Source organism: Hypanus sabinus, chromosome 3 (assembly GCF_030144855.1).
Source record: "Hypanus sabinus isolate sHypSab1 chromosome 3, sHypSab1.hap1, whole genome shotgun sequence".
Classification (NCBI taxonomy): Eukaryota; Metazoa; Chordata; class Chondrichthyes; order Myliobatiformes; family Dasyatidae; genus Hypanus; species Hypanus sabinus.
This window is the reverse complement of record NC_082708.1, coordinates 25,194,531-25,256,941: the sequence shown is the minus strand read 5'-3', so window position 1 is coordinate 25,256,941 and position 62,411 is coordinate 25,194,531. Positions and strand designations below refer to the sequence as shown.

The 62,411-nt window shown below is 42.6% G+C and overlaps 2 long non-coding RNA genes across 2 annotated transcripts; one reads left to right on the top strand and one right to left on the bottom strand.

Moving 5' to 3' along the window:
* Positions 1-4,492: 4,492 nt before the first annotated feature.
* LOC132390725 (uncharacterized) lies at positions 4,493-28,684 on the bottom strand. The gene is made up of 3 exons (XR_009510990.1): positions 28,353-28,684; positions 13,542-13,660; positions 4,493-6,977 (listed from the first exon to the last, which is right to left on the bottom strand). It is a non-coding gene; the product is annotated as an uncharacterized LOC132390725 (long non-coding RNA).
* Positions 28,685-33,609: 4,925 nt separating this feature from the next.
* Positions 33,610-37,913, top strand: LOC132390724 (uncharacterized). Its single transcript, XR_009510989.1, has 3 exons — positions 33,610-33,817; positions 37,354-37,442; positions 37,822-37,913. It is a non-coding gene; the product is annotated as an uncharacterized LOC132390724 (long non-coding RNA).
* The last annotated feature ends 24,498 nt before the right edge of the window (positions 37,914-62,411 follow it).

Genomic DNA, 62,411 nt, shown 5'->3' with positions numbered 1-62,411 from the left:
AATCAGAAGTCCAGGACTCAGAGCCCAATGGCTGAAGCCTGGAGACCGGAGATTGGAAGCTTGTCCTGGGATTTGCAGACTGTCCATTGTGCAGGAGGTTGGCTGGGAGGGAGGAAAGGGCTTCTTTTGCTGTTGTTATTCTGTTGCTTGTTGTGTCCTGTTTTGTTGTGCCCAGGGCTGTTCTGCCGAGCATTGTGGGCATGCTATGTTGACACTAGAATATGTAGCAACACTTGAAGGCTGCCGTTGGCACCTCCCGAGATTGTGTTGGTTGTTAACACAAACAATGCATTTCACTGTATATTTCAATGTACATGTGATAAATCAATGAATCTGAATCAAATGGAAAGAATGAAAGTAAATGTTGGGACTACTGTAACTACCATTTGTATAAACAATTTGGAATTGGGGTTTCAATCAAATTTAAAGTTCTAAGTAAATTTATTATTAAAATACATATGTGTCACCATAAACTGCCTTGATATTCAATTTTGCAGGCACTTACAGAAAATGAAATACAATAGAATTTATGAAAATCTAAAATTACCTGTAAATAACAAAGGTGAACAAACAACCAAAGTGCAAGCAAAGACAAATTGTGAAAATAATACAAAAGTAAGTAAATTATACTGAGTTGTAGAGTCCTTGAAAGTGAATCTACAGATTGTGGAGTAAGTTTAGCATTGAGGTGAGTGAAGTTATCCATGCTGGTTCAAGTGCCTGACGGTTGAAGGGTGATAACTGTTCCTGAACCAGATGCTGTGGGACCTGGGGCTCTTGTTCGTCCTTCCTGATGGTAGTAGTGAGAAGAGAGCATGACCTGGATGGTGGGGGTTCTTCTGAATAGGAAATAAGTGTGCAGCTGTAGTCTTTACAGGATACAATACTTTATTAAAATACAAAACTTTACCCAAATTATTTAATTAATGTTGCAAGACAACACTTTCAGTATGAAGACCAAGGCTTTCCTTCAGTTTACCTTCTATTCCATTTCTGCTCCTGATAAAAATCCCATGATAACTTTTCTCCATCTGACGTGCAGTACAGCTCATGTGGCTCCAGGATCCCCAGAGTACTTTACTGTCAATAATGACGCTTTCTCAACACAATCGTTTTTGCCATTTAGCAGCGGACAATCTGACCCAGCTAGCTCAAGAAGCTTATGGTAATAACCATTGTATTAGTAAAGTTGATTGAGGGTTGTATACTAACTGGAAGATGACAGGTAACTCCTCGAAACTTTATCGACATCTTTTCATTAATATGTCATCCAAATTTTTATTCTCTCTACAATTTTCTAGTTGTAGGGTAATGACTGTTACTGAACTTGGTGGGACCTAGGTCTTATAGTAGTACCAAGAAGAGGGCATGGCCTGGATGGTGGGGGTCTTTAATGATGATAAATGCTGCTTTCTTGAGATAGCGCCCCATATTAATGCAGTCAGAGAGCTTTGCCTGTCATGGACTGCACCATATACCCCACTTATTGTAGCATCTCAAAAGTCTTTTATTACACATCAGCTTATTTCATTGTTTTCTGTGGATTTAGAGCATCAATCACTTTGAACATGTGAATGCAACTATATTGATGTCATGGTCAAGAAAGATCGCGAATGTCTATTCTTTCTCGGAATGTTGAAGAAATTCAACATGTTCCCATTGATGCTTTGCAACTTTTATTGATGTGCGTAGAAAGCAATCTGTCTGGATGCATAATGGCTTGGTACAGGAACGTGGATGCAAGAAACCGTTGTGGACACAGCACAGGACATCACAGAAACCAGCCATTACGGACACTGTCTTGCTGCTTCTGTAAAACAGCTAACATGATCAAAGACCCCACTCATCCTGGACAAAAGGTACAAAAGCCTGAAAGCACAGACCACCAGATGGACAGCTTCTATCCCACTATTTCCAGATTCCTGAATGGACCTCTTACTGTATATAATAGGATAGACTATTGGCCTCACAATCTACCTCGCTATGATCTTGCCAGTTATCATTTACTTGCACTGCGCATTTTTGATAGCTCCTACACTTTATTTTGCATTATTATTGTTTTACCTCATTCTATCTGAGACGTGCTGAGCTGTGTCCATAACTCTCCATGGTAACTTGTGGTCATGTGCAGTGCAGTGGCCAGAGAGCCACAGAGGAAGAACGAAGACAAACCTGGAAAGGAAAGATGGAATAGAGAGATAAAAAGCATTGGTTTGACTGTTAGTTGAGTTCTGCCTTTTTGTTCCTCTCTTGACTGAAGCCTTTTAGGGGATTTCCAATAATTTCAAATATGTACAAGCTTGTCTTATGCATAGGCAATTACATTCACTTCTAATTGTTTCAACATTTAATAGCAATCATGTACTAGTTGGAATGCCTTCACAGAACTTTAAACGTTTTGGCTTTAGCTTATTGAATTTAATTCAGGTGGGTGCTAATTTCACACATTTAAGCAGTAACTGAATGTTGTTTGGAATCATTGACAACCTAGAACATAAGTATTAATCCATACACCAACATCAATTGTTAAGACTACCACCTTGTTCAGAGCACGTAGGAGCTGGCAATGTATCAAAGTCTTCTCAGTGAGGCTGAGATCCTGTGAATAAATAATAAAATACAGTCTGGTATTATGCGCTCCTCGTAGTTTTAGTTAAAGCATTACTCTATTTAATAAGATCAACTGAGATAAAAATTGGGAATGATTGGGGATTTACATAACATCTACATGATAGAAGTTTGGTTTTAGGGCTGGATTTAAGCTGTTGCAGTAAACGAACAGACTTATTTATTGTGGGACATTTTACCACACAGTAGCACCCACAAAATGTTGGAGGAACTCAGCAGCTCAGGCAGCATCCACGGAGAGGAATAAAGAATTGGCGCTTCAAGCTGAGACCCTTCATCTGGTGTTGGCCTGAACGGTCTACTCTGTATTCCTCTCTATAGATGCTGCCTGGCCTGCTGAGTTCCTCCAGCATTTGGTATGTGTTGCTCTGGATTTCTGACATCTTCAGAACCCCTTGTGTTTATCAGTTACTGCAGTGTACCCACCTTTAGCCACAGGTCCTATGTCAGGTGCCCCCCCCCTCCCATAGCTGACAAACAGGCCCTTCAGCCCAACTTGGTCATTTTATTCAACCAGTTTTAAGATTTGTACATAATTACTTTATGAGCAAAAAAATAAAACCAGGGAAGTGAAAAGAATGGTGAGGTTAATAATGTTCACTGCTATTTACATGTATAGCAGCTTCAGATGAGGGCCAGCTCTGTGATTAGTCATAAATCCAGATATGCTGAAGTCACCCTCCATACCGTGCCACTCAACAGTTGCTTTACTAAGGCAACACGAGTGAATCTGCAGATGCTGGAAATAAATAAAAACACAAAATGCTGGCAGAACTCAGCAGGCCGGACAGCAGGCCAGTCGTCACTACCTCCTCCCATAGGTGCTGTCTGGCTTGCTGAGTTCTGCCAGCATTTTGTGCTTTTAGTTGCTTTACTAAATTGCTATCTTCATTGTGTCTTGCCTTTGGAAGAGTTTGAATGGTATGAAGTTGCTTCATTTGTATGGTAGGCATTAAATAAATTCTCAACTAATAGTTCTCCACTTCATTTAGCATGATAAATATTAACTTCATAGTCCTGTTGAAGGGTCTCGACCCAAAATGTTGACTGTTTATTTTTCTCCATAGGTGCTGACTGACTTGTTGAGTTCCTCCAGCATTGTATGTGTTGCTCAAAATTTCCAGTATCTGCAGACTCTCTTGTGTTTATGAAGCTCTGTCAATTGTTTTGACTGATTTGGATGTACTTGTCCACATTAATGTATTCCACAGGGGTTAATACTCCTGAAAAGTTGGATGTTCCACCACCTTTTTCAGAAAATGATTCAGTTTTGCCTCATAGTCCAGTTTTCTCTGGCTGGGAATCTCTGCTGTGCTTCCGGAGACTGAATGTTTTCCTTGTTTCTTGCAAAAAGCTGGTTCTACTGACCAACTGCACCCACTGTTCCTATTGGATAAATAGTAAGTAATACCCTCCACCAATAAAAATATACACTCTATGTACTAAGGGTTCCCATTGTATAAATAGTGAGAATAACCACACTTAAAGAAAAATATACACATTTTGTGCCATGGGTCCCAATTTATATTCAGGCAAGGCCAACCTATCTCATTCATCTAATATAAAAATATTTACACAAAAATTTACCTCAATCCTGTTTTTAATAGGGTAGTAGATTCTTGGGAGGTAATGCTGTGTGGCAGGAAACTGACTGGATGTACCTGGCCACCCATTTTACACTCTGATGTTTGGCTTTTCTTTCACCTCAGTGGAAATTAGAATTGAGCAAGTTCAAAGTTCAACATTCAGAGTTCAAAGTAAGTTTATTATCAAAGTATGTATATGTCACCATATACAACCCAGAGATTGATTTTCTTACAGGCATTCTCAATAAATCTATAGAATAAGAACCATAACAGAATAAACGAAAGACTGCCCAGTCTGGATGTTCAATCAGAGTGCAGACGACAAACTGAGCAAATACAAAAAGAAAGAAATAATAATAACAACAGTAATAATGAATTACTAAGCAATAATATCGAGAACATGAGATGAAGTGTCTTTGAAAGTGAGTCCATTGGCTGTGGGAACACTTCAATGATGGGGCTAGTGGAGTGAAGTTGAGTGAAATTACTCCCTTTGGTTCAAGAGCCTGATGGCTGAGGGGTAGTAACTCTTCTTAAACCTGGTGGTATGAGTCCTGAGACTCATATACCTTCTTCATGATGTCAACAGGGAAAAGAGAGCATGTCTTGGGTGGTGGGGCTTCCTGACAGTGAATGCTGCTGTAACACCCTGATTAAGATCTTTACTGCTGTGCTGTAGGTATTTCGTTTTAACAGTTCTGTTAGAGCAGAAAGTTCTGTTTTCAGCCTGATTGGCATTGAGCTGAGATAAGGGGCTTTGTTGTTCATTTTGGGAATGTAGTGTCAGCCAATCAAGATGGTGGAATTGGGAAGAGCGTTGTAGAGAGTGCTGTGTGGAGAGGTTTTGTGTTGTACTTTGGTGTGGGTTGAGGTCCTTTTTGGAGGGGGGGTGGGAGTTGGGAGAGGACAGGAGGGAAGATGGCTGAGGATGCCATCCCTGTTGCACAGGGTGCTTAGTGGAGATGAATGGCTTCAAGGAGGAAGGATCAACACTCCCGTGGGAGAGCCTGTTTGTTCAAGATGGATTTCGGTGACATTCGGAAGGCAGTGTGTGCTTTCATGCAGACTGGGTGTCCAGTGTGTGAGTTACAGACAACTTCAAGATGAGCTCCAATTAATGAGCATATTTGACTGTTTAATTATAATGGGCTCTTTTTGCTTTCTTCTTTCTTTCTTTAATAACTCTTTGGTTAAGCTAACTTTCATAAATATATTTTCTTTATAATCATATGACCTGTTATTTCTTGCTGACGGGCGACTACAGGGGGGCAGCATTCTGGGGTTTGGGCGGGCAAGACATCCCACCCTTACGGGTTTGGTGGGATCAAAGTCGTATAAACCGTAGATGTATGGAACCTGAGAAAGGTGGGCTTCTCGCCTCAGAGTCCAGTGGCTGTTAGATGGAGGCTGACGAGCTGCATTTCCAGAGATGCCCAGTAAAAAGGGGGTACACTGCTTTCCTGCAACAGCATTTTATGTAGCTGTGCTCAGTGGTTGGGAGGGCTTTACCCGTGACTGACTGGGCTGTATCCTCTACTTTTTGTAGCATTTTTCATTCAAAGGCATTAGTGTTTCCATACCAGACTGTGATGCAGCCAGTCAATATACTCTCTACCACATGTCAATAGAATTTATTAAAGTTTAAGAGGTCATGCCGAATCTCTGCAAATTCTTAAGGAAGTAGAGGCATTGCTGTGCTTTCTTTGTAATTGCACTTACTGGGCCCAGGACAGGTCCTCCAAAATAATAACACCAAGGAATTTAAAGTTGTTGACACTCTCCATCTTTGATCCTTCAACGAGGAATGACTCTTGGACCTCTGGTGTCCTTATCCTGATGTCAATGATCAGCTCATTGGTCTTGCTGACATTGAGTAAGAGATTGTTGTTATGGCACCACTCAGCCAGATTTTCAACCTCCCTCTTACATGCTGATTCATCACCACCTTTGATTTGGCCTACAGCAGTGGTTTGTCAGCAAACTTGAATAGGGCATTGGAGCTGAGCTTAGCCTTACAGTCATAAGCATAATGCAAGTAAAACATGGGGCTAAACACACTGCCTTGTGGTACACCTGTGCTGATGGAGATCATGGGGGAGATGTTGTTGCCAATCCAAATTGACTGTGGATTTTACTCAGACCCTCTAATCACCAACTCTATCCAATTCTGTCGTGGAGCTGTTGGGGCAGGGGAAGACTATTTCCTTACTTCCCGTCATGCTCTCGCTTTCTTTCTTTGCCTCTGTTTGAAGTTACAACCCGAAAGCAAACAAAAACAAAAATATCCTGGTAAGCCTGAGACAGTGTCTATCCTGCAGATAGCAGCACCCAGACCAATTTCATCTTCAGTTCAGAAATTCTTTTCTACGTCCCAGGAAGAGTGACTTTTGCAATACCTGGAGAGGTACAGTACTGGTGATGGTCACATATAATTCATTAACACAAGGAATTCTGCAGATGTTGGAAATCCACAGACTTGCTCTTTGTTTTGTGTGTTGCCACATTCAATTAATTGGTGGTGCATCTTGATGACAGAGGGGTGGCTCTGAAGGAACATCTCCTCTTCTTCTCCCAATGAAACAAGCCAGGTAATTAATCCTCAGTTTGTCTTTTAGAAGTCATTGTGAGATTTATTAAACCTTTTGGTTCCCTGGAGTTTGTATTCAGGTCAGCGAATCTCCCTTTCATCATTTATTGACAAGGTGGGTTGTGAGGTAAGCTGATGAATTGGGGGTCTGGTAAAGATGCTCATCGATTCCTCCCCTAGAATGAGGTGAATGGAAAATGTGAGACAGAATCCAGGTCACATTTCACTAATGTCTCAAGTCAAAGTGTCATTAAGATTCCAACAAGTAAGTGATTTGTAGTTTAGGCTAGGCAAATTTTTAAGGATGTTTTTCTTGAAATGTCTGCCAAGGACTCTTGCTCAATTTCACCCATGTAAGCAGTGACAAAAATATCTAAATACAAAGTAACTTTTTAAAGATGTGGATACTTTACCTTCTGGATTACAGAATTGTAACCGGTCTGAGCAGGGAACCAGAAAATATAGAACAGTACAGCAAAGAAACAGGCCCACAGCATTGCCATTGATCATGATGCCAATCTGCCCACACACGGTCTCTGTCCCTCGCTTCTCTGCCTGTCTGTGTCTGTCCAAATCCGTCTTAAAGGTTGCAATCCTATCGGCTTATACCACCTCCCCTGTCAGCACAATTCTATGTGGAAACATTACTTGGTAGCGTAGTGGTAGCTTTACAGCATAGTGACCCATGTTTTATTCCCGTTGCAGCCTATAAGGAGTTTGTACGTTCTCCCTGTGACCATGTGGGTTTCCTCCAGGCGCTCCGGTTTTCTCTCACAGCCCAAAGATGTACCGGTTGGCAGGTCATTGTAAACTGCCCCATGATTAGGCAAGGATTAAATTGGGGGACTGTTGGGTGGTTTGGCTCGAAAGGCCTATTTTGTGCTGCATCTTAATAAATAAATAAGAATCTTAGAGTGGTATATGGTGACATATATGCACTTTGATAATAAATTTACTTTGAACTTTGAAACTGCAAACACACAATATTCTCCACTTGCCTGGATAAGCCACAACAATATGTTAGAAATCCCACAACATACTCGAAATCCAATATGATCTGGTTTGATTGATGTTGATGCTCACTGAATGTTAAGATTATTTGACAGAACATTCAAAATTTTCCTTTCCTGCCATCCGGAAAAAAAAACAAGGTCAGCAGATGCTTAGGAACATCATGAAGATTCTCTCCAAGTCAGCCATGGTTCAATAGGTAAAAATCTTGTATCTGAAACATAAGGAAGTCTGCAGATGCTGGAAATCCAAAGTAACACACACAAAACGCTAGAGGAACTCAGCAGGTCACGCTGCATCTATGTAAAAGAGTAAACAGTTGATGTTCCAGGCTGGGACCCTTCATCAGGACTGAGAAGGAAGGGGGGGAAGCTGCCAGAATAAAAAAGGTGGGGAGTGCAAAGAGGCTAGCTGGAAGGTGATAGGTGAAGCCGAATGGGCGGAAAAGATCAAGGGCTGGAGAAGAAAGAATCTGATAGGAGAAGAGAGTGGACAATAGAAGAAGGGAAGGAAGAGGAGACCCAGGGTGACGTAATAGACAGGTGAGAAGGTGAAAGGTCAAGAGTAATAGAGGAAGGGGTGGGGGAACTTGTTACTGGAAGGAGAAATTGATATTTATGTCGTCAGATTGGAGGGTAGCCAGATGGAATATAGTGTGCTGTTCCTCTTACCCTGAGGGTGGCCTCATTTTGCCAGAAGAGGAGGCCATGGATCAACATGTTAGAACTGGAATGGGAATAGAAGTTAAATTACTTGGCTACCTAGAAGTCCTGCTTGTGGTGGATGGTGTGGAGGTGCTTGACAAAGTCGTTCCCCAATTTAAGTATAGCAGGTCTCTCTAATGCAGAGGAGGCCACATCGGGAGCACCAGATAAAATAGATAACACCAGCAAATTTGCTGGTGAAGTGTTGCCTCACCTGGAAGGACTGTTTTTGCCCTGAATGGAGGTGAGGGAGGAGGTGTACGGTCAGGTGTGGCACTCAGGCTGCTTGCGGGGATAAGTGCCTAGAGGGAGATTAGTGGGGAAGGACGAATAGACAGGGGAATCACAGAGGGAGCGATCCCTGTGGAAAGTGGAGAGGTGGGGGGAGATAAAGATGTAATTAGATGCTGGCGATGGTAGAAGTGGTGGATGATGATGTTTTGGGTGCAAAGGAGAAAAGGGACTCTATCACTATTATGGCAGCAGGAAGATGGGGCGAGCGCAGGTGTACAGGAGATAGAGGGATGGATGAGGGCAGCATCGATGGTGGAGGGAGGAAACCCTGTTCTTTAAGAAGGAGGACTTCTCTGAGGTCCTGGAACGGAAAGCCACATCCTGGGAACAGATGCAGAGAAGGTGAAGAAACTGAGAAAAGTGAATAGCATTCTTACAGGATACAGTGTAGGAAGAGGTTTAGTCGCGATTACCGTGGGAATCGGTAGGTTATAAAGGATGTTGGTTGACAGTTTATCTCCATAGATGGAAACAGAGAGACTGAGAAAAGGGAGTGAGGTGTCAGAGATGGACCAAGTGAATTTATGGGTAGGGTGGAATTGATGAAATTGACAAGCTCAGCATGAGTGCGTGAAACAGCACCAACGCAGTCATTGATGACATCAATATAATGCGGGAGGAGTTGGGGAGTATAACCGAGGAAGGCTTCAGACATAGACTGCTCTACATAGCTGATGAAGAGGTGGGCATGGCTGGGGCCCTCATCATGCGAGTGCCTGTGGCTACCTCTCGAGTTCTGAGAAAATGGGAAGTACCAAAGGAAAATTTGTTCAGGGTAAGGACCAGTGCTGCCAGATGGAGGAGGGTGGTGGCAGAGGGGCATTAGTCGGTTCTTTTGCCAGGAAAGAAGTGGAGGGCTTTGAGGCCTCCCTGATGGGTGATAGAAGTGTATAGGGGCTGAACATCCATGGTGAAGATGAGGCAGTCAGAGCCAGGGAATTGAAAGGTACCAAGGAGATCGAGGGCATGAGAAGATGTAGGTGGGAAGAGACTGAACCAAGGGGGATAGAATGGAATTGAGATATAAAACCATGAGTTCAGCGGGCAGGAGCAGGCAAAGACAGTGGGCCTACCCGGACTGTCAGGTTTGTGGATCTTTTGTAGGAGGTAGAAATGAGCAGTGTGGGGTCAGGGAACTATGAGCTTGGTGAAGTGGGTGGGAGTTCTCCAGAGTGCATGAGGTCAGTGGTGGAGTTGGAGATGGTTTCCTGATGGTGTGGACTGGGGTCCTCCTTGAGCGGTAGGTGGCAGAGAGTTGTTGTCTGACCTCAGCAAGGGAGAAAAGCATCCCCTCTGTCAGATGGTTTGATGGTACTGTTGTGATTAGTGTGGGGAGAGTGGAGGGCACTGCGTTCGAAAGGGATAAATTTGGAGGAGGCGAGAGGAGTGCTGAAATCAAGACGGTTGATGTCTTGTCGGCAATAAGAGATGAAAAGATCCAGCGCAGGCAGAGAACCAGATTAGGATGTCCAAGAAGAAGAGCAGGGCTGCAGATGGGAGTAGGGTCGTCAGCACGGAGTGTGAAACAGGCTTGGAGGTGACAGAAGAAGAGCTCGATGTCCAGCAGCGATGCATAAAGTCTTGGCCTCGAGGTGCAGCCGGTCAAGGTCCAGGTTGGAGATGAAGCCAGAGGTCATGCAATTAGTAGTTTGAAGTTGTCCAGGGTCATAGGAACTGGCACTGACAGTGATGAAAGCTGGGATCAGAGAGGGAAAGAGAGCTGGTGGTGTCAGAGGAGAGAGGAGGGTTGGTGTGTTCATGGAAGGTGGGGTGGGAGAGAGATATCTGAATGCGAAGGCTGCAGTTCAAGTGTTGATCTCAGAAGCCTGAATATAGATGTTTAAAGTGTGTGTCACCATGAAAGCGCCACACCGGCTGAAGTGCTATCCCTGACTGAGGCAAAACTAAGCCTCTTGCATGGATATTAAAGGTCGAAGGCATTATTTAAAGAGCGTACTATCTGCAGTTATCTGGGAGCTATACATCCATTAATAACATTCAAAACAGTCAATAATTTATTCATTGCAATTTCTGAGGGATTGTTGTACACAAGCTGGCTGCCTCAGTTCCAGTATTATTAATTTTATTAATTTTTTTATTGCGATTCACTGTGGAATAAACTCTTCTGGCCCTTCGAGCCATGCTGCAGAGCAATCCCCTGATTTGATCCTAGTCTAATCACAGCACAATTTATTCTGACCAATTAACCTATTATCCGGTATATCTTTGGACTGTGGGAGGAAACCAGAATGCTTGGAATAAACCCATCCAGTCACAAAGGTACAAACTCCTTACTGGCAGCAGGTGAAAACACAATTGAAAGTGCTTTATTAGATGTAAACTGTTTTGAGTGAACTTAGGATCATGAAATGTCAGACATGAAAGTAAGTTTTTTTTTAAATCACACACTATTTTGACTTGCAAATATTTTGAATGTCCAAGGGATTTGATAACCTGGAGATCCCCTGCATGCCAGCAGTAAGAAAGTACTCTCACCACCCACTGCACGTTCACAAGTTAAAAGTTCAAGGTAAATGTATTATCAAATTACATACAGTCCCTATAGAAATTGTTTTACAACATTGAATTACTGTGGATTTAATTTGGCTTTTTTTTGAGACTGATCAACAGAAAAAGACTTCCAGGTCAAAGCGAAAACAGATCTCTACAAAGTGATCTAAATTATAAAACACAAAGTAATTGATTGCATTAGTGTTCATCCTCTTTAACATGACACACCAAATCATCACTGGTGCAGCCGACTGGTTTTAGAAGTCACATGATTAGTAAAATGGAGATCTGGTTTTGGAGATTTGTGTGCAGTCAAGGTGTTTCAATTGACTGTAATAAAAATATACCTGTATTTCGCAGGTCCAACAGCTGGTGAGTCAGTATCCTAGCAAAAACTTCACCATGAAGACAAACGAACACTCCAAACACCTCGGCGAAAAGGTTATTGTCATGTCAGGAGATAGATACAAGAAAATGTCCAAGTTTCTGAATACCCCTTGGAGTACAGTTAAGTCAGCTATCAAGAAATGGAAAGAATATGGAACAGATGTAAATCTGCCGAGAGCAGACCGTCCTCAAATACTGAGTGATCGTGCAAGAAGGGGACTAGTGCGGAAGCCAACCAAGAGGCCTCTGACAACTCTGGAGGAGTTACAAGCTTCAGTGGCTGAGATGGGAGAGACTGCGCATAACAGGTGCTTCACCAGTCGCAAAGAGAAAGCCACTGTTGAAAAAAACTCGCATGACATCTATTCTTATCTCCCTTGTATCAACTTCCGTCTTAAATATATCTAATAACTTTGCCAGCGCAGCTGTCTGTGGCAATGAATTCCATAGATTCACCTCCCTCTGGCTAAAGAAATATATTCTTATCTCTGTTCTAAATGGATGTCCCTCTATTCTGAGGCTGTGCCCTCTGGTCCTAGACTTCACCACTATAGGAAGCATCCTCTCCACATCAATTCTATTTAGGCCTTTCAGTATTTGATAGGTTTCAGTGAGATCCTCCCTCATTCTTCTACGCTCCAACGAATACAGGACCGGAGCTATCAAATACTCCTCATATGTTAACCCTTTCATTCCTGGAAACTTTCTCTGGACCCTCTTCAATTCCAGCACACCCTTTCTTAGATAAAGGTCCCAGAGCTGCTCACAATACCCCAAGTACAGTCTGACCAATGCCGTATAAAGCCTCAGCATTACAGCCTTACTTTTGCATTTTTTGGGCCATGCCATCTTCTTGCAGCAACCATTGGGCAGGAGGTACAGAAGACTGAAGTCCTACCCCACCAGGCTGAAGAACATTTTGTTCTGTTCAACCATTCTGCTCTTGAACCAACCTGCAAACCTTAATAACCACCCAAGTATTGCACCACTATGACCATTTTGCACTTCAACACACCTTGTTTTTGTTTTGTTTCTGTTGGGTTCTTTCATGAATAATTTATGTTTATATGTGCCCATGATCCTGCTGGACCTATGCATACGTATATGTGTGCATATGACAATAAACTTGACTTTGACTTTGGTTCAAATGGGCAGTTCATCAGTATCACCTCATGGCCAAATAGGGAGGACCAATGAAACCTGGCCTCACTACCTTAATCGTTCACTTATTTCACCCCCAGTGTATCATGTACACTGTCTTCATCTACTGAGCAAGGTTTCCACAGCATCCCAACCTTCAGTGTGATCTCCACTTCAATGACAAGGGCAACAAGAAGCAGAAACAGGACAGGTCCTGATGAAGGCTCTCGGCCCAGAGTGTCAACTGTTTATTCCTCTCCGTAGTGGCTGCCTGACCTGTTGAGTTTCCCTGTGCATTTTGTGTGCGTTTCTCAAAATTTCCAGCATCTGCAGAATCTCTTGGGCTTAGAACATCACCAAAATTGTTATTTCACTCGAAGCTCTGCTGCAGGCAGAGATCCAAACCATCAACGGAAGCTCAGACTTACCACTTGAGAGCATCTCTGCGTTGCCTGTATAGAAGTACTGAGTATTTTAGAATAATTTAAGTACTTATTGCCAAAGCCTTCTCTCTAATTCATATTGATAACCTTACTGATATTTAAAGCTCATTTAAAGACAATATGGCACGTTAGTGTGTTAAGAAAGTGCCACACTAGCAGAGGAGCTTTCTCTCAGAGAAAAAAATTAATCTGAGGCGCAGGATGCTGTTTTAAAGACAGTTTGAGAAGGAATGATTTACATGGAACTTACTTGAATTTGATGTTTCTTATAATTGATGCTATAGTGGTGGAAAATGTCTGTTAATATTCAATATGCCCTGGAAACCAGTAAATCTCATCGCAACACTGAAGCATGAAGGAGAATACGTCCTGCAGAAAATAGCAAAGAACTTGTATAAAGTTTCATTAACCCATAACGGTGAACTCCAGACATGACTTTTGTTAGATTTTTCAGCAAATTTTTTCGTATTTCTAAAATCTTGTTAATGGTATGTTTAATTAATGTGAAAATAGTAATCAAAGTACATCTATTATCAAAGTTCACATACTGAATACAAATCAAAAAAATTTGTATACATTATCCCAAAGTGCAATATATATGTAACAGCTCATGTCCTGATATCAGTATGTCATATGATACCACCTGTTCAGAGATCTGTTATCAGAAAATTTCCTGATATCAGAACCACATGTACTTTAGGAATTGAACCTACGATCCCCTGCCTGACTCCTGAAATTTAAGGTAATATTCCATTTCTTGTGTTCTGTTGGGTAACGTATGGTTGAATAAGATCTCCCCTTTACTTTTCAAGTTAAAATTATTGTTTCATCAGTTTGCATCAAAAACCGGAGACCATATGCCTGATACTGAGAGTGAAGGGCATTTTATGTGACGGTGGACTTTAGTTGGTTAACAATCAAAGTTCAAAGTCAAAACTACACTTATTATTGAAGTATGTGTGAATTATACAGCCTTAAGATTTGTTTCCTTACAGGCAGCCACAAAACAAGAAATCTGAAAGAACCCCTTAAAAAAGGCCAACAAACTCCCAATGCAGAGAGAGAGAGAAAAAAAACATAAATCATGCAAACAATAGAAGGAAACAACAGCATTCAGAAGGAAAATGAGTCCATAGACACGAAGCCTGGAGTAGCCGGGGCAGGCCCAGAGCAACAGTCTCAGTTTATCACACAGTGGAATAAAACATTGCGGAGCTCGCAGTCACAAAGCCTGGAGCAGGCCCACACAGCCTCAGTGCCACTAAGAGTGGAATAAGCATCGTGATATCAGTATTTGGGAATGACCCATTGAAGACATTGCTCCTTGAGTGAAATGCAACAAAGATCACTTTATCTCAAGGATAGTTAACAAGGATAGTTTCTCCACCGCCTCTGTTCAGCTGTTGGGACTTATTCAAGAGAGGGATTTTCAAGAAATCGGCATCTATCATTAAAGATCCTCACAAAAGATCCTCACAACATGTGGGGCATGCCCTCTTCTCATTGCTGCCGTCAGTGAGGAGGTATAGGGGCCTGAAGAACACACACACACACACACACACACACACACACACGCACACACACACACACACGCGGACACACACACACACACACACACACACACACACACACACACACACACACACACACACACACACACACACACCCCTTCTTCCCCTCCCATCAGATTTCTGAACAGTCCATGAACCAATGAATTTACTTATTTTTGTGACTTACAGAAGTTTTATTTCTTGCACATATGTCAGTGATAAACCTGACTCTGATGCTGAAAATCGCTGACGGGCAGCCAGAATTTCACCTATGACAGAGGATGTATACAAATCCCCCTCTCTTACTGTAAAACTTGAATCATTAACCAGCCTCCTGGGAATGCATTAGCCACACACGCTAACCTGCCTCCCTTAAATCCACTCATTTTTTGAGCATGATTCACCCCTACGGACTAATCTGTGGCTGTCTTTTGGACTTCTTCCACCACTTGAAGCTCCCCTTGTATGTTAAGCTCTTCTACCACAGGAATTTCCCGTTATTTGCTGAGAACTGAAGCAAAAAAAACAGAGGTAGTCTGATGCCTCATACTGAAAGCATAACTTACGTAATCCTTTAAGAGCGTCTCCTTGATCAAACAAAATTGGTGCCTCATTATCTGTTGTCTGGAGATGAACTATGTATTAAGTGCATTTCTCCTAGTTTAGCTACACCACTTTAAAACTGAGATTTTAAAAGCCAGTTTAAAAAAAAATAAAACAGGACATCCTGGTTTGTGCTATATTTTTCTATATTCTGTGCTAGAGAAAAGGAAAGCACAGAAACAGGCCTTTCAGCCCATCTAGACCAATGCTGAACCATTTAAACTGCCTACTGCATTGGTCTGGCCTGAGACCATAGCCCTCCTTACCTCTACCATCCATGTACTTATCCAAACCTCTTAAAAATTGAAATTGAGCTTGTGTGCACCAATTGCACCAGCAGCTGGTTTCACACTCTCACGACCCTCTGAGTGAAGAAGTTTCCCCTCATGTTCCTTTTTAACAAATCACCATTCATCCTTAACCCATGACCTCTAGTTATAGTCCCACTCAACCTCAGTGAAAAAAGCCTGCTTGCATTTACCCTATCTATACAACTCATGATTTTGTATAATTCAATCAATTCTCCCCTCAGTTTTCTACATTCCAAGGAATAAAGTCCTAACTTATACAATCTTCCCTTATAACTCAGGTCCTCCAGTTCTGTTAACATGCTTGTAAAATTTCTCTGCATTCTTTCTAACTTATTTGTATCTTTCCTGTAGGTAGGTGACCAAAACTGCAGACAATACTCCAAATTAGGCCTCACCAACCTCATATACAATTTCAACATGACATCTCAACTCCTGTATGCAATACTTTGATTTATGAAGGCCAATGTGCCAAAAGGTTTCTTTATGATTCAATCTACCTGTGACGCCACTTTCAATGAATTATGGACCTGCATTCCCAGATCCCTTTGTTCTACAGCGCTCCTCAGTACCCTACTGTTCACAGTGTAAGACCTACCCCGGCTGGTCCTACCAAAGTGCAATACTTTGCACTTGTCTGCATTAAATTCCATCTGCCATTTTTCAGCTCATTGTTCCAGCTGGTCCAGATCCCTCCACAAACTCAGATAGTCTTCCTCGCTGCCACTACACCCCCAACCTGGTGTCATCTGCAAATCTGTTGATTCAATTAACCACATTATCATCCAGATTACTGATATAAATGAAAAACAACAAAGGACCCTGCGGCACTCCACTAGTCATAGGCCTTCAGTCAGAGAGGCAACCATCTACTACTACTCTCCGGTTCCTCCCACAAATCTAATGTCCAATCCAATTTACTACCTCATTTTGAATGCCGAGCTACTGAATCTTCGAGACCAACTTCCCGTGCAGGACCTTGTCAAGTACCTTACTAAAGTCCATGTGGACAACATCCGCTGCCTTGCCTTCATCCACTTTCCTGGTAACTTCCTCGAAAAACTCTACACGATTGGGTAGACATGACATGACAAGCTGTGGATGAACCAGGAGGTTTGTGATCTGCTGAGGGCTAGATCTGAGGCATTCAAGTCTTGCGACCCAGGACTATACAAGAAAACCAGGTACAACTTAAGTGAGGGCTAGCTCAAGAGCAAAGGAACCGTTCTGAATGAGGTTAGAGATGGAACTGGATGCACGCCAACTCTGGCAGGGTTTGCAGGACATCACTTCCTACAAAGCGAAACCTAACAGCATGCTTCACTCCGAGATGAGATCAACACCTTTCATTCACACTTTGAAAGGGAGAATAAAACTACAGCACCGAGGATCGCTGCAGCACCCGGTGACCCTGTGTCTCAGGGCCGACGTCAGGCTACCTTTCAAAGTGACAGGCCGGGATGGAGCATCTGGTAGGGCTTTGAAAACATGTAGCAACCAAATGACGGGGGTGCTCAAAGACATTTTCAATCTCTCATTGCTATAGTCGGAAGTTCCCACCTGCTTCAAAATAGTAACAATCATACCAGTGCCCAAGCGGAGCTGCCTTAACAGCTACCATCTGGTAGCACTCATATCTATGGTGATGAAGTGCTTTGAGAGATCAATTTTGTCTGAAACTAACTCCTGTCTCAGCGAGGACCTGGACCCACTGCATTTTGCCTACAGCCACATTAGGTCCACGGTCGATGTGATTTCATTGGCTCTTCACACAGCTTTGTATCACCTGAACAATATTAATACCAGAATGCAGTTTATTGACTACAGCTCAGCATTTAGCACAAATATTCCTACAGTTCTGATCGAAAAGCTCCAAACCTGAGCCTTCGAACCTCCCTCTGCAACTGGATCATTGACTTCCTAACCAAAAGAGCACAATATCTGTGGATCGGAAATAACATCTCCTCCTCACTGACCATCAACACTGTCACACCTTAAGGTGTGCTTAGCTCTCCGCTCTCCTCTCTCTACACCCACGATTGTGTGGCTAGGCACAACTCAAATCTATAAATCTGCCGACTGCACAACTATTGTTGGCAGTATTTCAGATGGTGATGAGATATATCAGCTAGTTGAGTGGCGTTGCAGCAACAGCTTTTCACAACGTTAGTAAGGCCAAAGAACTGATTGTGGACTTCTGAATGGGTAAGACAAGAGAACACACACCAGTCCTCATAAAGGGATCAGAAGTGGAAAGAGTGAGAAATTTCGAGTTTCTAGTTGTCGGCATCACTGAGGATCTAATTTGGATCCAACATGTTGATGCAGTTACAAAGAAGGCAAGACAGTGGCTATATTTTGTTGGGAGTTTGAGATTTGGTATGTCACCAAAGACACTTGCAAGTTTCCATGGAGAGTGTTCTAATTGGCTGCATCACTGTCTGAATATGAAATAAGGTGCAAAGTGTTGTAAACTTAGTCAGCTCTGTCACAGGCGTTAGATTCTGTAGTATCCAGGACACCTTCAAGAAGTGATGCCTCAGAAAGATGGTATCCATCAGTAAAGACCCCCATCACCCAGGACATGCCCTCTTCTCATTGCTACCATCAGGAAGGAGACACAGGAGCCTGAAGACACATACTCAGTGAATCGGGAACAGCTTCTTCCCCTCTGCCATCCGATTTCTGAATAGACATTGAATCCGTGAACACTACCTCACTACTTATATTTTTATTTTTGCACAACTTATTTAATCTAACTATTTATATACCATATATATTTACTGTACTGCAATTCATGCTTTTTCTCTAGTATGATATATTGCATTGTACTGTTGCCTCAACAAATTTCATGACATATGCCATCGATATAAAACCTGATTCTGATTCTGACACATCCCACAGGGTCCAAGGGAACACCTGGGGCTTTATCCACCCTAACTTGCCCCGAGACAGCAAACACTTCCTCCTTTGTAATCTGCATTGGGTCCATGAAGTTGATGTCGTTTTATATCACTTCTACAGACTCTGTGTCCATCTCTTGAGTAAATACAGATGCAAGAGATTCAATTAAGATCTCCCCCATCTCCTTTGGCTCCACACATGGATTAACATTCTGACCTTCCAGAGGACCAGTCATGTCCCTTGCAATCCTTTTGCTCTTAACATATCTATAGAATCCCTTAGGATTCCCCTTCACCTTGTCTGCTAGGGCAACCTCATGCCTTCTTTTAGCCCTCCTGATTTCTTTCGTAAGTGTCTCTTGTATTTCTTGTCTTCCATAAGCACCTCATCTGTTCCTACCTGCCTACACCTACTATGCACCTTCTTTTTTATTTCTTAACCAGGGCCTCAATATCTCTTGAAAACCAAGGTTCTTTAAACCTGTTGTCTTTATCTTCTAGCCTGTCAGGTACATATAAGCTTTGTACTCTCAAAATTACACTTCTGAGGGCCTCCTACTTACCAAGTACACCTTGGACTAGACCTATCTTTTTCCATATTTACTTTGAAACGAATGCCATTATGATCACTAGATACAAACTATTCCCCTGCATAAACTTCTCTCACCTGCCCTGTCTCATTCCCTATTAAGAGATCAAGAATCACACTCCCTCTCGTTGGGGTTGATTAAGGAAATTTTCTTGAACAGATTTGACAAACTCTACCCATCTAGTCCTTTTATCTTACGGTAGTTCCAGTCAATATGTGGAAAGTTAAAATAACCTCCTATCACAACCTTATGTTCATTGCACCGGACTGCGATCTTGCTCCAAACTTGTTTTTCTAAATCTTGCGGACCGTTGGGTGCACTGTAATTGCATTGTATGTAATAGCCCCATTAGCATTGTACCTTTCTTATTGCTCAGTTCCACCAATAATGCTTGACTTGCCAAGTTATCCAGTCTCTCCCGATTGAGCACTGCCATGAGATTTTCCCTGAGTAGTCACATCACCCTTCCTCCTTTAATCCCTCCTGCTCTGTCATGACCAAAACAATGGAACCCCGGAATACCGAGCTGCCAGTCTGGCACCTCCTGCAACCAAGTCTCACTAATGACTACAATACCATACTTCCATGTGCTGATCCATGCCCTGAGCTCATCTGCCATTCCTACAATACTCCCTGAATTGAAGCTCAGGACATGAGTCACACCATGTTCAACATTTTGATTCCTGACTTTGAGGATTGATGATATCTTTTCTTAATCTGTATTATATTTTATTCCCAACTTCACATGCTGCAATCAATCCATTTGCACTTCAGTAAAACTGTGTTGCTATAAATACAATGACATTGATGAATTGTTCTCCACATCAATTTCCTTTCTTTAGGGATGCCATCAGAAAAGGGCACCTAATAACTGCAGAAAATCAATAGAAAGCTTTGCTACAGTAATGATGCATCAGGGAAAGATGACTGACAGGGTGCAAGGTATCCTACTGTAGAAAATAAAGGAGAGAAAACAGATTATCTCCTTAACAATGTCCTACAAGCCAGCTCAAGATCACCCCGAATAGGTATGCAACATTAGGCTATGCATGTTATCCATCTGACATCAAAATGCATAAGAAACTCGGAAAAAGTATGGAAAATGTTAACTCGAGCATCATTCACCTCCACAATGATGTATCTTTAAGGATAAGAATAAACTAGACAGTGTCATGTGCTAATAACGTAATGGAGAAAAATGAGACATATTTGCAATGCAAATGATCTTAATTTATCTCAAGTTACATCATTGTGTTTTGTGTTCACACATTACAGAGAAAAGCATCCGAGAGTAATTTAACCAGAGCTGCTATTCAGGTTACACTGAAAAGGGAAAGTTCAAAAATGTGTTTTTAAATGTAGAGAGTGAGACGGACTATTGTTTTTAATGGCTTTGCGACAAATGCTTGTGAGCTTCAGTCTGCAATTTAAAGGGTTGACAGTCTGGGTATTAACACCCTCTGGGACCTTCTTTGCTGCACTCTCTGCTCACATATGACTGCACGGCCAAACACCAGTGTTCAGTTCGCCGGTGCACAACAGTGACAGGGTTCATCACCACCAACAAAGAGGCAGCCTACAGGGAGGAGGTGGAAGAACTCGAGGCCTGGTGCCAGGCAAATAACCTCTACCTTAATGTCAACTAGCGAAAGTAAATGTTTATTAACTTCAGGAGAACTCACTCCACTCACACCCTCCTTTACCTTGGAGGCTCAGCAGTTTCAAACTCCTGGGAGGACACATCCCACACAACCTCTCATGGTCCCAGAACACATTTTCCACAGTCAGGAAAACTTAACAATGACTCTTCTTTCTGAGGAGGCCAAAAAGGGCTGGATTATGCATATACTCAGATGTTCAGTAGGGAGCATCCTAGCATGCTGCATCACTGCATGGTACGGAAACTGCACTGTGGCAGAAAGGAAGGCTCTAAAGTGGGCAGTCAAAACGTCCCAATGCTTTGCTGGTACCAGTCTAATTACCATCAAGAACATATCTATAGAAAGGTGCCGGAAAAGGGCCAGTAACATCACACCTTCCCTGCTCATGGACTGTTTGTCCTACTCCCATCAAAGAGAAGGCTACATAGCATTCTCTCCAAGACAAACAGGCTTAAAAACAGTTACTGAGCAGAAAGGCTGCTTGACACCTCCACCCACTAATTCAGCCCAACGCCACAACTTTATCATTTCCTGTCAGAGTCACCTTAAGTACACACTCCTGTGCCTAGTGTTACTTTATGGACATACTTTACGATCAATCTATTTACACTGTATAAGTTATTTTATGCACTTAGATTTATTGTGCTTTTAATCCTAATTTTGTTTTGTGTGCTGCGTTGGATCCAGAGTAACAACTATTTCATTCTCCTTTACACCAGTGTACCGGAAATGACATTAAACATTCTTTAAGCTTGAACCTTGTTAATACTGTAAATCAGAAATATAACCATCGGTAGGATGCATGGTATATACAGGTGTTCTCTGGTTTACGAATGCCTGACAACCTGTGCATGTGTTTGAGCCTTTGGGAAACTGGTGGGATGGTTTTGCTGGTTGTAGTGGTGCGTAGAACTCAATTTGTAGCCTCATTTGCGACTAGCTAACTGCTTGGAATCCAAACAGTTCACAAGAGCAGGCCATCTTGTAACCTGGGAATAACTCGACCTGAAGCCAGAATAAGAAGGTGGGAGAGGGAAGGGAGTAGAAGCTGGCAGGTGTTAGGTGAGACCAGGAGAGCGTGAGGGGGGATGATCTAAGCAGCTGAGAGGGGATATGCGCAAGGGGTAAAGGGCCAAAAAGGAAGGAATCTAATAGGAGAAGACAGTGGACCATGGAAATAAGTTTAGAGTTCAGGGAAATAATGTTTTCCTGCACAAATTGAAAACTCTCTTGCAACGACTTCATCTCAGAAGAGGCAGCATCAAGTGTTACCGTGTTGTTGTCTATCTTCTAATTGAATTTCCTAGACATTCTGCCCAAGCTGGTGTTTCCTCCGACTTTTTCCCCTTTCCATTGCTGGACTCAGGAAGCTGCTTTCCACTTCTTAAGATTGTGACATAGTAACAACTGTTCCCCTCTAAGATCCGATAAATAAAAGTTAAAAATTCAAAGTTTAATCTGGGGAAAAGGAAGAATTAATTGCAGCCACACAGATCTGTGTGTCAATCCATTAGACAGCAGGCAGAGTTTGAGGACCATGGAAATAAACAGGAGGTGGGGAACCAGAAGAAGGAGATGGGCAGCTTATGAAAACTGGGGACAAGAAAAGAGGGGATGAGAGGCTAACAAGAGTGGGATAAAGAGCAGAAGGGGGTGGGAAACGTTGACTGTTTATTTCCCTCCATTACTGCAGCCAGATTTGCTGAGTTCCATCAGCATTTTGTGTGTATTGTACCTGCTCTGTCTGACTTGAACGTAGAAGCATTAGCCTGATAGGAAGGAAAACTTGTCTGGGAAAAAAAGCCAAAAAAATTACAAAATAACCTGGAAAACTTTTTGCAAAAGCAATATAGAGCAGATGAAATTCAATACGTGGCTCTCTCGTTGGCACTGCATTGGGTTGAGAATGAATTGCGTCCACTTCAAATCTGATGTGGGATAGCTGTTGGACAGTACAAGGTAAAGCTGAACATTCAACAATTTAGGAACAGTTTTTCCCCTCTGCCATCAGATTTCTGAGTGGTTCACGAACCCATGAACACTACTCTGCTATACCTTTTTTGCACTATTTATTTTATATCTTTATTGTAAGTTATAGTGATTATTTTATGTCTGCTGCCACAAAACATCAAATTTCACAACATGCACTCAGTGGCCACTTTATTAGTGACACCTGTACACTTGCATGTTAATGCTCTATCTAATCAGCCAATCACATGGCAGCAACTCAATGCCTAGAAGTCAAGAGGTTCAGTTGTTGTTCAGACCAAACATCAGAATGGGGAAGAAATGTGATTGAAGTGACCTTGGCTATGGAATGATTGTTGGTGCCAGATGGGGTGGTTTGAGTATCTCAGAAACTGCTGGGATCTCCTGGGATTTTCACGCAAAACTTTTTTCTAGAGTTTACAGAGAATGGTACAAAAAACAAAAAAAAAAATCCAGTGAGTGGCAGTGCTGTGGGCGAAAATGTTCTGCTAATGAAAGAGGTCAGAGGAGAATGGCCAGACTGGTTCGAGCTGACAGTATCTCATATAACCAGATGTTACAACAGCGGTGTGCAAGAAGAGCTTCTCTGAATGCACAGCACATCAGACCTGGAAGTGGATGGGCTACATCACCATGGACATGCATTTGTCATGTGAATTTGTCATGTTCACACATACACACACACACACACACACACACACACACCAGTGTTGAACTAGTTAGGGAAGGCACCAATCATGGAATATTGTGCAAGCGGCTGTGCAGCATGACTGGAGGGAAGCAATATCTAAGTAAACAGAATCCTGTGCGGTGCTGCCAAGTCAGTCGAAGGTGAGTCACAGAGTGTATTTCTAAAGCTGTTCTGCATGGAGCGAGTCCAGGCAGCACCTTACATATTGCATCACCCAAGCCCCCAAAGCTTTCAGTCGAAGCCAGTGAGACCGATTCTTCATTCCCAGTGACTGAGCTAATAAGAAAATGTAGGGATGGGTTTTGGCTTTACTGCCTGTGTATGAACTAAATATATGCAGCTAATTGAGAATGCAGATGTGTCAATTTGCCCTCTCCATGAGTAAAGGAAAAAACTTCAGTATAATAAACTTCTGGTCATGTGATCACATTTGTACAATTTATGCATTTACACTTTGATATTTGTTGTGCTGAAACGTGATGAAACACGGACTGATACATGTGTGTTTTGATTGTTGTGTGTACTTAGTTACGGTTTCCTGGGGAGCTTGGTGCAACATGGGTGAAAGTCACACACTGCAGCTTTCGGACAACCCCAGCAACACTGAATGAAACCGAGTCTCGTCAGCAGAGTCAGGAAGAGCAATCAATGAGCAGAGAGGAGGAAATCCAAACAAATGTCAGGGAAATGGTGAGGCAGCATCCGATTGTCGGATTGGAGAGCACAGGGATCGTGGGGGAGGGGAGAGTCCAACAGAGAGCGGGGAGAGCATGGATGGAGAACAGGAGCTGCCTTGGGAAAGGAATGGGGAAGTTGGGGGGGAAGGTGGAGAAATGTGAATGGAGGATGAGGAGTGGGGAGTAGTTTGGATGGGGGATTGGATGCGGATTTGCAGGAAGGTGTTGGTTGGATGGGGGGATTAGATGAGGGTGGTTTTGATGCAGACATTGTTTGGGAGGTGCAAGGTGGTTTGGATGGATGGAAAGCTTGGATGAGAAGTTAGAGGGATTGGAAGGGGGAGAGTTAGATGGTGGGCTTGGATAGGGCATTTGGATGGAGATTTGGGGGGTTTGAATGGGGGATTGGATGAGGAGTTGAGGGTTTGGATGGGGGAATTAGGTGGGTTGTTGGAGGGAGTTAGTCTTGAATGGGAAGTTGAAGGGCTTAGATATGGAGCTAGGGATTAGGTGTGGGGTTTGAATGGGGAGCTGGAGGATTTGAAAGTGAAGATATTAGATGGTTGGTTCAGATGAGGAGTTGGGGTTTTTGGAAGGGGATGGTATGAGATGGGGGGGTTCTGATGGGCTGTTAATGATTTGGATGAGGAGGGGGGTTTGTTTGGTTGTACAGGTTTGAGTAAATTGTTGCAGTGACTTTGAGTGGAGGACAGGTTGTCCCAGTCGTCTTTCATTGGCGGACTGAATGAACAAAGGGATGTGCATCCAGATGGAAAGTAGAAGTGAACAGAGAACTTATAGTTGGAGAAACGTTTGGGTAGGGAGCAGGGCGGATCGGGGTCTCAGTGAGTCCGAGCAAGTATACAGTCTGAGAGAAAAACAGAGGCTCAGACGTATTCACTGTTGGATCTGCCTGGAGTGTGGGGACAGACAGAGTGTTGGGACCAGGTCAAGTCCTTGAGGGAGATCCAAGCTGATGATTGGTGCTCTTCTAATTACCTTCTCTCGGGCAATCACTTGATGTTGCAGAAACATATTTTTCTTCTTGTCCTTTGTCTCTGCAGTTTTTAATTAGCACATTCGGATTGGTGAAGAATTCACTTCCTATAGGGGACTTACATCCTCTTGAAGTCAGAGCCTCACTTCCTACTTGTTGACTCAGTGAACAATTAACTATTGACCCACTGTGACTTCTTTTTTCTCTCTAAACATTATTAATAGCAACACATGACAACAGAAGCAAAACAAAAGCTCTTTTGTGCTTTTGGATTCTTATCATTGTTAAGAATAACACGGACCCCATAATAGATAGCATCCAAAAACCTGTCCACTTATCTCAAAAATATGAGATAGTGCAACCGTATTGCATGGGCCAAAGTAAGACTGCAGTAGAATATGTGTTTGAAAAAAGATTATCCTTGAGCTTTGTGGAAAAAAACATCAAAGCCAGGCTCCAGATTGTGGTCTGAGCCACTTTCCCTGAAGAATGACAATGCCGTCTGCTGTACTGGAAAGTCTGTCTTTGATGGTGGTGTGTCACCTCTGATGTGGCAAGCTGGGCACTTTGTTATGTTAAGTATTTATTTATTATTGAGAATGTGCATAGAATAGGCCCTTCTGGCCCTTTGAGTCATGTCGCCCAGCAATCCCCCGATTTAATCTGAGCCTAATCACGGGACAATTTACAGCGACCAATTAACCTACCAACCTTGTGTCTTTGGACTGTGGGAGGAAACCAGAGCACCCAGAGGAAACCCACATGGTCATGGTCATGGGCTCAGCACACGGCCTTGGGGGGAGCTCATGGCAGGATGATGGGGAGGGAAGAGCAGTTGTGCATGCTGACTCCTTACAGGCAGCGGTGGGAACTGAAACTGGTTTGCCGCCATATAATTTTCTTAAGGAAGGATTCAACTGTACAAAAAATAAAGTAGATGTCTGCATCAGATTTTGTCGCTATCTCCACTCTTATGGTCTTCTCCCTTCAACTTGATCCAGCTAATGTTTGCAGCTTTGTTCCACCCCTTCCCCTCACCTCTTTAAACCTTTCCCCTTGCAGTCAAGATGAAGGGTTTGTCATGGAACATACAACACATTAACAAACCCTTTGGCCTAGAAGGTTAAATAATTAAGCCAACGATGCCTTAGCAACAGTCCTGCACCAGGCTTTGACGCACCTAGAAAACAAAGTCACTTATAGAGTACTACTCCTGAATTACAGGCCTTGGTGAACAAACTCCTACTCTTTGGTCTAGATACTCCACTGTGCAGCTGGGTGTTGACTTATTAACAGATCCCAGATAGTCAGCATACACAATGGCTCTTCCCTCCCCTTCATCCTGCCACGAGTTCCCCCCAAGGCCGTGTGCTGAGCCCATTGCTGTACATTCTGCTCACACATGACTGCATGGCCAAACACCCAAGTTGTCAAGTTCGCCGACAACACAACGGTGGTGGGGCTCATCATCAACAAAGATGAGATGGCCTATGGAGAGGAGGTGGAAGAGCTTGAGGCTTCTGCCAAGCAAGTAACCTCTTCCTCAATATCAACAAGACAAAGAAGGTGGTTATTGATTTCAGGAGAACTCCTACCACTCACAGCCCTCTTTACCTCGGCAGCACCTGTGAGCAGTTTCAGACTCCTGGGAGTGAACATCTTGCACGGCCTCTCATGGTCCCAGAACAGATTTTGCACCTCCAGAAAAATGCACCATTGCCTTTTCTTTCTGAGGAGAGAGCTGGACAGAGCTGGACTATGCACACCTGTACTCACATCCTTGCAGATGTTGCAGAAGAGAGCATCCTAGCTCGTTGCATCACTACGTGGTACAGAAGCTGCACTGTAGCAGAGTGGAAGGCTCCTCAATGGGTAGTTAAAACTGCACAACACATCATCAGTACCAATCTACCCACCGTCAAGGACATTTATATGGAAAGATGCTAGAAAAGGACCCGTAGCATCATGAAGGATCCCACCGACTCTGCTCAAGGACTGTTTGTTCCACTCCCATCAGGGAGAAGGTGATGTAGCAAACATGCTAGGACCACCAGACTCAAAAACAGTTGCTTTCTCCAAGCAGTAAGGCTGATCCACACATACACCCACCAACCCACCCCTCCACACCCCCAACCACCACTACTTTATCGTTTCCTGTCAGAGTCACCCCAGAAACTCCTATACTTAGCATCACTTTCTGGACATACAATCTATCTATATATAAAAATAATCTGATGTACTTATATTTATTATGTTGTTTTTTATTGTAGTGTTCTTTATCTTATTGTAGTTTTTTTTGGGCTGCATTGGAACTGGAGAACAATCATTTCATTCTCCTTTGCAATTCTGTACTGGAAATGACTTTCAACAATCTTGAATATTGACACTTAATTAAGCGAACGCATTTTGCCTCCACTTTCTGCATATCTGTGTGCCTATGACGAGCCTTCTGAATGTTTTTATCATATATATGTCTCCATCACTACCCTGGCAGCGCATTTGAGACACCCAACACCTGCTGTATAGAAAACTTGCCCTGCACAACTCTGGTGAATTTCCCACTTCTCACCTCAAATGCATACAGTTTACCATTAGACCTTTCGACCCTGAGGAATTGATTCCAGCTGTCTGCTCTATCTATGCTAGTCATGATTTTCTAAGCTTATATTAGACTGTCCACTTCCTTCCACAGATGCTGCCTGATCCACTGAGCTCATCAGAATTTTGTTAAGTGGACAGATTCCTGGAGTGGAGAATTTGTCCCACGAGGAGAGATTAAACTAACTGGGCCAAAGCTCTTTACAGCTTTCTTAGTGAAGATTGGTAAAGTAAATGCAAGGATGTTGTTCTCTTGGCTGGGGTGTTCTGATGGAAGTATCACAAACTTAGCTGTTTGAGATTGTGATGGGAATCTACATATCTTTTCAGCTGGAACATCTGAAACTATCTAGTCAAGCGTAGGTTCAGTTACTGTCTATAATCAAGAGAAAGATCCAAAGTCAAAATCAAAGTAGACTTTACTGTCATGTGCACAAGTGCTTGCTCGAGAGTCAAGTTCGGTGCAGGAGGAGGAACAAGGAACAATGACCCACCTGGGCTCGCGAATCGGTGAGATCAGAGCTTAAGTCGTAATGTTTGGTGATCGGCATGTGTCCTGCAATTGATACCGAGGATCAAGGCCTGATGGTTAAATCAGAGGTCTGGGAGTTGAAGCCTGCTGGCCAGAGACGAGTCTGCAAATCTGTGTGAACCCACTGGGGAAGTCAAATCCCATGAGTCCTGTTGTGTATTTAATATTTCAGTAATATTTACATTATATTATAATTATATTGTTTGATTTGGCCTTCTTTGTTGTTTACATAAGGCAGTGCAGGTTATATGTAAAAGTAAATAAATGGCAAATGTCATCATGCCATATGTCACAAGTGCACACCTCGCTTAAAGTAAAAACAAAACTAGAAATGTTATTCCTGGCTCTGTGTGTTTGCTTTCAATTATTTTTATGTTTTAGACTTACATGACAGATCTGAGTGTGAGTCTGCTGGAGGGTGGAGGTGAAGAAGTTGGCTTGTCACGGGGCTAAGGGAATGTGTACGTGAGAGGGTGAGAGGGAGGGTTTTGCTGTTGTTCTGTTGTTGCTTGTTGAATTCTGTGTGGTTCTGCTGAGCCTCATGGACATGCTACGTTGGGGCTGGACTGTGTGCGACACTTGTGGGCAAGTAATAAAGTCAATTCAGTTCAATTCAATTTAATTGTCTGTCCTCCTAACTAATGAAGTCCCTATCACCGCAGTGTGCCTCTTCTCCCCCTTCCCTTCTGAGTCACGGAGCCAGACGTGACTCCAGAAGTCACTGAATTGACCTAGGCTTTGTTGGTTGCTAACATAAGTGACACATTTTGCTGTTTCGATGTACATGTGATAAATAAACTGGAGTCTTGATGCTTATCAGTGCAGGTGTAATGAAAATCTTTCTTGCTGCAGCATCACAGGCACGTAGCAAGAGATAAGTAGCATTTATAGGAAAAACATAAATTCAGCATAAATTACACACTTTTTTGCAAGAGCACAATTAGAATCCCCCGCCCCCCAAAAAAGAATGTTGATTACAGTGCAAAGTGACCATGGTAGCCATAGAGACACTACACTGAGCGAGTGATTAGTGTGGTGCCATTTTGTTCAAGAAGGGAAGCAGCTGTTCCTGAACCTGGTGGTGTGGGGCTTCAGGCTTCTGTACCTCCTGCCCGATGGCAGCTGCGGGAAGTAGGATGTTGAGTATCTTTGGTGAGGTAGCACCTCATGTATATACTCTCAATGGTAGAGAGGGATATCCATGTGGAATAGGCAGAATTATTCACACAATGGGAGAATCTTGCTGGTCTGGAAATCTGCCACTCCCCCATCTGCTGCTGCTTGGTTAGAGGATGTAATATTTTTTCTGAAATTAGAGAAGATTAAATTCATTTTGAGGGGGTCTGTGAACAAGTTCTTTCTTGTCATATTTTGGGAGTCTCAAGGAATTACCCACTAGCCAGGGGCACTTGATTGTACTTGGGAAGTTGCCTCCCTTTTAACACGCATCTGGTTTACCTCACGGGGTGGTTGATGAATTGTAATACGAGTGCATTTTGGATCATCTGACATGTTGTGGATGTGTGTGGGCCTTCGTCTTGAAGTAGTGTGGGGTATGGCTGTGAAATGTCTGTACTTGTATTTGTGAATTGTTGTATTGTAAATACGTTAGTTGCCATGGTGTGTTCTGGGAGGGCGGGTGAGGGGAGGTTTGTTTAGGGGTAAGATATAAAAGCAAAATGGAGGAAAATGTAATCCATTATGTATTCTGTATTGTGTCATCCCTTCAATAAAAGTATATTAAAAAAAAAGAGAATTGATTATACTCTGCCGCTTCTTACATTCCTGTGCCACGCCAGACCAGTCAGCATATTTCGACACAACATCTGTAGAATCACAGATTTTTCAATATTAAGTTAATCAAGAGTTAATTCTGGAAAGAAGCCTTGAAATATAAGATCAGCAATAAGCTTGTTGAATGGCAGGGCAGCATTAGAGGCCAAGGGGCCTACTACTTCTTCGATTTCTTACATTCTTATGGGAAGGAATTTCAGAATTGGGTTAATTATTAATGAAATAAATAGTGAAGTTTGTTGTTTTGCAGCAGCAGTACAGATTATAATTTTTATGGCGATAACTTGCAATAAGTAATATATAAAAATAAACAAGTAGTGCAAAAAGTGAAGTAATATTCATGGTCCATTCAGAAATCTGAGGTCAGTGAGGAAGAAACTTGAGGCTTTAGCTGTTCGAGGCAACAGACCAAGAAATCAAAGAAAAGGAAAGGTCAAGGTTAAGTTTTCCTTTTCTTTCCTGCTTTACATCTGCTCAGCTAGGACAGTAGAGATGCCAAGCAGGATAGCTGAATGCTCCTTTTGCGGGATATGGGAAGGCAGGAAAACTTCCAGTGTCCCTGACGACTACAACTGCGAGAAGTGCATCCAACTGCAGCTTCTAACAATCCACGTTAAGGAGTCGGAGCTGGAACTGGATGAACTCTGGATCATTCAGGACGCTGAGGGGGTGATAGATAGGACATATAGAGAGGTTGTTACACCCATGGTGCAGGACACAGGAAACGGTAACAGGAAGGGGAAAGGGGTTAGGGAGCCAGTGCAGTGTACCCCTGTGGCCAGCCCCCTCAGCACCAGGTAAATCACTTCGGATACTGTTGGCAGGGTTGACCTAATGGAGGAAAGTCACAGTGATCGAGTCTCTGGCAATGAGTCTGGCTCTGTGACTCAGAAGGGAAGGGGGAGAAGAGGCACGCTGTGGTGATAGGGAATTCATTAGTTAGGAGGACAGACAATTGAACTGAATTGACTTTATTACTTACATCCTTCATATACTTGAGGAGTAAAAAAGCTTACATTATATCTCCATCTAAATGTGCAATTTAAAGTAATTTGTAATATATATAGTATATACAACAGGACAGTCAATATAGCATAGAACAATTGTATCAGCGTGAATTAATCAGCCTTATGGCCTGATGGAAGGAGTTGTCCCAGAACCTGTTGGTCCTGGCTTTTATGCTGCAGTACCATTTCCCAGATGGTAGTAGCTGGAACAGTTTTGTGGGTGGAGTGACTGGGGTCCCCAATGATCCTACGGGCCTTTTATTAACACCAGTCTCTGTAAATATTGGGAAGTTCACATCTATAGATGCACTGGGCTGTCCGCACCACTCTCTGCAGAGTCCTGTGATTGAGGGAAGTACAGTTCCCATACCAGGCAGTGATGCAGCCTGTCAGGATGCTCTGAGTTGTGCCCCTGTAGAAAGTACTTAGGATTTGGTGGCCCATACCAAACTTCTTCAACCGTCTGAGGTGAAAGAGGCACTGTTGTGCTTTTTTCACCACATAGCTGGTATGTACAGACCATGTGAGATCCTCAGTGATGTTTATGCTGAGGAACTTAAAGCTGTTCACCCTCTCAACCCCAGATCCACTGATGTCAATCGGGAGTGGCCTGTCTCCATTCCTCCTGTAGTCCACAACCAGCTCCTTTGTTTTTGTGACATTGAGGGAGAGGTTGTTTTCTTGACACCGCTGAGTCAGGGTGATGACATCCTCTCTGTAGGCTGTCTCATAATTATTTGAGATTAGGCCAATCAGTGTAGAGTCGTCAGCAAATTTAATTAGCAGATTGGAGCTGTGGGTGACGACACAGTCATGGGTATTCAGAGAGTAAAGGAGGGGGCTTAGTACACAGCCCTGAGGGGCACCAGTGTTGAGGATGGGGCAGAGGTGGAGATCTAAGAGGAAGTCCAGGATCCAGTTACACAAGGCAGGGTGAAGGCCGAGGTCTCTGAGCTTCTTGTCGAGCCTGGAGGGAAAAATAGTGTTGAATGCTGAACCGTAGTCCAAGAACAGCATTCTCACATAAGAGGTCCTGTGGGCAAGAATGAGATTCCGGGATGGTATGTTGCTTCTCGGGTGTCAGGGTCTGGGATATCTCAGATTGAGTCCTCAGTGTTCTTAACTGGCAGGGTGAACAGCAAGAAGTCATAGTCCACGTAGGGTAGGATGAATGACAAGGTTCTGAATAGGGCGTTCAGGGAGCTGGGTGCTAAATTAAAGGGCAGGACCCCTAGGATTGTGATCTCAGGATTGCTACCCAGGCCACATGCTAGTGAGACCAGAACTATGTGGCTAAGTAGCTGGTGTAGGAGGGAGGGCATAAGATTTTTGGATCATTGGGCTCTCTTCCAGGGAAGGTGGGACCTGTACAGAAGGCACGGTTTGCACGTGAACTGGAGATGGACTAATATCCCAGCGGGAAGGTTTGCTAATGCTGCACAGTGGTGGTTAATCTAGAGTTGGAAGGGGATGGGAACCAGAGTGCCAGAACAGTTAGTGGGGAGGTTGTGGAGGTAGATATTGGTAAGACCTCAGACAAAGTCAGGAATCAAAAGGTTGAACATGGTGCGACTAATGTCCTGAGCTGCCTATGTATATTTCAATCCAAGAAGTATCGTAGGAAAGGTGGATGATTGAGCTGAAGATGAGGTAGCTGGTTCACAAACAGAGGGCATTGTGTAGTGAAGATAGGCTGTTGGCAGGGAAAAATTGGAGTAGCAAATGAGTAGCAGCATAATAATTAAAAAGGGTGAACACAGGACTGAAGGTGTTAAATTTGAATGCTTGTTATACACAGAATAAGGTTGACAAATTTGTAGCACATTTGCAGATTGGTATGTATGATGTTGTAGGCATTACAGAATCATGGCTGAAAGATTATAGCTGGGAGCTTAATGAACGAGGAACACATTGCCCTGGAAGGTTAGACTTGAAGGCAGAGGAGGTGGCGTTGTTCTGCAGGTAAAAAAATGAAATGAAATCATTAGGAAGTGGTGACGTAGGTCAGAAGGTATTGAATCATGGTGGATAGAGCTAAGGAACTGCAAGGGTAAAAAGACCCTGATGGGAATTGTATACAGACCCCCAAACAGTAATAAGGATGTGGTCTACAAATAATAACAGGAGACAGAAAATTAATACAATGGGAATAGAGCTTAGGAGACAATGGCACCTAATGGTGAACTCCTTTGCTTGCATCTTCAGAAACAGCTCTATTTTTATCTTCAATATCCTTATTTTTCCCGTTCAGGGTTCTTTTGGAGACCCTGACCTGGAGTTTCTTGCTGACTACGGTTCTTTGTGGGAATGGGACCCATTCTCGGGGTTTCACAACTGGCTGTTATCTGGCACGCCAAGGGCTCAGCCAAAGAGCTCAGCTCGCTTTCAGAGCACTCTGGAGACGGGTGGATGGAAAGTCAGCGTCTGGGTAGATCGGTATGTCATGCGAGGTGGAAGATCTAAAGCTGTGTGCCTGGGGACCCGAGATCTTTGGGCACAGAGCTCGGAAAAAGCGATGCAATGGATTTTTAGCATTGTAAACCAACGAGTTGTTTGTTACGTCTCCCCTCTTGCTGTGAAACAGAGACACCTCCTTCTCCCTTATTAGGGTGAGAGAGAGCCTGAGGTATGTTGAATACCGGGTGAACACATAGTCTTTGGAGCACTGCAAGTCTGTCTTTGCTGTTGCTTCGCTACCCGCTTGAGTGCTTGGTAGCGGGTGCTGATATTTTTTTTGCTGGTGGGGGGAGAGGGACTTTTACTTGCTGTTGCTCACCTGCGGGAGGGAGGGGAGATGGGCAGGTACTTTGGGGTTCTAACATATACCTGTCGTTCATTCTTTGGGGCGCTTCTCTGTTTTCGTGGGTGGTAGCAAAGAAAAAGCATTTTGTAGAAACACAGAAAAAACTACAGCACAATATAGGTTCTTTGGCCCACAATGCTGTGCCGAACATGTACTTATTTTAGAAATTACCAAGGGTTGCCCATAGCCCTCTATCTTTCTAAGGTCCATGTGCCTATCCAGGAGTCTTAAAAGACCCTATTGTTTCCGCCTCCACCACCATCGCCGGCAGCCCACTCCATGCAATCACAACTCTCTATATAAAAAACCTACCCCTGACATCTCCCCTGTACCTGCTTCCAAGCACCTTAAAACTGTGCCCTCTTGTGACAGACATTTCAGCCCTGGGAAAAAGCCTCTGACTATCCACACGGTTGATGCCTCTCATCATCTTATACACATCTTATACTTCAGGATGTATATTGTATACATTTCTCAGACATTAAAAGTATCTTTGAAACCTTTGAAATGTATGCCAAATGGGTTAATGTTACAATAGTCATGGGAGATTTCAATATGCAGGTAATTTGGGAACATTAGGTTGGTGCTAGATTCCAAGAGGAGAAATTTGTAGAGTGCCTACAAAATGTTTTTTTAGAGCAGCTCATGGTTGAGCTCATCAGGGGATTGGGTATTCTGGATTGGGTGTTGTGCAATGAACCAGAATTGATCAGAGAGATCAAGGCAAAAGAACTCTTAGGGGAAGTGATCATAATATGGTCGAATTCACCCTGAAATTTGAAAAGGAGAAACTAAAGTCAGATGTATCAGTATTACAGTGGAGTAAAGGGAATTACAGAGGCTTGAGAGAGGAGTTGGCTAGAATTGATTAGAAAAGAAACACTGAGAGGGACAATGGTAGAGCAGTAATTGATGCACCATCAATAACTCTCGGAGATGGGAGGTGAACGATAGGCTTTTATTAGCTGCAAGAGACCACGATTAGCAGCAAGAGACCACCACATAACATCCTGAAGACTGAGGGAGGAGCAGTGCCTCCAATCGCCTTTATACAGGGGTCTGTGGGAGGAGCCACAGGAGCAGTCAGCAGGGGGGGGGGGTGTCCAGACAGGTATATGTTCACCACAGTTATGGAATTTCTAGAGGAAGAAATATTCTAATGGCAAGATGACACAACCGCGGCTAACAGGAGAAGTCAAAGCCAATGTAAAAGCCAAAGAGAGAGCATATAATAGAACAAAAAATTAGTGAGAAGCTAGAGGATTGGGAAGTTTTTAAAAACCAACAGATGGCAACTAAAATTTAAGAAGGTAAAGATGGAATATGAAAGTAAGCTAGCCAATAATATTAAAGAGGATACCAAAAGTTTCTTCAGATACATAAACTGTAAAAGAGAGGCAAGAGTGGATATTGGACTGCTGGATAATGATGCTGGTGAGGCAGTAATGGGGGACAAGGAACTGGTGGACGAACTGAATAAGAATTTTGTATCAGTTTTCACTGTGGAAGGCATTAGCAGTATGGTGGAATTTCCAGGTGTTAGGGGTCATGATGTGTGTGAAGTTACCATTACTAGAGAGAAGGTTCTTGGGAAACTGGAAGGTCTGAAGGTGGGTAAGTCACCTTGACCAGGTGGTCTACACCCCAGGGTTCTGAAGGAGGTGGCAGAAGAGGTTGCGGAGCCATTAGTAATGATCTTACAAGAATCACTAGATTGTGGTATGGTTCCAGAAGACTGGAAAATTGCAAATGTTATTCCACTCTTCAAGAAGAGAGAAAGGCAGAGGAAAGGAAACTATAGGCCAGTTAGTCTGATCTCAGTGGCTGGGAAGATGGAGTTGATGATTAAGGGTGAGATTTCAGTGTATTTGGAGGCACATGATAAAATAAGCCATGGTCGGTCAGCATGGTTTCCTCAAGGGAAAATCTTGCCTGACAGATCTGTTGGAATTCCTTGAAGAAATAACAAGCAGGATAAACAAAGGAGAATTGGTTAATATTGTGTACTTAGATTGTCAGAAGGCCTTTGGCAAATTGCCATACATGAGGCCACTTACAAGCTATAAGCCCATGGTATTACAGGAAAGATTCTAGCATGGATTGGCAGGAGGCAAAGAGTGGTTGGCTGCTGGTGATGAGAGATGTTCCACAGAGGTCTGTGTTGGGATATATTCTTTTCACGTTATATGTCAATGATTTGGATGATGGATTTGTTGCAGATGATATGAAGATATATGGAGGGGCAGGTAATTTTGAGGATGTAGAGAGGCTACAGAAGGACAAGAAATGGCAGAAGGAATACAGTGTCAGGAAGAATATGGTGATGCACTTTGGTAGAAGAAATGAAAGGGCTGACTATTTCTATCTGGAGAGAAAATGGAAAAAACTGAGGCACAAAGGGACTTGGGAGTCCTTGTGCACGATTCCCTAAAGGTTAATTTGCAGATCGAGTCTGTGGCAAGGAAGACAATTGCAATGTGAACATTCATTTCATAAAGACTAGAATATAAAAGCAAGGAAGTAATGTTGAGACTTTATAAAGCACTGGTGATGCTTCATGGCCTATTGAGAGCAGTTTTGGAACCCTTATCTTAGAAAGGATCTGTTGAAAGTGCAGAGGGTTCAAAGAAGGTATGAATGGCTTGTCATATGAAGAGCTCTTGATGGCTCTGGGCCTGTATTCACTGAAAATCAGAAGGATGAGGGAAGCCCTTGATAGAGTGGATGTGGAGAGTATGTTTCTTATGGTGGAAGAGTCTTAGACCAGAGGACATAGCCTCAGAATAGATGGATGTCCTTTTAGAACAGAGATGAGTAGGAATTTCTTTAGCCAGAGAATGGCGAATCTGTGGAAATTGTTGCCACAGGCTGTGGATGCGAAGTCTTTATGTATATTGAAGGCAGAGTTTGACTGGGCAGGGCATGAAGGGATTTGGGGAGAAGGAAGGAGATAGAGGCTGAGAGCAAAATTGGATCAGACATAACAAAATGGTGGCGTAGATTTGACAGGCCAAATGGCCTAATTTTGCTCCTACTGTATGGTCTTATGGTAAACTGTTTCTAAAACATTGAGTGAATGTCTTCACGCTCTTGTACTTCCTGATGGTAGCAATGAGAAGAGAGCTTGTTCTGGAACATTATTCACTGCTGTGCTAATGTACTGTGCAACACTGTTAGCATAAGGTAAGTATTGGACAAAGGTACAATGACTTGCTGAGGAATATTAAAGTGCAAATCAAGCAAGAGCATACTTTCAGGAAGGAGAACAAAATGAATTAACAGTCACTATCAATAGCTGATTTCTGGCTTCTTCTGCTTTAAAGTGCTTATTCTGACATATTTCCCTTCTTCCATTCCAGTCCTGATGAAGGGTCTTGGCCCAAAACACTGACTGCTTACTCCTTTGCAGAGATGCTGCCTGACCTGCTGAGTCCTTCCAGCATTTTGTGTGAGTTACTCTGGATTTCCAGCATCTGCCGAATCTCTTGTGACTGGCCAATTTAGCTTTGCAAGACTTGTGTTTTGTGTTTAATCACCCTAGGACTTAAATGAAATTGTTGTACGTACATAGCAATGGCACATTAAACTAGCAATCTTAAACTCTGTAATTAATACCATAAATACTCTATTAATAACACATACTTGTTAATAACTGCCAATGAATACTCTGTTCCAGAATGTGAGCATATAGAACTGTAGTTAGAGCAAATACCCTGTAACTCAGGCATACTATTCAAAGCTTCCATGTGATTTCTGTAATGGGTGTGGTGAACTATGTGCCTGTCGGGACACGCCCCTGCTGACTGCTCCTGTGGCTCCTCCCACAGGCCCCTGTATAAAGGAGACCTGCGGCCTGAAGATCGGCCTCAGTCTCCAGGACCTTGTATGATAGACACTCACTCCTGGTTCCTTCTTCCAGTCAATAAAAGCCGATATCTCGCCTTACGTCTCAGTGTGAGTTATTGATGGTGCATCAATGGGGCAACCTCAACTGCATGAAAAACTTTAAGTGTAGCCTAACCATAGTTTTATAAGGTCACAACAAGGCTTTCCTGCTTTTAAACTCAATGCATCAATCAATGAATGCAAGTATGCTGTATGTTTCCTTTACCACCCTATCTACCAGTTGTTGTCACTTTCAGGAAGCTGTGGAGTTGTACCTCAAGATCTATCTATACATGACTTTTCCCATACATTGCATACAGCTGTTTATATGAGGTAAGTATTTTGATCTAACCTTTCCAATGTTGGATCCAAAACTTTGATGCTCGAAATCTATGACAAAAACGCCGAACATTGGAGACACTTGGCAGGTCTGGCAGCATCAATGGGGAAGGAAGCAGAGACAATGCTTCCAATGAAGGGCCCTTGTCCCAAAGGATTAATACCGTTTCTCTCCTCACAGATAGTCCTTGACATACCGACTGTTTACAGCATTTTCTCTCTTTTTGTGATTAAGAACGAAATTTATTTTTCTGGGGTGAACTCTAGAAGCATTTAGAATTATCAAACTTAAAAATAATATTCAGAAGTCCAGGCAGCATCAGTGGGGTAGGAGAAAAACTTCAGGTTTTAGATTGATGACCTTTCATGACAACGAAGGAACTTTTTTCTTCGACTGTCATTTATCTTCTTCTATAATTCAATCTTTCTTTTCCCCTTCTTTATTTCTCTATCTGTTTCTAGTTTAACTTCAAATTCACCAATTTGAATTTGCTTTCATTCTTCCTCCTATCTCCGTTAATTTCTTCTTAAATGTAATGTTCTGGAAATCAATAGTTCATCCTGTCATTCACCGTACTTCCCAATTACCTGACATAAAACAGTAGAGAGTGCTACTCTACATCTCAGGAAGCTGCTGAAATTAGGGTGACATTTAACTTGATTTAGCATCATTAGAAGAGGGAAAAACTAGAAATGAATTAAGTTTTAAGTCACAGAGAAAGGAAACAGGATAGAAAAGCGAAAATCAGTGGTAGGATGGAAACCAAGAGAGAATGAAGTTTCGAGCGGTTGAATTTCCATCAGCACAGGTGCGTCACAGGGCTATGTGCTTAGCTCCTTCCTCTATTAGCTTTACACTTATGACTGTTTGCTCAAGAGAGAGGCAGAAATATCAAAAGATGAATAAAATCTGGCCGATCTGGAACTGAGAGATACAAAAACATGAAACGCATGACAGCACGACCGGAAGATTGTAATGTGTCAGTCTAGAAGGCGAGGTTCTGCTCCTCCAGTTTGTGTTGAGCTTTGTTGGAACAAGGTAACTGACAGGTTTAACATTTGAAAGGCATGGAACATTGACGTGACTGGTGGCTTGAAGTTCTGCGTCACCCTGGTCTATACTTGACTCTTCATCGGACAAGACAGCATTTTGACTGAAGCTTGTTAAAGTGCAAAGGAGTCATTGCTTCTTCTGGAAGAAGTGAATGGACAATTGGCAAGGCAGCTGGTGAGGCAGGAGGAGTTGCATCTCCTTTGGAAGGTGCTGAGAGAAGGGGACTGGATGTTGGTGGAGATGGAAGAAGGGCCAGAGGGTCTTTGAAAGGGGTTATGGCTGAGAATGAATTGGGGGTGGATATCCTCACACCATTTAAGAAGAACTTAGATGTACATTTGAAGTACTGTGGCACAGAAGGCTACAGGGCATATGATGAAAATAAATGGGTATTATTATTCACATTGCTGTCGCTGTAGATATTTTCTGTTACCTGTTTACTAATGATAAAGATAAAGATTAGCTTTATTTGTTACATGTACATCAAAACATTCAAACATTGAGTGAAATGCATCTTGTCAAATCAAATCAAGTGATGTCACATTTCCAGCACCAACATAGCATGGTGACAACTCACTAACCATAACCCATACATCTTTATTTGAAGACAGAGGGATAATTTATACACATGGTATTGATGAGTTAGCATTGAAAGCACTTGTTTTAGAAGAAGCAACACTACTATTTCAAGTTCAGCTTTATTATCATTCAACCATACACATATACATAGCTAAATGAAACATTGTTCCTCTGATGCTAAGGTGTAGTAGTCACATGCAACACATAGAGTGACAGCTTAGCCAGAGGGTGGTGAATCTGTGGAATTCATTGTCACAGACAACTGTAGTGGTCAAGTCATTGGTATATTTAAAACAGAGGTTGATAGATTCTTGATTAGTAAGGGAGTCAAGGGTATTGGGAGAAGGCAGGAGAATGGGGTTAAGTGGGATAGTAAATCAGCAATGATGAAATGGTAGAACATGGTCGATGGGCCGAATGGCACAATTCTGCTCCTATGTTTTATGGTCTTATGGAAACCCAAGTACTCACAGAGACACTTGGAGAGACCGCACTGGAAGTGAGGAGTAAACCCAAATTTTTGAGACAGCAGCTCTACGGAACCAACCTATCACCTTCATGAAGTGACTTGAGGGGTGATTTTCTGCATTAAAGGGGCACTATAAACGGAATGTGTTTTTGTTGGCAGTTTAAGCCTGTGAGCTCCGTAAAACTACTTACGTAAGTGAGCCTCCAAATAAGCTGAGGAATGCTATTGCAAGAACATTTACAATACTTATTTCAAATTTCCTCTTTAAATGGGTCAGGTTGGCCACTAAAATAACTGAGAGAGGAATATGAGGCAAACACATTAAGCCTTGACATGATTAAATCATCTACTGTATGTTCATTTCCAGGTTTGTATTTGCGATGAAACAATCATTAATCATTTCAAACATTACTGATTAAATACAAGGTCAGCTGCCTAAACTTCTGTTGTGTGGCAGACGTTTACATGTGTCACTTTTCTTCTGTTACTTTGATGGATCTGTCAAGCCTTTATATACTGCCTTTCATAAGTTCAGTGATTTAGTGTGCCAAGATTGGAGGCTCACCACTTCTAGCGGCATTTTGAACACTTCTCGTGTTGCCTTCTTGACAGATGCGGGTCAGATACATACTCTCCTCAGTGACTGGCCACTGGAAATACAAACTGTAGATAGCAGGGCAATTAAAGCAGGTCAGATGCTGAGAAGCCTGCAGTGAGCGATCCATCTCCTGATATGCTAAGGCTTTCTACGATCTACAGGACACGGTTTGAGCCCTTGGTGCCTGGATGTTTGCAAAGCCAACAGCTTCCAAGTAGCTCTGTGCTATCCAGAACAAAGGAGATACTGTTTGTTCGGCACCACTCAAAGCATTTACTCTCTCCAGTGTGGTAGAGCCATATACGGCACAGAAACAGGTCCTTTGGCCTAATTCATCCAAGCAACCATTTTGCCCCTGTTGAGTTTGTCCCATTTACCTGCATTTGACCCATATTTGACCTTTCCTATCCACCTACCCGATAAAGTGCATTTTTGGTGTTGTAACTGTATCTACCACTTCCTCTAGCAGCTTCCCACCTGCTCACCACCCTCTGTGTGAAAAAGATTGTTCCTCAGATTCCCCCTCACTTTAAACTTGCTCCACTTAGTTTTGGACTCTACTACCCCAAGGAAAGACCCTTATGATTTTATAAACCTCTGTAAGGTTAGCCCTCAGCCTCCTACACTCCAGGCAAAAGCAGTCCCTGCCTATCCATACTCTTCTTGTATCGAAAGGAATCCCCATCAATCTCTTTTGCACCCTCTCTGGTTTAATGGCATCGTTCTGAAGCAGTGCAATCAGAACTGTATGGGGTACTCCACATGTGGCCTTATCAATGTCCTGTGCAATTGTAGGTAACATCCCAGCTACAAAAAGTAGTGGATACAGCCCAGTCCTTCACAAGTAAAGCCCTCTCCACCATTGAGCACGTTTATAAGGAGCAATATCGCAGGAAAACATCATCCATCATCAAGGACACCCACCATCCAGTCCAGGCTCTCTTCTTGCTGCTGCCATCAGGAAGGAAGTACAAGAGCCTCAAGTCCCACACCATCAGGTTCAGGAACAGTTATTACCCCTCAACTATAAGGCTCTTGAACTGGAGGGGATAACTTTACTCACCCCAACACTGAATTGATTCCATAATCTATGGACTCACTCTTAAGGACTCCAGAATCAATGTTTTGGATACGTATTTATTGCTTATTTATATTATTGTATTTGCACAATTTGTTGTGTTTTGCACATCAGCTATTTGTCCATCTTTATCATGCGTGGTTTTTCATTGATTCTATTGCGTTTCTTTGTGTTTTCTGTGAATGCCCGCAAGAAAATGAATCTCAGGGTGATTCATTCTCAGGGTGTACATATGGTGACACACATGTACTTTTGATAATAAATTTACTTTGAGCTGAACTCAATACTTGATGAAGGCAGACGTATCGAATACCTTCTTCACCACTCTGTTTAACTGTATTGCCACTATCAAGGGACTATCTACTCGAACACCTGGGTCTTCTTGTGTCTACAACAACCCCGAGAGTCCTAACATTTATTTATGCTGCATTTTGGCTGCAAGGTGCACAATCCACAAAATGAACTGCAGTTAGCCACCCAGAATACCCTGAAAGCACCATCAAAAAGAAAGCTCATGGCATGTTGGCTTTCATAACAAGGGGAGTTGAGTATAGGAGCAAAGAAGTCCTTCTGCAGTTGTACAGGGCCCTGGTGAGACCACACCTGGAGTATTGTGTTCAGTTTTGGTCTCCAAATTTGAGGAAGGACATTCTTGCTATTGAGGGAGTGTAGCGTAGGTTCATGAGGTTAATGCCCAGGATAGCAGGACTGTCACAGGTTGAAAGATTGGAGCGACTGGGCTTGTATACACTGGAATTTAGAAGGATGAGAGGGGATCTGATTGAAACATATAAGATTATTAAGGGATTGGACACACTGGAGGCAGGAAGCATGTTTCCGTTGATAGGTGAGTCCAGAACCAAAGGCCACAGTTTAAGAATAAGGGTAGGCCATTTAGAACAGAGTTGAGGAAAAACTTTTTCACCCAGAGAGTAGTGGATCTATGGAATGCTATGCCTCAGAAGGTAGTGGAGGCCAATTCTCTGGATGCTTTCAAGAAAGAGTTAGATAGAGCTCTTAAAGATAGCGGAGTCAAGGGATATGGAGAGAAGGCAGGAACGGGGTACTGATTGTGGATGATCAGCCATGATCACGTTGAATGGCAATGCTGGCTTGAAGGGCCGAATGGCTTACTCCTGCACCTATTGTCTATTGTTTATTGCCTGTAAAACCTGTGCCCTATACTACCAGAAATGACTAGAACAATAAATGTATGAGAACACCACTGTCTGTGGTGTCCCTCAAATCCCACACCATCCTGACCTGGAAATACACAGTTCAATAGTTTAATTTAATATCAGAGAGGTGTATAAAATATACATCTTGAAGTTCTTGTTTTTCGTAGACATCTACAAAAACAGAAGAACGAGTGACACTAACAATATTAGAACTCCAAAGCCCCCCTACACTCCCCTCCCACACACAAACAGCAGCAAAGCATCAAACTTCCCCCTCATTTACTTCAACAAAAAGCATCAGAACCCTCCACCCACCAAGCAAGCCCCCCCAAAGAAGACCATGATCTGCAGTGCAACAAAAACTAGTTGTTCACCTGACAATTCGACATACCACAGGCTCTCTCTCTCCCTAATAAGGGGAAAGAGAGGTGTTCCCCTTTCACAGTGAGAGAGGGGACATAAAACAACACACTGATTTGTGATGATAAAGTCTGCTTGGCTTCTTTTTCTCCCCAGAGTTCTCCGACCTGAGAACCAGCAACAAACGCTCCTCCAGCAATGAGAGAAAGACAGAGTCTATGTGATCTATCGAGTCCAGAGCTCCTGGCAGCCGATACGCTGTTCCTGATGTTCTATTTTCTCCTGCGGCGCTTCAGTCTGCAGCACCAGCATCGAGTCAGCACGTCCGCAGGACCATGAAACCTCAGTACCCCGAAGCCGCATCCTTGGGACTTCAAAAAGAGGCCGGCTGTGAGCCCCTGGGAGAGGGTCACACCACCGCAAAGAGCTGGAGTTTGAGGCCAGGGTCTTCAACAGAACCCTATCCACCCTGAACGGGAAAAAAAAGAGACATCAAAAGTCTCGGCCTGAAACGTCGACAGTGCTTCTCCCTCTCGATGCTGCCTGACCTGCTGCGTTCCACCAGCATTTTGTGTGTGTTGCTTGAATTTCCAGCATCTGCAGATTTCCTCGTGTTCGCTTTTGAAAAGTAGAAATTAAGCTGTTTCCGCAGAAGAGCTCTAAGGAGTTGCAACTGAGTGCCATACATCACTGGTCTTTCATTATTGCTGGGTGTAAATCAGAGATCTCCTTATCTAACAGCATCCAGCATTGTGGGAGAACTTTTCACTTCCCCTCAGCCTTCTTATTCTGGCTTTTCCCCTCTTCCTTTCCTACCCTGATAAAGAGCCTAGGCCTAAAACTGTTTATTCCCTCTATAAATGCTGTCTGACTTATTGAGTTACTCTAGCATTTTGTGTGTTGCAGAGGTTTAAAGTTTGAGGTTCAAAGTAAATGAATTATCAAAGTATATATCTATATACTTAGAATAAATACTGAGAACATGAGTTGTGAAGAGTCCTGGAAAATGAGTCTGCAGGTTGTAGAATCAATTCAGAATTGAAGTTATCTATGCTGACATAGGAGCCTGATGGTTGTAGGGTAATAACTGTTCCTGAACCTGGTGGTATAGAACCTCAGCACTGACGGTAGTAGTGAGACGAGACATGGCCTGGATTCTGGGTGTGTTTGCTGATGGATGCTGCTTTCTTGTGGCAGCACTCCATATAAATTTACTCAGTCATGAGAAGGGCTTTGCCTTTGATGAACTAGACCATATCCATCAATTTCTATCGTCTTTTCCATTCATAGAACATAGAATAATGTAGCACAGTAAGGCCCTTCGGCCCACAATGTTGTGCCGACCCTTAAACCCTGCCTCCCATAGATCCCCCCCACCATAAATTCCTCCATATACCTGTCTAGTAGTCTCTTAATTTTTACTAGTGTATCTGCCTAATGCATTCCATGCACCAACCACTCTCTGAGTAAAAAACCTTCCTCTAATATCCCCCTTGAATTTCCCACCCCTTACCTTAAAGTCATGTCCTCTTGTATTGAGCAATGGTGCCCTGGGGAAGAGGCACTGGCTGTCCACTCTATCTATTCCTCTTAATATCTTGTATACCTCTATCATGTCTCCTCTCATCCTCCTACTCTTCAAAGAGTAAAGCCCTAGCTCCCTTAATCTCTGATCATAATGCACCATCTTATGTGTATTTAGAAATGGACTTGCAAACAATACCTGGAACAATATTAAGAACAAAATTCTGCAATTAGGAATGAGCATAAATAGCAAATGAGGACTATCTGGTCTTTCTTTTGGCATACTGCCAGAAGAATTAGAAGCATTTTAAATATGCCATTTTGAAAAAGTATTTTTTGAATAGACAATCATTTTGTTACCATATCTCTGTCATAGGCTATCTCCAAATAGACAATATTGCCAGAAGCAAACTATTTGATCATTTTTGATAACTATGGGGTGTGGCTTTGTCTGAAGCTAATTGCTCTGCCTGATGCCATAACGCAGTCGTAGAGAAGTTATTTATTGTTTGCAAGATGTTTTAGATATAGTGAAAATATGATAAAGTACAATAGTGAATAAGATGAAGTATAATGAAGTAAAAGGTAAGTACAATACAGAATCATAGAAGTGTAACAGTGCATGATTGGACCATTTAGCCAAACGTTATCATGCCTGCTTTGAATAGGACTTTCCATTCAATTTCAATTCCTGTGGTTTCTGAGACATCCTCAAGTGTCTATTCAGTTCTGTTTGAAAACACTAATCAGCTCCACTTCCATCGATCCTACAGGTAGTAAAGTCCAACATACAACCTCCTCTCCGTGTAAAGCAAAACCTATTCCTGCATGACGATATGTTCCCCCCCCCCACCCTCTTCTTCTATCCCCCACTCTGGCTTCTTAACTTTTCTTATCTGCATATCACCTCCTCCCGATGCCGCTTCTCCTTCCCTTTTTCCCATTGTCCACTCTCCTCACCTATCAGATTCTTTTCCTTTCTCCCATGGTCCACTCTCTTCACCTATCAGATTCCTTCCCTTTCTCCCATGGTCCACTCTCCTCACCTATCAGATTCTTTTCCTTTCTCCCATGGTCCACTCTCCTCACCTATCAGATTCTTTCCCTTTCTCCCATGGTCCACTCTTCACCTATCAGATTCTTTCCCTTTCTCCCATGGTCCACTCTCCTCACCTATCAGATTCTTTCCCTTTCTCCCATGGTCCACTCTCTTCACCTATCAGATTCCTTCCCTTTCTCCCATGGTCCACTCTCCTCACCTATCAGATTCCTTCCCTTTCTCCCATGGTCCACTCTTCACCTATCAGATTCCTTCCCTTTCTCCCATGGTCCACTCTCCTCACCTATCAGATTCCTTCCCTTTCTCCCATGGTCCACTCTTCACCTATCAGATTCTTTCCCTTTCTCCCATGGTCCACTCTCTTCACCTATCAGATTCCTTCCCTTTCTCCCATGGTCCACTCTCTTCACCGATCAGATTCCTTCCCTTTCTCTCAAGTTCCACTCTCATCACCTATCAGATTCCTTCCCTTTCTCCCATGGTTCACTCATCTCACCTATCAGATTCTTTCCCTTTCTCCCATGGTCCACTCTCCTCACCTATTAGATTCCTTCCTCTCCAGCCTTTGACCTTTCCTACTCACCAGGTTTCACCTATCACCTTCTGGCTCTCCTCTCTCCCTCTCCCCACCTTTTTCTTCTGGTGTCTTCCCCCTTCCTTTGCAATCCTGAAGAAAAGTCTCGGCCCAAAATATCGACTGTTTATTCCTCTCCTCAGATGCTGCCTGACCTGCTGAGTTCCTCCAGCATTTTGTGTGTGTTGCTTTGGATTTCCAGCATCTGCATAGTCTCTTGCATTAACTGTTTCTGCACACCCTCACCAATGCTTTTGATGATTACTTTGAAATTGTGCCCTTAAATAAGAACTAATGGGAATAGTTTTCCTTTATTTACCATATCCAAACAGATTACCTTATCCTACCTCTATCAAGTCTCTTCTCAACCTCCTTGGGTCAAAGGAGAATAACCTCTTCTTCTTCAGACTATCTATATAGCTGAAAAATAGTAAACAAGAAATTAAGAGAACTGAAGATAAACAGAAGAGATTCTGCAGATGCTAGAAATCCAGAGTAACACACATAAAATGCTAGAGGAACTCAGCAGGTCAGGGAGCCCTACATCAGGGCTCAACAGTCAGGCTACATTTGTGGCTTTGTGACCAGTACTCAGTGCTGCTCTACAATATAACTTAAAAGAGAGGGCATACAAGGAAGCCGTAGTTAGTGGGAAGATAGAAGATTGGGAAGCGTTTAAAAACTTGCAGAAGGAAACTAAGGAGGTCATTAGGAAGGAAAAGAAGAATTATGAAAGGAAGCTGGTGACTAATATCAAAGAAGATGCTAAAAACTTTAAGTATACAAAGTGTAAAAGAGAGTTGAGGGTAGATGTAGGACCAATAGCTTGCACATTACCCTGATCTGGAAATACATTGCCTTTCCTTTATCACTGGGGAAATATATTTGGCTGAAAGACTGCTGATGTTCACAACGTGTCTATGAAAGAGCTTTGCCAGAATTGTTGTTGGAATCAGCGTTGCTTGGGAGTGCAGCCCACGTGTACCAAGCTGAGTGCACGGATATTCTAACTTCACAGGTATCCGGCTGCTTGTACAATATTTAAATGCTTGAAAAGAACTCAAAAGATAGATAGGAATAGAAAATTATATAATGGTCAGTGGATCAAATAACATCCTTGGAGAAAACCTTCAGAAAGGAAATACAGGAGCCTGAAGACACAAACTAAATGTTTTAGGAACACCTTTCTCCCCCTCTACCATCGGATTCCTGAACCAAGCCATGAACACTACCTCACTATTTTCATTCCCTTTGTGGTCTCTTTGTGCATTACTTATTTAATTTAATTTTTACGCATATTTCTTATTTTAATTTATAGCATTTTTATGTATTTCATTGTACTTCTGCCGCAAAACAACAAATGTCATGACATACTGCATTTCAATGATATCAAACCTGATTCTGATTCTGAAAAGAGGCGGGGAGCCATTTCAAATATTAATGCTTCTCAGTCTGGGAACCACAGACCTAAAAAGCAACAGAACAAAGAAAAAGAAAAGAAAACAGGATGATTAGCTTTATTTCAGGCAAGCACAAAATTAAAAGGAGCAGGTTATTCCAGTTGACTGCCTTTCTTCAATTATAAAATATTTTGGCTATGTATGGGTGGGAGCTCTTCTGCAGGTAATACATATGGCTCACAAAATGAGATCATGTTTCACAAACAATGCATTAAATTGCACGGCCAACCACTGAGATGGATTTGGGAAAAGCAAGGGAGGGAGCTAAGTATTTACTGGGATGTTTTATTAGTATAAATCTGATAGACCAAGAATTTAAAATTATATTGAATATTATTTTAGCACTTACAGTGAATTTCTAGGTGTGTGCTATAAGAAATTCCTTAGCTCCATTATTATAACACCCCCTAGCCAGTGCTTTAAAGTAACAATCTTTACAGTTTTAATCTCTACTGTTTCTGAGTTACCATTTGCCGAAAAGGTTGCATTTTACTCTCGTTCTACCCTGTACCGAGAGAGCTAAAAGCCACGACTTAGTCAATATACTGCTTGTTTCATCTTTGAAGAAGAAATTATTAAAAGCTTCCCTGCCATATAATAACAAAAAAGTTCAGGAGTAGGATGAATGGGTAAATAACTGCAACTTTTAAAATGTATTCAGTTTCAGGCATTGCAGGCGATACCAACATTCATTGCTCATCCCCTTTTGCCCATAAGAAGATAATGGTGAGACATCTTCATGAACCACTGCAATCATTTGGTAAATGTATTCCCTACCTTGATGGTGTGGCAATATCTTTATAAATCAGGTAAATGTGTGATGGAGGGGAATCAGCAAATGATGCTCTTCCCATCAGTCTACTCTTCTTTTCCTTCTTGATACTAAAGATTACAGGTTTGGGAGTGTATTTCAATGATGTTGTGGAAATCTGTCTTATTTCATAGAGTTTACAGTAGCCCAACAACTGCAGGACTGAGCCCACTTGAAGCCATTGGCCGAACCCTGTCCTGGGGTTACAGGACTGTGTGTGTACGTGGCTGGGGCGTGCTTTGCTGCTGTTGCATTGTTGCTTGTTGTGGTCTCTGTTGTTCTGCCGTGCATTGTGGGCATGCAATGTTGCCACCAGAATGTGTGTTGGTTTTTAACGCAAAAGATGCGTTTCGCTGTACGTTCCAATATATGATCGGTCTCAGCCTGATCTTTATGTCCTTTGGTACTCGAACAGCTCTGTAAACGTTTCAGTTAGCAAGCCACTCAGTGATGGACATGTACAAGTTCAAGTTCGAATTTATTGTCGTTCAAATGTCCACATGAATACAGCTAAACAAAGCATCATTCTACCGGGGCCAAGGGCAAAGCAGAGTACATATATCACACATAGCACGTAAAATAATATTAACAGATAATAAAAATATTCTGCTTTTGTACAAGTTGATATAAAGTGCATAAACAACATGTAGTTAAAAATACAACAATATTGCTGCTCCTGGTGCTGCCACTAATAATGTGTACTGGGTGGTAACAGGGTGTTCCGAAGTCTCACAGCCTGGGGGAAGAAGCTGTTACTCAGCCTAACAGTCCTTGCTTTTCTGCTGTGGTACCTTCTGCCTGATGGCAGGAGTTCAAAGAGATTGCGGGACGGATGGGAGGGGTCCTTGACATGTAGGTTTCCCACTTAGTACAGTCTGACTGGTGGAGCTCCAAATGCTCCGGATTCAAAGATTCAAGATTCAACGTCCATTTATTATCAAGGAATGGATGAATTATACAACCTTGAGATCTGTCTGCTTCCAGGCAGCCACAATGCAATTTAAGGAAGAGCCCAATTTAAATAGAGCCCAACACCCAACGCGCAGAGAAAGATAAAAATATGTAAACCATGCAAATAATAAAAACGAGCACAGCATTCTGAACCAAATTGAGTCCATAGATCCAAATCCCTGGAACAGCCTGGAGTAGGCCGAAGCCTCAGTGCCAGCTTATCGCCACAAAGCTCACAGACACAGACCACAGCAGCTGGGCAGCCTCAGCCTCATTGTCATGGAGAGAGGAGTGAAATTGGCCCAACTCTCACCTCTGGTCCGGACACCCTGCCTTTCCAGTCTATCTGGGCTGGCATTTAATTTCTCCAAGCAGTGGATCGTGCCTTGCTTTGAGACCCAGGCCCTGCCACAGTGTAACGCTCTGGGCCTAGACCACTCAGTGATCCACTCTGGGCCTCGTCGCCCAGCCTGAAGCCGTTCTCAGCCTCTCCAAACTGGCTTGGTGTTCACAGCGATCAACCTCACACCCAAGTTGATTGGACGGATATTCCCCTGCCTCGATTTCCCTCCAACTCCACCTGCATTGATTTTGCATCACACCAGCACAGCTCATTCCTTAAATTCACTTCACCTTTGTTCACCTCTTCATTGTTTGTGCTGATAGTTTACCACAATTTACTTCAGAAAAGGCGTTATTAATAATGTTTTTACTTGACTTGCCTTTCAAACTACCAATAGGCTGTCCCTCGCCTTCAGTAGTGCCATCTGTAACCAGAACATACTGAATCTTTTTCTTACAGAGTTGCTGTGAAATTATTATCTGCCTCTTAAGATAGTGTGTATTATGAATAGAGGCCAAGTGGATTGGCTCAAACAGAAGTATGAATTAACATTCCAGTAGTGCTTTTCACAGCTATTTGGTCCCAACTGACTTTACAACAATGAACCAAGTACTTCAGAACTACAGTTAATATCGCAATGAAGGGCAAGTAGTAGTTAATTAGCACAAACTAAACCAGATAATGGCTAACGAATGTATCTCTAGTGAAAACAACAATTGACCAGGCCATCATTTGAAACTTCCCCTGAGAGAATATTTGGTGCTACAGTCTAAGACAAAGACAAAAGTTAGTGAATTTATTATCAAAGTATGTTTATGTCCACATACTACCTTGAGATTAATTTTCTTGCAGGTATTTACAGGGACATAAGGAAATTCAATAGAATTTATGGAACAGTTACATAAAGATTGGCATAGAACCAATGTGCAAGGGAAGACACTTGATTTAATCCCAACTTTGAAGGTCCAATACTCCTTCTGTCTTGAACAAGTGCTATCATACATGTGTTCAGCCAAAGGAAAGACTATTTAAAAGAATCATTGGCTATTTACAGGTTAGTTTGGCAGTGTAATTAGTGCAACTGCTTTGTGTACAGACCTGACTTTGGTAACTGCATTCTCTCTGTTTCCATGTCTCCTTGTCATCACATGGGTTTCTAAGCTTGTCCCAGTTTTTTCCCAAAATAAGGGATGTGCTATTTCGGCAGTCAAATAGTTAATGTAAATTGCCCTTGTTAATAAACCTGTTGTGGAAGAACTGAGAGGGAGAAGTTCAGGCAATTCAAGAGGGCAAACATAGTTAGTGTAGTTAGCTTGATGATAGAAACATAGAAAACCTACAGCACAATACAGGCCCTTTGGCCCACAAAGCTGTGCCGACCATGTCCTTACCTTGGAACTTACCTAGGGTTACCCATAACCCTCTACAGTATTTTCCTAAGCGCCACGTACCTTTCCAGGAGTCTCTTAAAAGACCCTATCGTTTCCGTCTCCACCAGGGTTGCCGGCAGCCCATTCCACGCACTCACCACTCTGCGTAAAAAACTTACCCCTGATATCTCTTCTGTGCCTACTCCCCAGCACCTCAAACCTATGCCCTCTCATGCTAGCCATTCTAGCCCTGGGAAAAAGCCTCTGACTATCCACGTGACTGATGCAGCAGCCCTTTTCCATGCAATTTGACTGGTTGATCAGCCCTTCAGCTATCCATTCTGGATCCAGAGTCATAGAGCACTAAATCACAAAAGCAGACACTTTGCCCCATCTGGTCCATTCTGCCTAGTCCCATAGACCTGCACCCGGACCATAGCCCTGCATAACCCTCCCATCTATGTACTGATCCAAACTTCTCTTATAGGTTGGCACGGGACTCCATTCACTGCTGGCAACTTGTTCTCACCACCCGCTGAGTGAAGAAGCTCTCCCTCATATCCACCTTAAACATTTAATCTATCACTCTTACCCTCTAGTTCCAGACTTAATGGAGAAAGCCTGCTTACATTTACCCAATCTGCTACATACCACTCATATGTTATATACAGCTCTATCAAATCTCCCCTCGTCTTCCAACGCTTTGGGTAATAAAGTACTAGCATGTTCAACCATTCCTTATAACTCAGGTCTTTGTACATTTTTGTACATTCTCTGCACTCTTTCAATATTATTGATATCTTTCAAAGTGCTGAATTCAGGTTTTGCATAAACCATTTGCAGTGTGATTGGCATAATGGGTAGAGGGAACCAGAGGAGAGCAAGTTGCGATGAAGAGAAGGAGGAGAAGGTCTCTGTGCAAACACACCAAAGGTCTCACTCCCATCTCACCAACCTGAACAACACAAAAGATGTTTGAGCTTCCAAATGGTGAGTGACTAAGATGAGCAAACCTATGAGTTATAGGTGTGACACTTGCAGTGGTGCTAATTGAGGGTGGGGTGAAGTATGTGAATGTTAGGTATGAGTCCTGATTGGCAGAGATTACAGGCAGTTTTGAAGTGGAGGTATGGTGCATCACGTTGTGCCTGAAGAGGAGGTTGATATAATCACTAACTTGCAATCATTGGATTTGTCATGGCATTGTATTCAGGATGTTTGTCTCTTTTTCACTTCTGGCATTCCTAAACGGAATTTCTGTTCCTGTTCTGTGGGTTCTGAGATGGCTGAAGAGATGTATCTGGGACCTGCCAATTGTGGGGCAGGTAGTGAGTGGGTAGTTTCGGATGTTGTTAGGTGTCTATCCAATTCTACCTTTCTATTTCAAATATTGTCATGCCAAGTATTCTTATGACTCAGTGAGGACCTTACATGTTTCCTGGAGACATTCAGAATATCAGATTAGGAGTGATCTGAACTGGGTGTTTTGGGAGAGGATGCTGGCATCAGCTAACTATCTTGATAATTTATTTGGAAGTTCTAATGTTTGCAATTTTGGTGCTAGTTCTCCAATACTTTGAGGTGCTTAGCCCTCCAAATGTGTACATGATCTTGAATAGAAACTGTTACATTTTATAACTCCAAAGCATAAAACTATTTAAAAGGAAAAACAGGCGAGCTGCGAATGCGAGTCTAACTTCGTTTTTTTAACTTTAATGACATATGCCATTCATGTGCTTTGTACACATAATCATAATAAATTATTTAAGCAACAAAGAATGCTTAATCAAACAAAATATTTACAATATTACTCAAATATTACTGAAATATTAGATACACAACACTCCTCCCTGCTTAGCTATCAACTCCAACTCAATATAAAACTCATCTCAACTTACATTCATATATACACACTTTACTATATAATACAACTATTATGTAGACATCCACAGTATAGTAAATTTTAAATGTTAAGTTGTCCTATTCAGGCCTAAAGATTAATTGCTATGGAGTAATTCTTATTCTTGTGTGATAGTGTTTTTCCTGGCAAGGTGGATCACTGTTTTGCCAGTGAGACTTGCGACTGTGAAATAATCTCAAGTTCTGAGGCCTCTCTATGGCAGTTGTAAGAGTTGACTCTGAGACTGTAGGAAGTGGTTCTGACAGCTCTGAACATCGTTCTTATCCTTTTCTTGGGTTTTCTCTCTGAACCTGCTTTGAGATGCTTGCTTCTCTCCTGGTCTCAGCTTTTTATCTCTCTTTATCCTGCTCCTCTTCTTTCTCACATTCCTCCTCTTTTTCATGCCTTTCTCTTTCTTGCTCATGTTCTTTCGCTGTCAGTTCTCTCCTTTCCAACTTGTCCTTCTTTTTCTTGACCTTTTTCTTCTAGCTTCTTGTGTGTATCTCTGATTTTGCTAATTTCACAAGAAATTAGGTCTTGTTTATCCTTTTCCATTTTCATAGTACTTATGTAAACCACCCCCATCTTTTCCGTTTTCTTCTTTCTAGGATGTGTATTTTGATCTTGGGAAGGTGCGTTTAGTTCTTTGGTGTATTCTCTTATTAATCCTTCTATTGCTTCCTTTATGATCTGATCTCTCCTCTTGGTTTCCTCATCCACAACATCATCCAACAAATCACAGAATGCTGGTGGAACGCAGCAGGCCAGGCAGCATTTACAGGAAGAAGTATAGTCAACGTTTCGGGACAAGACCTGGCCTGCTGTGTTCCATCAGCATTTTGTGTGTGTTGCTTGAATTTTCAGCACCTGTAGATTTCCTCATGTTTGCATCATCTGTCAAATCCTCTGTTGTCATATCTCCATTGTTTCCTTTCTTTTTGACCATCCATTCATCCAGCTGGGCTTTGGTCTCTGCACGTACTTATACAAACAATATTTTGTCTCTCACTTGAAGTCCATGATGTACACAGGATAGATTCTGGTTCCTCATACTGACAAAAGCCGAATGCTGGCAACTTTCCTGAAGTTCCTTCAACTCTCTTCCAGCTTAAAACCAAGCTACAGTTCACAATTAACTGCTTGATTAACATATCAGAAGCTTTTTCAGATATGTTGCCTACAAAAACTGTTGTAGTTGGACCACTGTTTTCATCACTTTCACAATTCTTCTGAGCAGCATGGGCATTCCTTGGTCCAATATGCTTTCTAACCAGAGGCACAGGGGTCGGCACCAATACCTGTTTACACTCTGTTGGACAGTGGTTCATGGTGTACAGCATTGAGGTAGTTGTGGCATTATCCAGTACCTTTCCTAATTTTCTTTCTGTTGACTCTATTGAAGGGGATGTGGCATACAAATGCTGGATGGATCTCCATTCAAGCTCAATTTGTCTCAGCTACTCATGTCTCCACAGTACTAGCCCTCTTGTTTTTACCATATACAAGCCCAATGTGGCATGTTGGCTGTTTGTAACTTGTTACCGTTACAAATATCATTCCCACTGGACTTATCTTTTCTCCAGTATAAGTTCCTAGTTGGATATCTGCAGGCCTCAGTTCAGTATCTTTGAAAAGCCTTTCAAAATGATTTTGCGAAATGACTGAAACAGCAGAGCCAGTGTCCAATTCCAATTTAATTAATTTGCTGTTCACTTCTGGTGTAAACCAGACCAGACTATGTAACAATTTCTTCCCCCAAGCTATCAGACTCCTCAATACCCAGAGCCTGGACTGACATCTTACTGCCCTATTGTCTTGTTTATTATTTATTGTAATGCCTGCACTGTTTTGTGCACTTTATGCAGTCCTGGGTAGGTCTGTAGTCTAGTGTAGTTTTTTTCTGTGTTGTTTTTTACGTAGTTCAGTCTAGTTTTTGTACTGTGTCACGTAAACCATGGTCCTGAAAAACGTCTCATTTTTACTATGTACTGTACCAGCAGTTATGGTCGAAATGACAATAAAAGTGACTTGACTTGACTGGATTACTTGTCTGTTGTAGATCTCAAGGCTACCCAGTCCTCTCATCATTATCAGACTTTTCATCAACAGCATGCAGATTAATGGTCCTTTTGAAACTGCAATTTTAATTTTTATCTTTATCTGTTTCCTGTGCAGGGTTTTTATTTTTGCCTGTCCAAGATGCTCTTTGTATGTGGCCTACCTCACTGCATTTTCTACAAGTTTCAATTTCAAACCTGCATTGATCTGGTGTAGATGAGACCCTGCCACAATGATAACACAATTTGTTTGGCCTGGCAGGTTTCTGTTTAGATGTTGCAATTTTGTTCGTGCTGACTTCTATTCCTGACTGCATCTCCACTGTGTCTATCTGTGGTTTCCATTGATACAGCATTTTCAATTGCTGTTTTCAGTGTAAGCTGTGCTTCAGTTAGGGGCCATTCTTGAATGCTTTTTTATAAGATAGGAGAGGACAGTGGACCATGGGAGAAAGGGAGGGAGGAGGGGCTGATGATGGAGGTGATGGGCAGGTTAAGAGAAGAGAAATGGTATGACAGGAGCCTGAATCTCAAATAGAAAGAGAGGAGGGGTGGGGAAGAAATTACAGGAAGATGGGGAAATTGTCAGGTTGGAAAGTACTGAATAAATTATGAGGTGTTGCTCTGGAGATGAAGTGCAGGACTGAAGTGACAAACATTGAGATGAAGCATTGAGGTTTTCCAACATCTTGTTGGCTGATAAGACTGAATGGACTTCTGTTGGTTGGAATCAAGGACATTTTGAAGTGCTCTTTCTGAGAACAACAGAGCACTGACCAGCATTCTGTGCTTGATAAGTACTGCAAAGTTCGTGGTGGATGTTTAGGTCAGGGACGACTCTGACTGTCCTGAGAACAGTCAAATAACTACTATATCTATAGTAGTTATTTGTATAATTCAATCTCCTAGTCATCATCTGTTGTTAATATCACAGGATTTTAAATGAATCCCAGCCATCAAACAGCTGCAACAGATATTTTGCCATTATTTGAGTTGTAATGGTGGCTCCTGTCCAAGAGTGTTTGTATTTAACATCAATCCAATCTTGGATTTCCTCGATATTGTCATCAAACCAGTCTCAGCATTTTGTTGGATATGCTTGTCTCATATCTAGTGCAGAGGAGATTTACAAGGATGTTGCCAGGACTTGGGAAACTGAATTACAGAGAAAGGTTGAATAGGTTAGGACTTTATTCTCTGGAGCGTAGAAGAATGAGGGGAGATTTGATTGAGGTAAATAAAATTATGATGGGTATAGATAGAGTGAATGCAAGCAGGCTTTTTCCACTGAGGCTAGGGGAGAAAAAAAAACAGAGGATTGGTGAAGAGGGAAAAGTTTTTTCCCATGGGGGGGGGGAGCTTCTTCACACAGAGAGTGGTGGGAGTGTGGAATGAGCTGCCAGATGAAGTGGTAAATGCGGGCTCATTTTCGACACTTAAGAAAAACTTGGACAGGTACATGGATGAGAAGTGTATGGAGGGATATGGTTCAGGTGCAGGTCAGTGGGACTAGGCAGAAAAATGTTTTGGCACAGCCAAGAAGGGCCAAAAGGCCTGTTTCTGTGCTGTAATGTTCTATGGTTCTACTGTACCTTTCCCTCAAGAGGTACCTGGCAGCTTTAAGGAATGAAGAGCAGCTTGAAAAAGTCTTGGTAAAGAATCAGTATGTCTCTTTACAGCGTCATCAGTTATACTCCTGTTATACAGTTATAGTGTTATAGTCTTGTTATAAAGTGAGAGTTATACTTGTGTCACATTGATGTCATGGTCAAGAAAGCTCATCAATGCCTCTACTTCTTCAGGAGGCTAAAGAGATTTGGCATGTCCCCGTCGACCCTTACCGATTTTTATCAATGCTCCATAGAAGTAAGGACTAATCTATACTTCTGCCACAGTAAAGCAGCTAGCATAATGAAAGATGCCATTCAGCCCAGACATCTTCTCTTCTCATCTTCTCTTCTTTTCTCTCCTGTTGGGTATAAGAAACAAAAGCCTTAAAACTTGTACCAGCAGGCTGATGTACAGCTTCTATTCCAGTTATCAGACTCTTGAACTGCCCTCTTGTATGTAAGATGGATGGTTAACTTCACAATCTATCTATTTATGGTACTGCACTTTATCGTTTGCCTATACTATACTTTTTGGTAGTTTGTACACTTAATTCTGCATTGTCATTGTTTTAGCCTTTTCTTCCTCAATGCACGGTATAAATATCTAATCTGTATGAACAGTATGCAAGACAAGCTTTTCACTGTATGTTGATACATATGACAATAATAAACCAATATCAGTAGAAATACCATATATACAAGATTATGGCGGGGTTATGATAAGGTTCGTGCAAGCAGGCTTTTTCTACTGAGATTGTATAAAACTAAAGGTCATAAGTTAAGGTTGAAAGGTGAAATGTTTAAGGGGAACATGAGAGGGAACTTCTTTACTCAGAGGATGTTGCAAGAGTGGAATGAACATGGAATGGCAACCTACCTCAATGACTATTCGTCCAGTAGCACTTACATCCACTGTGATGAAGTGCTTTGAGAAGTTGCTGATATCAACTCCTGCTTGAGGAGCAACTTGGATCCACTCCAACTTGCCTACCGTCACAATAGGTCAACAGTAGATGCCATTTCATTGGCTCTTCACTTACCCCTGGAACATCTGAACAGTGAGGGTACATCAATCGGAAAGTACAGCTCTGCGTTCATTGAGTACAGCTCTGCGTTCATTGAGTACAGCTCTGCGTTCATTTCTCAAAGCTAATCAATAAGCTCCAAGTTCTAGGCCTCAATACCTCCATGTGCAAATGGATCCTCGATAATTGATTTCTACACTTGCAGACCCGGGTCAGTTTGGATCGGCAACAACACCTCTAACAATCACCATCAACACAGGCTGTGTGCTTATCCCCTTGCTCTACTCGCTTTATGCTTATGACTGTGAGGCTAATCACAGCACCAATGCCATACTAAGGTTTGCTGATGACACCACTGTCACTGGCCAACTCAAGGGTGGTGATGAATCAGCGTAATTGAGGGAGAGTGAATATCTGGCTGCTTGGTGCCACAACAACAACCTACCACTCAATATCAGCGAGACCAAGGAGATGATAATTGACTGCAGGAGAAGGAAACCGGAGAACCATGAGTCAGCCCTCACTGGGGGATGTGAGCTGAAGAGCTTCAGAAACTTTGAATTCCTCAGTGTTAATATTTCAGAGGATCTGTCCTGGGTCCAGTACATCAGCGCCATTACAAAAAAAGCACTGCAGCACCTCTACTTTCAGAGAAGTTTGTGAAGGTTCGGCATGCCATCTAAAACTTTGACAAACTTCTATAGATGTGTGGAGGAGAGTATATTAACTGGCTGCATCACAGCCTGGTGTGGAAACACCAACGCCCTTGAATGGAAAAGCTCACAAAATTAGTGGATACCCCTCAGTCCTTCATAGGTAAAGCACTCCCCACCACTAAGCACATCTACAAGGAGCAGCATCACAGGAAAAAAAGATCCATCATCAAGGACCCCCATCATCCTGACCATGCTCTCTCTCGCGCCGCTACCATTAGTCTGGAGGTACAGGAGCCTCAGGACCCACATCACCAGCTACAGGAACAGTTCTTCAGCCTCAGCCTTCAGGCTCTTGAACTCCAGTTGACATCGTTCACCCCAACACTGAACTTTTCCCATAAGGGCACTTCATCTTATGTTCTTGATATTTATTGTTTTTTTGTATTAGCAGAGTTTATTGTCTTCTGCACATTGGTTGCTTTGTTGTGTGCGTTTTCATTGATTCTATGGTGTTTCTTCATATCTACTGTGAACGCTTGGGAGAAAATGAATCTCAGGGCTGTATATGGTGATGTATATGTACATAGTTTGATAATAAATTTACTTTGGACTTTGAGCTATCATTGGAAGAGGTGGATGTAGGTTTAACATTTAAATGAAGTTAGTATAAAAACATTGGTGGTGGGTGGAGATACGTTTCTACCAAAGGAGGTGTAAGGCTCTCTTCCCTTTGCTAGCCTGTAGGTCACTCTTGGGCAAGTTGTGGCACTTGCTTAGTTCCCCTGTAAGGGTCATGTGAAGCGATTGGAGCAGGTGGTGGATGGCCGTATGAGCATCTGGTGCATATCACAAGTCCTGGTTATGTGACCACTGACACCAGGCAGACAAATTCTGGAGAGTATTGATAATGGCTGGAGTCACCTGTCTTGTAAAGACTCTGCCCAGAAGAAGGCATTGGTAAACTTCTTCTGCAGAAAATGTTCCCAAAAACAATCATGGTTATGAAAAGAGCTTGATTTCCCTCATCATATGACATGGTACACAACAAACAAATGAGTATAAATACACAAGTGAGAAGGGTATGAAGGGCTATGTTCCAGGTATGGGTCAATAGGATTTGGCAGAATAACAGCTTGTCATGGGACGAGATGGGATGAAGGGTCTGATTCTGTGCTGTTGTGCTCTATGATTCTATGACCATGATGGAACTGGCTGAGTCTACAACCCTCTGCAGCCTCTTTCAATCCTGCACACTGGTGTCACGATGTGCTCTGGTAATGTCAGACCCCAAGTGCGGAGGAAAGACAAACTCCAATGTAGCAATGCCGACCGAGATCTATTCTTGAGATTTCTTACGGAACGTTGGTGGCTTGGTCAAGTACTACTGCGAGACATAACATTCTCAAGACTAGGACCCCAGAACTAGCACTAATCAGGCGTCCGCTTAAATAATCCAAGTTACACGGAATCCCCAATTGTATCAAAATAAACTGAACAAGTTTAAACAGAAAGAAGCAGGAGACATTACAAAGAGCAATTCACTCAAGGAAAACCACAAGGTACTCTAAGTGATTAACAATTCTCGTTAAATAACAATTAACCAATTCTGGTGTTCTAAAAGCCTTGGAAAAGCCCAATGCTCTCCAGCTCACTGCACAAGCCCAAAGGGCTCATGACAATTTGAGTCTCTACATCTGGTAGTGATGCAACCCACCAGCATACTCTTCACAGTATATCTGTAGAAATTTACAATGGGCTTTGGTGACATATCAGATCTCCTCAAACTGCTGATGAAGCATAGCTGCTGGCATGCCTTCTCTGTGATGTGCTGGACAATGTCAGTGTTGTCCAATCTCCTGGTCATCTTCTTGATAGTATGGAAACTTACTTGACACCCTGCTATCAAAAGCCCCCAAGAAACATTTTTGCCATTGTTTTAGTCATGATGGTGGCTCCAATCCAAGAGGCCTTGTGTTTAATATTAATTAATTTTTGTATACCCTGGTTATTTTCAATCAAACCAGACTGAGCATTTTGTTAGACCTGCTTGTCACTTGGTACCTTTCCCTCAAGAGGTGCATGGCATCTTTAAGCAATGTTGAAAAAGTCTCAGCATTTTAGAAACATAGAAAACCTACAGCACAATACAGGCCCTTCGGCTCACAATAGTGTGCCAAACATGTACTTACTGTAGAAATTACCTAGGGTTATCCATAGCCCTCTATTTTTCTAAGCTCCATGTACCTATCCAAGAGTTTCTTAAAAGACATTATCATATCCGCCTCCACCACCATCGCAGGAAGCCTATTCCATACACTCACCACTCTCTGTGTAAAAATCTTACCCTTGACAGCTCCTCAGTACCTGCTTCCAAGCACCTTAAAACTGTGCCCTCTCGTGTGAGCCATTTCAGGCCTGGGAAAAAGCTTCTGACTATCCACACAATCAATGCTTCTCATCAGCTTATACATCCCTATCAGGTCACCTCTCATCCTCTGTTGCTCTGAGGAGAAAAGGCCAAGCTCACTCAATCTATTCTCATAATAAGGCGTGATCCCCAATCTAGGCAACATCCTTGTAAATCTCCTCTGCACTCTTTCTATAGTATCCACATCCTTCCTGTAGTGAGGTGACCAGAACCTGAGCACAATACTCCAAGTGGGGACTGACCAGGGTCCTACATAGCTGCAACATTACCTCTCGGCTCTTGAAATCAATCCCACGGTTGATGACGGCCAATACACCGTATGCCTTCTTAACCACAGTGTCGACCTACGCAGCAGCTTTGAGTGTCCTATGGACTCGGACCCCAAGATCCCTCTAATCCTCCACACTGCCAAGAGTCTTACCATTAATACTATATTCTGCCATCATATTTGACCTACCAAAATGAGACAACTCACACTTAACCTGGGTTTAACTCCAACTACCAATTCTCAGCCCAGTTTTGCATCCTATCAATGTCCCACTGTAACCTTTGACAGTCCTCCACACTATCCACAACACCCCCAACCTTTGTGTCATCAGCATATTTACTAATCTATCCCTCCAATTCCTCATCCAGGTCATTTATAAAAATCACGAAGAGAAGGGGTCCCAGAACAGACCCCTGAGGCACTCCACTGGTCACCAACCTCCATGCAGAATATGACCCATCTACAACCACTCTTTGCCTTCTGTGGGCAAGCCAGTTCTGGATCAACAATGCAATGTCCCTTGGATCCTATCCCTCCTTACTTTCTCAATAAGCCTTGCATGGGGTTCCTTAACAAATGCCTTGCTGAAATCCATATACACTACACCTACTGCTCTACCTTCATCAATGTGTTTACTCACATCCTCAAAAAGTTCTATCAGGCTCATAAGGCACGACCTGCCTTTGACAAAGCTATGTTGACTATTCCTAATCATATTATGCCTCTCCCAATGTTCATAAATCCTGCCTCTCTGGATCTTCTCCATCAACTTACCAACTACTGAAGTAAGACTCATTGGTCTATAATTTGCTAGGCCATCTCTAATCTCTTTCTTGAATA